General features: G+C 37.7%; 3 protein-coding genes across 3 annotated transcripts; 1 reads left to right on the forward strand and 2 right to left on the reverse strand.

Annotated features, from left to right (window-relative positions):
* Positions 1 to 1741: 1741 nt before the first annotated feature.
* Positions 1742 to 16515, reverse strand: st8sia1 (ST8 alpha-N-acetyl-neuraminide alpha-2,8-sialyltransferase 1). The gene is made up of 5 exons (XM_059505507.1): positions 15792 to 16515; positions 14410 to 14554; positions 9150 to 9259; positions 5662 to 5754; positions 1742 to 3239 (listed from the first exon to the last, which is right to left on the reverse strand). The coding sequence occupies exons 1-5, from the start codon at positions 15968 to 15970 to the stop codon at positions 2747 to 2749; spliced, it is 1020 nt and encodes a 339-aa protein (XP_059361490.1). The 5' UTR covers positions 15971 to 16515; the 3' UTR covers positions 1742 to 2746.
* Positions 16516 to 27650: 11135 nt separating this feature from the next.
* tnni1d (troponin I, skeletal, slow d) lies at positions 27651 to 31443 on the forward strand. The gene is made up of 8 exons (XM_059505508.1): positions 27651 to 27778; positions 27874 to 27941; positions 28317 to 28352; positions 28451 to 28492; positions 28579 to 28710; positions 28830 to 28919; positions 30372 to 30554; positions 30942 to 31443. The coding sequence occupies exons 3-8, from the start codon at positions 28341 to 28343 to the stop codon at positions 31035 to 31037; spliced, it is 555 nt and encodes a 184-aa protein (XP_059361491.1). The 5' UTR covers positions 27651 to 27778; positions 27874 to 27941; positions 28317 to 28340; the 3' UTR covers positions 31038 to 31443.
* A 2728-nt stretch (positions 31444 to 34171) lies between these two features.
* b4galnt3a (beta-1,4-N-acetyl-galactosaminyl transferase 3a) lies at positions 34172 to 53530 on the reverse strand. Its single transcript, XM_059504528.1, has 20 exons — positions 53406 to 53530; positions 48430 to 48530; positions 48301 to 48342; positions 46151 to 46240; positions 45979 to 46069; positions 45776 to 45876; positions 45331 to 45398; positions 45145 to 45220; positions 44976 to 45042; positions 44588 to 44731; positions 44386 to 44492; positions 43792 to 43892; positions 43617 to 43678; positions 39808 to 39985; positions 39134 to 39357; positions 36658 to 36811; positions 36492 to 36564; positions 36230 to 36383; positions 35629 to 35755; positions 34172 to 34927 (listed from the first exon to the last, which is right to left on the reverse strand). The coding sequence occupies exons 1-20, from the start codon at positions 53527 to 53529 to the stop codon at positions 34825 to 34827; spliced, it is 2187 nt and encodes a 728-aa protein (XP_059360511.1). The 5' UTR covers position 53530; the 3' UTR covers positions 34172 to 34824.
* Between the last annotated feature and the right edge of the window lie 18559 nt (positions 53531 to 72089).

Consider the following 72089-nt stretch of genomic DNA (forward strand, 5'->3'; position numbering starts at 1 on the left):
TTCAAATCCATTCACTTATCACAAATCATAATAAATGATTAAATTAGTAGGTCTTTCCACATTTCTTCACATCAGCCTTGAAAATGCTTAAAAACAATTCTGTGAGGTTATTTAAGTCGGAGTTTGAGGGAAAAATAAATAATTCTTAGATTTGGCTAAAAACTTGTCCTTGATAAAATGATGCCCATAGCCTTTTTAATATCGATAAAGGCACTCATTGGCTTAAAGTGTGAAAATATGGTAATGGGAATTTCTGCAGATACTCAGATGAGCGCACACATTTTCTTTGCTATCAAAGCAAGTCTCAAAAAACCTGCTAGGAACAAGCCTGGGTCACAGTTCATCCCAAAAATGAAAACTTTTTTTCCATGACCATGCATAAACACCATTAAGCATAAGTATTTATGAACCATTATCTGTTGTGCTGTCTAATGAGAAATGTCAATTATATGAGCTTATTTGCCATTTTTCTTTTGATTGGAGTGAAAAATGACATGGTTATGCTCATTGTAGTTTATCAATATTAATGCACAAACAGTATGCATGTACAATATACACAATAACTTCTAGCTAAAATCTGTCAGAACTCATTTCAATCAATTTCAAGTACATATTCTCAGTGTTGCCACGGGTAATATTATGCTCCATTCAGTTTTTTCTTTCATTTAGTGGAAATGAAAGTGTAAACTGAATGTAGAATTAGATAGTGGAACAACAGTTTTAAGAGAATCTCACAAAGCTAGTTAGTCAAGCTGTCTTGTCCCGAGCTGTCAATACCGAGCTACCTGAATGGTAACACACCTGCTTTAAATGGCAGACACATTTAAAGGCAACATTGTTCTCCCATTAAAGAGATAGTTAATCTAAAAATGAAAATTCTGCCATCATTTATTCACCCTCATGTCATTCAAAACCCAAAATACTAATCTGAGAGATTTCTGTCCCTCCATTGTAAATCAATTAAATAAAAACTTTGACGTTTCAGAAAGTTCAAATGAAAACCAACAAAGTTTGTTCTTGCGCATCAAGGAAAGAACAGTTGGGCTTCCATTTACCATATTCAAGATGCTCACATGCACGTTGTGTGCGTTGATCAATCTTTATGTATAACTTTAATCTTCATGCCTCTTCATGAGGCTTGGATTAAACCGCTTGATTGCTTTTACAATGGTTTTTTTTTTTTTTTTGAAAGAAAACGTGAAAATGTAGGCTTTCAATGGAGCTTAAAATTATCTGGTTACATTAAAAATATCTCCAATTGTGCTTAGAAGATTAAATAAATTCTTATTTGGGATGACATGGGGTAAGTAGTTGATGACAAGTGCCATTTTTGGGTGAGCTAACCCTATAAATACTGAGGTTTCTGGCTTCATATCAAAATAATAGTGCATTCCTCTACCAGTCATAACTATTACATTTGATGATATATCAAGACTAAGCTGGATTGCATTTGTAACAGCTAACTCATACAATTTTAAACCTAATTCCTTGTCTAGCAAAGTAAAAAAAAAAAAAAAATCAAGGAAACAAGTTACTGGGCAGACTACCAAAATGGCTGCCTTTACATTCAGAGAACCCATGATTCTGGTGGAAACAGTAAAGAAATTGGTGATTGAGTATTTACACATTCCGGAATAGGTGTCCAGCACCTTAGCAGGCAAAAAAACAACAACAAAACATTTATCTTATGATTGGTGCCCCTTCAACCATGTGACGAGAGCTTATTACACAACTGCATAGATCTACTAATGACTAAATTCAAACACAAACAAATAACACAAATAATACTTAAAGATGCCATCACAGGTGTCACCATGAACTCAATCATACTTTTTCATTGGTACACATACAATTCACTCACACTTCTACAGAATTTGGGCCTTCATCCGTTTTGTGGAAGACTTCCAACTAGATGTGGTCTCTCGACCCATGAATTCCCACTCCTAACTTGACAAAGCACTGTGGTCATGAAAGAAATGAGTTTCATGACTGATCTAGACTGACAAGTTGGTTCTCAGTAAATGTCCTACTTCATTGAATGTTAAAAATAAATACAACTAGAAATATATTCACAATAGTACATAATCTGCAGCCGTCACTTTAAACCAGTGTCAAATTTTTTAAACGTGTTTATAAAACTGTGGCTGTACATTCAATGCCTTCCCTATTCCAGGCTAAACCTGTATTTTTACACTGATTTGTATACATGTGAACACTGCAAGAAGGATTTCCATATTATTCCTTATTCCATTTCCTCAAAACCCTAAAAGAATCAGTGTTCAAGACAGAACAGAACAAAAATTGTCAGAGCATTGCTTCCAATTTCTGTGATCCCATTTAAAGTTCTTAAGACATTGTTTGAAGCAACCCTTCCCCCAGTCTGTCTTTATTTTAAGTGAACAAATGGTCCTTAGATTCAAGGGTCTGCTGGTGGATGAGGTTTAAATAGGTCACATGACACCTGAGCCCCTCATCACCCCAGCACTTCTATGGACGGACACAACAAGCTTCCAGTGAGTGCATACATGAGGACGGGTACACATGCAAGTCTTTACAACAGTCCCTTGGCAACAAGAGGGTGGGGTGAGTTGGTAGCAATTGAGGTTCAAGCATATAAACACCAAAGAGAGGCCCAGCTTTGGGGGAGGGGCACCACCTTATAACCCACAGTATTCACATGCTAATCGCTGTCCTGGCCATCCTGTTCCAGTGGGGATATACGGAGTTGCCCTGGCAACACTTCCACTTATTTTTCCATTTTAGGCTCCTGTCTTTCTTTTGCACAATCACCAACCCGCATACGCAGTGTGCCACTCTTGTGCAAGTGCCAGAGTTGCAGGAACTCCTCAGGCATGGCGTGAAATCTTGAGGATGGGAGAATGTTGTCATAATAGTGGTGGCTAACCGGTTGCTCATCCAGCCCCACCGAAAAAGGCCAAAAACCGTAAGTGGTCACCTCTTCACACAAACCAAGCGCAAGACTAACCAGGAACAACCCTGTGGACAGCCGTTTGCCATGGACGCCGTGGTTCTTCCAGAATCGACCAACGTTTTTAAGGAAGTCCGGGTTGGCAAAGAGGACCGTCTGGTTGGAGGTGGAGTCTGCAAGGGAGTGGTATACCCGCAGGGAGGGGTCAGTCCCAGGCTTCATGGAGAACGCTGGTATGTAGATGTAGCTGGAACCATATGCCTTCATACTTTCCACAAAGGATTTGCGGGACCATAGTAGATTCTGAAAGCTGATGGGAAAAAAAAAGGAATGATCAACAATTTTTCATTTACTGTCAATTTGGAGTGATGTGTTTAAGTAAAACATGTTTTCAAAATACACATAAAATTCTCTAACCAAATTGTTTTATTTAAGGATAATGTGGCAACAGCGGATGAATAAATTATTACCCTGATCCTCTAACTGTCAGTCTATTACTGGTTAACTGTAGCTCTTTATTTATACTGTGTCCTGTTTATCATCTCGTTATTTCCTTGGCACTGTGTGAATAATAAAGTTATAATAAATAAAGTTTCTGAGCTTAAGCTTGTTTTTGAATGCATACACCTTTAGGAATACAAATTTTGCAACATGAAAATATCGATATGCTGTTTTAATAATATCAATAATATAACTAATATAACTAATATAACTAATATAACTGTATATATATATATATATATATATATATATATATATATATATATATATATATATATATATACAGTACAGACCAAAAGTTTGGAAACATTACTATTTTTAATGTTTTTGAAAGAAGTTTCTTCTGCTCATCAAGCCTGCATTTATTTGATCAAAAATACAGAAAATGTAATATTGTGATATATTATTACAATTTAAAATTATTGTTTTTAAATTTATTATACTTTAAATTATCATTTATTTCTGTGATGCAAAGCTGAATTTTTAGGATCATTATCACATGATCCTTTAGAAATTATTCTAATATGATGATTCATTATCAAAGTTGGAAACAGTTCTGCTGCTTAATATTTTTTCAGAACATGTGATACTTTTTTAGGATACTTTGATGAATAAAAAGTAAAAAAAATAAAATAAAAAAAAAGAAGCTATGTTTTTAAAATATAAATATTTTGTAATAACAATATACACTACTGGTCAGTAATTTGGGGTTAGTAATTTTTCTTTTTCTTTCTTTTTTTAAAAATAAAATCAATACTTTTATTCAGCAAGGATGTGTTAAATTGATAAAAAGTGATAGTAAAGAAAATATATTATTAGAATATATATTATTAGATTTTTTATTTTTATTTTGAGTAAATGCAGTTCTTTTTAACCTTTTATTCATCAAATATATTAGACAGCAGAACTGTTTCCAACACTCATAATAAATCATCATATTAGAATGATTTCTAAATGATCATGTGATAGACTGGATGTTACATGTGACACTGAAGGCTGGAGTAATTATGCTGAAAATTCAGCTTTGCATCACAGGAATAAATTATTTTTTAAAGTATATTCAAATAGAAAACTATTATTTTAAGTTGTAATAATATTTCACAATATTACTGTTTTTTCTGTATTTCTGATCAAATAAATGCAAGCTTGATGAGCAGAAGAAACTTCTTTCAAAAACATTAAAAATAGTAATATTTCCAAACTTTTGGTCTGTACTGTATATTTATATATATATATATATATATATATATATATATATATATATATATATATATAATGTATAAAGAGACCTGGTACTGGCCCTGGTACTAACAAAGCACTTTGGAGATCTCTTGCCTGCTAGTGCAAGGAGTGAATATGCTAATCCACTAAGAAAGGTCAATATTCATCCCTCAAGACATGTAGTCAGCTGTTTGCAGAACTGCGTGTCCTTTTCTGACCAATCTGTCTCGGTTTTCCTACCATTGCTGCATGCAACTAACTACCCCAGAAACCACAAATAGCTGAGGCTGTTTCACATATAGAAGAGCTAATCGAACACTATCAGACAACAGTGCATTGTAATTGTAAGCTAAGATGAACAAGACATAGAAAAGTTGTAACAGAAAAACATGGTACAGTAGAATGAGATAAAGTGTTACTTTATTGAATTACCACAGTATTGCAGGAGAACAAATATATCAATAAAAAATACAGAGTCAAAACAACAATGTAACTTCTCAGATGTTTGTCTCTTGACTAAAACACAGACCGGTTTCACACTGCAAGCATGAGCGGTGCATATATTTTTTGGCCTGCATAATAATACATGAGTGCATTCACCCCGGAAGCAGGAGCTATGGTTTCGGCACGAGTCTATTTTTGCTACGCTGCTCACACATTAAAGTAACAGCGCACTTGTGTCTGTCAAAAAAAACGTGATGTGTTAAAAATGCAAAATAATTGTGATAAAAAAGCTAACAATTCCAACTGAACAATTTAGTAGTGGTGTCACCAAAGCAAAGCCTGCTGTGACAAAAATAATGGTATGCATCTTATGAAACCTACGGTAATCTCCAGGTTGAGCAGAAAGGTGCCACTTTGGAATCTAAATCATTGTTTCCATTGTTAACAGTATCCACTACTGAAATGTTAATATTGTTATGAAATAAATTATGATCGGTGAATCCATAACCCTCCAAATTAAAAAAGACAATAAATAAATAAATAAATAAGAAGGAGAAGACACGTACTTCTTTTCAATAATGCTAGGATTCGCGCTCACCAGGTGTGTTCTTGTACCAACATCAGCAGTGTACTCTTTGGACAGAGGAGGAAGATTACATCTAGAGGTAGAGGAGAGGGAAAGAGATTGTAGAATAAGTTTTGTTGGAAGTGATGTTTCTCGGTCTGTGTCACAAGAAAGCACTGTTGTTAATGTTGTTGTTTTTTAATAAAGTGAAAACTTTGATAAAAGTCCCATGTCTTATGGTGATTCTATTGATACTCTCAGCTCCACATTAACATCTTGCCTTGAGAATGTCGGCTCTATCACAGGTTAGCACAGGCCAGCAAGCAGATAATCAAGGTTTTCAGGATCATTAGAAACTTCTAAGCAGGTTGGAGAACTCTGAAAGAGACGTGGCCCTCCAGGAGAAGGAATGAACACCCCTGTGTAAGCACTTACGCCTTTTCCTCTAGTCTCTGGTTTACTGATCTCTCCGTGACCATTGGATCAAGCTACTCGATTTACTGAGAAAAATATGGCTGAGACAAAAGACTCTGCTATCCTGAGCAAGTATGTATCCTCTTCCTCCTCAGTGTTTCTGCTGCCACGGTCACTTAATACCAATACATCTTTCAACAACATTCAGTGACCACTTTTCTACACCACACACCCACAACCAACCACCACCTGTATGCAGTCCTCTACTCTATTCTTTCCCTCTTCTTCCATCCCTTAGACCAGATTGTCTCCCGTCTTCTCCAGGATATGACCCCAACACTGTTACTGGCTCTCACTCATGTCATTACATCTCTCATGACTTGCAACTTTCACTCCATATTTAAGTAGCCTTAGCTAACCCCACCACTAAAGAAATGTTGACAATTAACCCTAGTTGTCTCTAAGTAGCCTCTAGACCAGTGGTTCCCAACTTTTTCAACTCGTGGCCCACACAACCAAACACATATGTTTGTGCGGCCCACTGCAAAAAAATGTACTGACCCCACTATTCTTAAGTTAATAATTTAGTACTCAGAAGCTAGATTGTTAACTGTTTTGGCACACATATAAATGCTAAATGCATTCAGGATGAATTTGAAACATATTTCCAAAAGAAAACCAATTGGAGCTTTATCAAAAAGTTGTAACGTCTCTAGAACAGACATAAGTCAAAATAATCACTATAGTAAAGGTGTAACAAAATTTATAGACTTATGGCAAAAAAATATAAATAAATAAATCCTGTGTCCAGGGAATTTTTTTTGCCATGCATTGTTCATAGAGCTCATTAATTGTAGCGGTGCCTCAGGTGTTGAAATAGGTGCTATAAAGCGATTCAGAAATCATGCACGCTCAAATCGTTATTTTAAGGCGATTTCGATTAATCACACAGCCATAGAATGGACTGGAAATTAACAGAAAATAACTCGGGCTGGCACTGCTCAGCAAAACTTGAAAAGATGCAGGCAGAGCTCAGCAGCAGGTAGACAGTCAGCAGAGCAAGCAGTCAGGAGGGAACATGCTGAAAGCCATTTATGCATGTTTGAATTTGTTGTACTGTAGCATATGCAGCAAAAATATCTAAGATAAATTGGTGGTTTATTCTTAAACCAATCAGCGAGCTCAAATAGTGGAAGCATAGTAACAGTTTAGTATTTATTTTTTGTTATTTAATTATATATATGAAATTATGTTATTTTATGACTTAGACATTTTTACATATACTAACAATATTATTATTTATTCTAAAAGTAATTGGCGGCCCACCTGCAATACCACTGCGCCCCACAGGTTGAAAACCACTGCTCTAGACAGTCTCTTCCATTTTCTCTCAAAATTCCTAGGTACTCAGTCAGTTCTGTGGGTTTTTTTTACAGGACAAGCTACTCTAACAAACACTCTGACTTCAATAATGACATTCCATTGAGACCAGTCTGGTTTTCAATAAAGCTCTATGGCTCAATAGAGATCCAGATAATCGTTTCTCGTTGTTTTGTTGCTTTGAATACAGTAAATAACCAGATACTTTTGTCCACCTATTCTGACCCGGGCATTCACTGTTTTCAGCCTTATCTCACAGGCAGATCCTTCATGGTTTTCTGGAGAGGAGGGGTGTCTGAGCTAATTACTGGGGTGCCTCAAGGTTCAGTGCTTGGTCGTCTTCTTTTATTGATATAAACAACCTCACTACGCTTGATCAAAAAGGCACATGTCTTTTCCTATAACTGTGAAGCTACCTGTTGTTCGAATATGACCCCACTGTCGCAGCTTGTATCTATGCTTACCCTTCAGTCATTTCAACTTGGATAGAGGAAAGTCACCTCCAGTTCAACCTTGTGATCCCGGAGCACAGAAAATCACAGCAAACAAGTTAGTCGAACACCATATCACAGTTTAACTGGATTCATCAACACTAACACCATCAGGACAAAGAACCTGCTGGTAGTGTTTGATGATTAGTATACTACCAACATCTCAACAAAAGCCTGATCATGCAGATTAATGCTTTATAATAGGGCTGCAAGATTAATAAAATGTGATTGTATTTTGTGTGATGTGCATCTTTTCAGTAAAGCCGGTTCTGTGACTAGTAGTAAATCTCCAGCACATGCTTTCAGACAGAGCAGCATTTATTACACAGAGTCGATTTCACTGATATGATTCGCAAAAAGTGCGTTCATAATCGTATGATTAAATTATAATAAGACGAACTCAGACCATAAATTGTTGTAGTCGTGTGTTTATTAGTCACAATGAATTAATGAAAGCAGTTAAATCTTCAGTTTATTCGGAAACCGCTATAGGCATTTCGTGGGTTTCTTGCGAGGTGTATTTAAAATTTCAGCGCGGTTTACAGTTTTACTGCTGATCACAGAACCATGCATTACTGAAAAAACGCTGCTTCTGCCTAAACATGATTTATTACCTTTGTGATTTAATTTTGTTTAATCGTGCAGCCCTACTTTATAATATCAGGAAAACCAAGACAGCTCCTAGTCTAAACACTAGCTCTCCTGGCCAGCCTTCTAGTCAGCACATATAGGTCTCTGCAGATGATGCAGAGCTTGGCAGGACATCTTCTTTTCAAACAATCCATTTTTCACTGACTTCCTGTAGCTGCCTACTTAAAATTCAAGGATTTGATGCTAGCTTTGAGGACTACAACTGGAGCCTCCTACCTCAATCTTCCCTTCTGCAATTTACAGTCAGTGAATGAGGGGCACAAAACATTCCTTCACAATGAGGCACCTTCACTTAACTGTGGTGGAACGTCCTGCCTGCCTTCATGCAATTAACTGAGACCGTTACTAATTTCAAGAAAGTTGAAGACATACCATAGCATGTTTCTAAACCACATCCATAAACAAACTCTTTCTGCATTTAAACTCTGTTTTAACTTGCGTACTCATGTTTCTATTCAAACACGACATTATGTGCTCCAAATATTGTTGGATAGAAGCATTTTCTTAATTCTGTATGATTTTTGATATGATATGACACTTAAACAAATCTCACCTCATGATAAAGTCAGCTTGGTCAATTTCTTTTCCACAGCAACTGTGTTTCAGGACCCCTCCATTGCCCACAACTGAACACTTCTTCAGAGGAAGGTGCAATGGTGTATCCTAGCAACACAAAAACAGTGGGAGTTATACAAATGGGTCGAAACAATAAAGAGTCTAACACACACAAACACTCCATTTCCATTTGTTTCTGAAATTCATTTCTAATCATTTGTTTCCACATGAATACATATTTAAATAAAGGTTACTTCAATATTCATTCACTTCAAAGAGTGGTAAACAGAGTCGATGAAAAGACCCTTTGTAAGACCCCCTGGCAATTAATTTGCATTACAGGCCACCAATTTCATCTCACCTCACACATGCATAACTAAACACTCATCAGATATTTTCCTTCTACAGGATTTAGAGATTCAAATAAAGTAAACCCTAGAAATCAAAATCAGATTACTAGGTTGTTGTTTTTTAAATATGTTGTGCTTCTTTTGGGTGGTGAGCACAGAGTTGATACACCGTTGCTAAGCTGCAGTGAGTGGTTATTAGTGTATTGCTAAGTGGTTGCAAAGGTTTTCTGGGAGGTTTCTGTTGTATGACAAGGATGATTTTTTTTTTACTGGTCCAGGACAGAAGGGGTTACGCTATAGTCTGTATCACATTCTGATCCCTACATATATGGTTTGGGTCTAATGATTATATCAGTAAATCAACTGACTTGGTGCGTTAATACAGAATAATGTAGTTAAAGATGTGCAGCTATACTATGGATTCTACTTCAGAGTGTAGGTAACATTTACTGAATATGTCATAGTAGTTACTAAAACAAACATTTTAAACATTTTGATCAGACAAACACATCATACATGACACACACCATGTATGACACATTATCTCCCAGATAATCTCAAATTGGTATCTATGTCACGCATCTATATTCAGTTACAGTTACTTTCTCTATTAGAAAATTAGTTTTCTAAGACTTTGAGGTCCAATGTCTAAAGTGCCTTTGCGGTCCGGTCCATGATCTGCTTTTGAAGAAATATCATTCTATTGTGCTGCAGCGCACATTCTATCAGCTGCAGTACTGGCGCAGCGGAATTAATATACATTAACATCAGTTTTAACTCATCAATAGAGTTACTCTAACGGGACACTTATTCACAAAAGTATTTTTCTTTTTTTTTGCATCTGCTTTAAAGCCTCACTGGTTATTTAAATGTTTCATTCATGTGCTGTTCTGACGTGCTGTTTTTCTAAACACACTCAAAGTGCACACATGAAAACGAAAAAGCCCTTCAAACTGTGCCTGATTACTGAACTAAGTTATGTTTTAAGTGTTAAGTGTTAATACTGTCAAAACACATAAGGTTTATGTATTGCCTCAATTGATTATGTCTAAAATCAAAAAAGAAGAAAAAAAAGAAGAAAAAAAAAAAGTGATGCATGCATGTATCTGAGATGCATGCAGGTCTTAAAGGGACAGTAGGCTACATGCTGCTGACTGTAATTAGAGGGATAGTTTACCCTAAAATTTATTTTTTGTCATTGTTTATTCACTCACATGTTGTCCCAAACCTATATTAATTTATTTCTTGTGCTGCACACAAAATAAGATATTTGGAAGAATCTGGATAACCAAACACTTCCATTCTGGCCCACAATGACTTTGTTAGTAGGGGAAAAAATACTATGGAAGACACTGTGAACCAGCAACTCTTTGGTTCTTTCAAAATAGAGTTTTTGTTTAGCAGAAGAAGGAAACTCATTTAGGTTTAAAACAATTTTGTGTGGTTACATGAAGGTATAAAAACAAAACACAATGTATTTAAATTTTTGGTTGAATTATTCCTTTAAAATTTAAAAATGTTAAATTAAAATTAAATTTATGCATTTAGCAGACGCTTTTATCCAAAGCGACTTACAGTGCATTCAGGCTATCAATTTTTACCTATCATGTGTTCCCAGGGAATTGAACCCCCAACCTTCCGCTTGATAGCGCAATGCTCTACCAATTGAGCTACAGGAACACTAAATTAATACACCAAAACACCAAACACAAAGAGAGAAAGGGGGAGTTGTGGCCTAGTGGTTAAAGAGTCTGACTCCTAACACTAGGATTGTGGGTTCGAGTCTCAATACCATGGCAATACCACGACTTAGGTGTCCTTGAGCAAGGCACTGAACCCCCAACTGCTCCCCAGGCGCCGCAGCACAAATGGCTGCCCACTGCTCCGGGTGTGTTCACAGTGTGTGTGTGTGTGTGTTCACCGGTGTGTGTGAGCACTTTAAATGGGTTAAATGCAGAGCACGAATTCTGAGTATGGTCACAATACTTGGCTGAATGTCACGTCACTTTTAAAAATCACTCAGTACTCTTGACTGAAAAACCTTAATACAGATTCTTTAATAGGAATCAGTTTATATACTGTTTATTTATATTTGTTAATTACATTTTTTGAATACTTCTGCTAAATACTTGCAAATACCACTATGCAAATATTATGTGCATTTATAATGTGTATCTTTGTTCTTTTAAATTTTTTTAATAACAAAGATAAAATAATGGCAAAGATTATTTATCTTCTCCAACTTTGGCCTAAATATCCACCATACTTTGCAGCCCGAAACTGAATGTTGTTCTACTATCACTTAAACTTTAACTTTAAAAAAAAAAAGTTTTTTTCCCCAAGTATTTTTTTTTTAAGTTTGCTGCATGATATTGCTACACATATTCAACATCTACTGTATTAATGTCTATATCCACAAAAGATCCATTCATGTCTAAATCTCCTATAAAATTATTAATTGATCCCTTTTATTGAAAAAAACATGGCCTGCATAACCCATAGATCTCATTGAATAAATGTTCTAAATCACAGTGTAACTACATTAGAGTGAGGCTAGTGTGTTTGTGACTGTGTGTGGGATTATGTTTGTGTGTGTGGGATTCGTTGTGCATCAATAATGAGCGTGGGCTCTGAGGCTATGTAGGAGGAACATTGTGACTGAAAGGCAGAATGGTGCCCAGTACAGGACAATCAGAGCCCATGCGGGTGTCTCTCCCATGCTTGTTTATTTTTAGAAGGCAGAGTGCTGAGCTGAGCTTCGAGAAGTGTGGGGGTGAAAAAAAGGACCAACTGCTTTGCTTTCAAACAAATACACATTCATAATTATGTTTTATAGCAAAACCATTCCAGACAGTTATCTGTAATTTAATGTAACTGCTGAAGATATGAAGGTCATCACATAAGACAAATATGGAATTAGATTTAAAACACCATAAGTGTGCTATTACTTTACTAATCGATTGAACTTTCATTTTTTTATAATTAAATGGACAACAAAATACATAATTATTTAATACTGTAATACTGAAAGAAACCAACAATATTTGCTCTCTCGTGATTCTGTGTAAAAATCACGGTTTGGTTATGCTGAATTTATGGTTAACCACACTTGTGTTTACATGTTGAGCGTATAATCTTGATTTAATGGGAATTTTGAACAGTTTACACCATTCTGTCATGCATTACAAATTTTATCAGAAAGTACATAGAGGTGATGATGGAAACTAAGTGTGTGTAGAATGTTAGTATATAATGTATGACATAAGAAATGCGTGACAGCAAACATGAATTAATGATAAAATACAGTGATACTGAGAAAGTCAACACAAGGAAGTATTACCTGTTTAACATTAGTTTTACTATTTTGAGTCTTATGCTGTTTCACAAGAATCTCCAGTCACCCCTACAAGATCTATATCCCCTTCTATTTTCAATATACATGTTACCCCTTGGTAATATTATTAGAAAATACAGGATTAGTTTCCACTGTTACGCTGATGATACTCAGCTATATATCTCAACAAGACCAGATGAAACCTCTAAATTATCTAAGCTAACATAGTGTGTTAAAAATGTAAAATGATGTATTGGATGACCAATAATTTTCTCCAATTAAATTCAGATAAGACAGAGATATTAATTATTGGACCAAAAAACATTACACAGAATCTTGTAGATTACAATCTGCAACTAGACGGATGTACTGTTACTTCTTCTACAGTCAAAAATCTGGGTGTTATATTAGACAGCAACTTGTCTTTTGAAAATCATATTTCCCAAGTTACAAAAACTGCATTCTTCCATCTTAGAAACATTGCCAAGCTACGAAACATGTTATCTGTTTCTGATGCAGAAAAGCTAGTTCATGCATTCATGACCTCTAGACTGGACTATTGTAATGCACTTCTAGGTGGTTGTCCTGCATCTTCAATAAACAAGCTACAGGTAGTCCAAAATGCAATAGCTAGAGTCCTTACCAGGTCAAGAAAATATGATCATATTACCCCAATTTTACAGTCTTTTACAATCTCTGTAACTGATAAGTTCCGTATCAGTTACAAGTTATCATTACTTACCTATAAGGCCCTAAATGGTCTAGCTCCTGCGTACCTAACTAGCCTTCTACCACGTTACAACCCATCACGCACCCTAAGGTCACAAAACACTGGACTTTTGGTAGTTCCTAGGATAGCAAAGTCCACTAAAGGAGGTAGAGCTTTTTCACATTTGGCTCCCAAACTCTGGAATAGCCTTCCTGATAATGTTCGGGGTTCAGACACACTCTCTCTGTTTAAATTTAGATTAAAGACATCTCTTTAGCCAAGCATTCGAATAATGTATCTTAAATTGTGAGTGTAGTTGCATCTGATCAAATGCACATTCTTATTCTTTAGCTCGGGTTAAACTAATTAATTTTACTTTGTTGAATCAGCAGCTATGCTAATGATGTCTCTATTTGTTTCTATGTTTTGCCACGGGATGTAACTAGGATTTACACAAGCTCCAGTCTGGATCCAGAACACCTGAGAAGAGATGATGCTGACCCTCAGAGGAACTCAGAAGATGCTAACCCTGAATCAACAAACAGAACAAATATTGCTACAAGTGTGACTGCATCATATAATAATTATTAATTATTAATAATATTAATATTGTTCATAGTCTGGCTGACTACGTCTTGTATTCATTTTTCTAAAAATCCTGTCATACGTGCACAAACTGACAGTCTCCACTTATAAGCTATTACTAAACATAATTTTCTGCAAAGTTGCTCTGTAACGATTTGTATTGTAAAAAGCGCTATACAAATAAACTTGAATTGAATTGAATTGAAATATATCGTATAAAGCTGTAGCAGCCAAATCTAATCATATTTTTTGGCTCATCGACTATTATGAAAGACAGTACCTGAACAAAGAATCGGTAGGTTTCATTGTTGACTTTGTGATAATGGTAGATCTCCCCATCGTACCACAACACTTTGCCTATTGGCGAGTTCTCCTTAGTAACTGCAAACATCCTCTTTGGGTCACAGCATTCTGTCAGCAGCTTCCTTCAAAAAAAGCAGAAGCAAATGCTTTTGAAAATGCCTTTTTTTAATTGGCTGGGAACAAACAAACATTTTTAAAAGCTTAAAAACATATATATAAAAAAATAAAAAAATAAAAAAATAAAGTATTTTATTCAGCAGAGAGATTTCTGCACAATTACACAAAAATAATTTGATTACAAAAATGCAAGCAAGCATAATTGCAAAGGACCAGTCAAAATGAATATATAAATAAATAAATAAATACTGTAGGTTTTGTTAAGTTAATTTTAAGACTTTTTAAGACCAATTAAATAAAACGAAAGGAATTAATGGAAGGGGCCACAATGAAACTGATCAAGTACATATATGCTTAAAAGAAGAACAAATATCTGCCAATGATTTCAGAAAAAAATCTTTTTCAAAGGTAAAATACATTTATTTTTTTGTGATTCCACTGATTTTTGTTCTTGTTTTAAGCATAAACTCACTTCATTTTGAAACATTTCCAAGGAAACAATATGTAATACCTTTATCTTTTGATCTTTTGTAGGACTATGTATCTTGACTAAATACATTTATAACTGGAAAACAATACAAAAACACTGAGTAAGAGAATATTACTATTACTTTTTATTTATTTTATTTCGTCATGCATGGCATTTAATGCCATGACTATGAATTTAAGACTTTCTGCTCCGACCGAATACCTTTTTGAAGGTCTTAATTTATGGAAAGGTGAACTTTTTAAAGACCTTTAGGCCTATACATTTTTAGGATTTTGATTTCTAAATTAATTAAGTATATGCTGATTATAGAACGTTAATAATTTTTGCAACAGTTGCCGCAGCATATTTCGAACCGAGATCATCACCATACTAACAGTCATCAAATCTATTAACAGAATCAGCCTCTTTGTGACATTGCAAATGCCAGCCTTTCCGGGAGTTCCGAGCGGGGACAGATTCAAAGACGACTACCTCTCTGCGCATGTACGTTCTCTTAATCGGTTTTTCTGGGGAGATGTCTGCACTCTGCAATACTCGTATGTCAGCATGAGAGACAGGTAACATGGACGAGACACTAATTGCAGCCGCTCCATTTACTTAATTACAGTTTGAGAAAGAGACTTCAGAGACTAAAATGGCATTCAAAATCGCATCACAGTACCAATTCATATGGGATATGTGGCATTGCACATCACAGATACGCTCACAATTAATTAATATTTGAATGCTCGAATCTAAAAGCACTGAAATACCTGTACAGATCTACCCCGGTTTGGTTTCTGGTCCAGGTTTGTCCCTGCCGAAGAACCTCATCCACCATTTCTTTATCGCTGGGGATCCTGTAAACTGGGAAGATGTAGAGCCACAACAACGCCAACACACCCAGAGTGGCCCATATATAGTTGCTCCGTCGACATCTCAAAAACACCATTCCGCCGATCTGATCAGACAAATGCCTAACTTAGTTCAAAAACACGTGCTCAATGTTGACCTGGTTATTTTGGTGCCGCTTGCCACTAGGAGCAAAAAGCCTCTGGAAAACCGTTATCCTGCTATTCCCATTATGCGGCGTGAAAGAGGCCAGCAGTGGTGCACCGGTGTCAGATTTTCATGCATGCATCAAATTCCTCCTCATTCCCCTCACTGCTGCTTTGCTGTTGGATGCGATCACAATCACGGTCGAGTTATTTTTGGGTTGTGGCGGATGCGATCAACTTCATCTGTTCCGTCTGGACCAGCAGGATCGCAATCTAACGGGTTTTTATATGGGATCCAGATATCTCCTACCCCCATCACCCCTATTGCAAACCGTCTTTAACTCTCCAACAAATCTGATCTCTGGACTATCCGGCTTCATATCGCCTTTAAGACTACATCACGACCCATTTCTGTGTCCTGCTCTGCAAATTAATTTGTAAGGGCTTCCCTCCCAATCTTGCCGTCTCGGATGTAATCCTCCGAATAAATGAGAGACAAAGCTCAGTTTGCAAGTGCTTTAGCACGCATCATTGCCCTTATTATTTGCTACGGTGCTGCCCCCTATTGCTGTGTGGACAGTGTGTTGCCTCCTAATGGTTTGTGAAAAAGAAGGGTAGACTGAGTACAGTAGAGACACTTTCTGCTTTTTTCATCGCTACACAAAAACGAGATGCTGAAAGGTTTTTTTCACGTTATATTTATTTTCCTTATGCACTTAAATATCATAAATTGATAATAGCCATGAGTAGTTTAGTCTATATTTTTCACAATTAGCTCATAATCATAAGGTGTTCATTTTTGTAGGCTAACTGTAGCCCTAAAGCTGGCAAACCATTTATTGCAAATGTAATAAATTACATTTGTGAAGTTGTAAAATAAAAAATACAAAAAGGATTTATTTATTCACTTTATTTAATTCAGATTCAGTTAGCACTGGAAAATATATGGGAAACAGTACGAATGTACATGTCCCAGATGTACTCAGTTTACCCTAAGCAGTACGCATGACCAGACACATGTTTTGATGAGTGCAAAAGTGTCTTTTTCACATCTTCTATAGTCTACGCCTGATATATATATATTTATATATACATTTGAGTCATTCTACAGTGTAGGATAAGATGGGGTAAAATGAAGATTACCCCAGAATCATTGTTATTCATTATTATTATTATTATTATTATTATTATTATTATTATTATTATTTTCCAGTAACACAATTGGCTGACCAAGGCCCCAATGGCATGTTGTTACTAGTGTTAATGTTTTTAATGTAATACTTATTGTTATTAATAGGCTATCTCCATTAATTAGATGTACATTTCAGACATTAAAACCTATTGGTTAATTGAGTGAAATCATTAAATCTGCACTCATACGACATAGGCTATTCAATTTGTCATTTTATAATTTTATCTTTTAGATTAATCTCTTTCTGCTTTGTCTGTCATCGGTTATTTGATTATTCCACTAAATTGTAAATAGAATAGTTGATTCACAATTTTACATCAGTGACACTTTAAAACATACAAATATTAATAGGAATCCTATCAAAAGTCATTTATAAGATTATACAGGGTGACTTTATACCCAAGGTAGGGGGACAACTTATATTGTAATATTTTCTATTTTGTGTTATAGTAACTAAATAAAAAAAAATACTTGTTTATTTTCTGTAATAACATATTTATTCTCATGCTAAACATCTAAATATGTTACAATTTCAAAAGTAAATCCACATCATTCTTAATGGGCATTTTCCTTTTTCACCTACATTTAATATCCATTGATGATAATTATAAAAAAATTTTTTTCAGAAATGGGCTTATAACAGCATATGGTGATCTATTATTTCTTTTTTGCAATGTAAGAAAAAAAACATCTTGGAAGATATATCGGTATTCTTTTCGGTTCAGGTTACGGGCATTTCCTTCAAACCTTTTTTTATTTTTAAAGAATTATATTTTTTTACAGAATTACAGAGTGTGTTTCAGTTTGCTTGAGATTACTTTGATGTCCCTTAAGATTTTGCATTGCAGTTTTTGAAGTGAGTGGCTCTAAAATAAAAAATAATGACTAAAATCTGTCAAAAAATTTTTTTCTTTATTATATTCCATTTATTTCTAACATCTAAATCTAAATTTGATTAAAAAAAAAAAAAAAAAAAAAAAAAAAATATATATATATATATATATATATATATATATCATTTTTTTTTTTAAATTATTATTATTGTTATTTTCATGCCTGCTGGCTGTTGAGCCAATTCTTAGATATAGATTATAGTTGTCCTGACATTTCTGTATGACTATGTCCACTGATGATAATGAATAGTTTGAAATAGTTGTATATAATAAATATATAATTTAGCCTTCTACTTGTCAGCTTTTACTAGAATTTGTTGATGTGAAATGTACTGCCAAGAATGAGACACATGAGCCCACAATGCAATGCATTTATCTAAGCTTCTGGTCCATTCTTCACATTACAAAAGGAAGTTCAAGTGAAGTGCATTGTGTTGTGTGATATACAGTATGACTGTATATGGTATGGTATACACAAAATGCAAATAGCACAAGTAACATGGTAATATGTTAGTATAAAATATTATTGTGCTCACCCTTATTCACCAGCAGCAGGAGCTCTTGCACCATAACATAACTTGCATTACATAATATAGATGGTGCATAAGGGCTTTTAGATGATGATTTAAGTCTTTACTAATGATCTTTCTATCCACTGAAGAGCTCCAAAACTTTATTAGTCCAAATTATAATCAGTACACATACATATTCCTGTAAAGAAGATTTGTTATGTTTTATTATGTATGTTTTATTTTGTATTTAAAATATGGCACATCAAGACATGTTATACCAGGATTGACGTTAAGATATCTTTATCTGCCATAATTGAAAACAAATAAATATTCCGCTAAACTTCTCATATGGCTTTGTATTGACATGAGGATGAGTACTAAATTATATTTTGGATGAATTCCTTTAAGGGTACAGTACTGATTGAAGAAATCATTGAAACTTTTCCATTTTTTTTTTTTACATTCCCTTATTGTATAGTTGTATCTACATTTTATATATTTGATCTAGATTTTTAGGCTTTAATGTTAATGTTATCTGTGTGCACCGGGGTCTGAGAGTAATGCAATTTCGATTCTCTGTATGTATGTACTGTACATGTGGAAGAATTGACAATAAAGCAGACTTGACTTGATGTGACCCTTCAATGGTAGTGCACACACAGTCCTTCTCTCTGCTCTCTCTGTCAAATATTCTACAATCCTGATCTATTACATCATGAGCACTTCAACAGAAAAAATAATTTTATTTTCTTTAAAAGGTTCTTCCTAACTTCAGGCCTTATTATCATGTCATATATAAATGTGATATTCTGTAAAACAACAAACTTTAAAATACTTTTTACTTACTGGTGAAAATCAGATGGTCAACTCTGCTTTTTCTCAGGTACATCGCAGTGTAAGCTTCACAGTGAACATTACTCTCGTCAACGTAGTCCATATCAACAACAAAAATATATCTTGACTCCATATAGTGGTTATTTTGGAAAAAATCCCAGGTATTTTGAACAGTAGGATTATAAAAAATCTTTCAGTACTTTTTTACTTAAGTACATAAAAAATTGAGTACTTTTAAACTTTCACTTGAGTAAAATTGAAAAAGGTGCATTTTTACTTTTACTGGAGTAATATTTTACTATACGTATCTGTACTTTTACTCAAGTACTTGATCTGTGTACTTCGTCCACCACTGCTGCCCACACTGCCAAAAGTACCAAAAGTTAGTTAAATGACCATGGTGGTGGTTTGCTTGACTGACCAGCAAACTCACCAGACCTGAACCCCATAGAGAATCTATGGGGTATTGTCAAGTGGAAAATGAGAAACAAGAGACCAAAAAATTCAGGCCAATATCAAAGAAACCTTGGCTTCCATACCACCTCAGCAGTGCCACAAACTGATCACCTCCATGCCATGCTGAATTGAGGCAGTAATTAAAACAAAAGGAGACCCTACCAAGTATTGAGTACATGTACAGTAAATTAACATATTTTCCAGAATGCCAAAAAATTCACTACAATTTTTTTTTATTATTGGTCTAATGAAGTATTCTAATTTGTTGAGATTGTGTGAATTGGTGGGTTTTTGATAAATGTGAGCCAAAATGATCACAATTAAAAGAACCAAATACTTAAACTACTTCAGTCTGTGTGCATCGAATTTATTTAATACACAAGTTTCACAATTTGAATTGAATTACTGAAATAAATGAACTTTTCCACAACATTATAATTTATTTAGATGCACCTGTATACGCAGGACAATGTCACGTTGCTGTTTTTTCCTGAATTCAGTCCAGCCACGTTTGCAAGGAGAAGGAACCTCATCCCAGTCCTTAGGTGGATTACAGCACTGGGTCTGCAGCTGTATCTCATCTATCCAGCGATAGTTAAACTATGGCATAATAGTGAGCAGATGATATTCGACTCTTGTTAGAAAACAGAGGATTTTATGAGCTCACTGCCACAGAAGAAGGGATCTTAACTGCCCAGGAGAGGAAAATAATAAGGTGGACATGGACACTTAAGTTTCTGATGTGATTTTTTATCCTGCAAACTTGCCTTGTGACTGGTAAGCTTCAAAATCTTTTCTTGGAACTAATGGAGAGAAGGTTTGATTACTAGTTCTGGACATTGGGGACTTTCTGGGGACATATTTTGCATTGGAGTGGATCGGTCACGTATCCAAACATTTTTCATTTTTTTTTTTTTGTAGGCAGACCTATATTTTTGGCAGTTTGTGGTCTGTATTGGTTCTCGTACAAAGTTGATTGTACTGTAGTTACTTTTTTGTGTTACTTTTGTTTTATACAACAGACATTAATATCTTTATTTATTTTATTCATAGAGCATGTACAATAAATCCTTGCAAAAGATTCAAAATGAAACTAAAATCAAATTACAACTACCATTTCTCTAATAATGCGTCAGCAGGCACTTTTCTTCATATGTTTGGGGAGTGTCCTATTCTGTTAATAATCTACTGACACATATAAACTTGTTTTATCCTCATTATTATGGATGGATTATATGGTTAAGTTTATGTCTCATTAATGTACAGCGGCACTAATTTATGGGGCCGAGCCGGGTGCTGTTGATGGTTGGCAGTGATCTTTTTTCTAAAGTACTGGATTATATAGAGGATATCTGGTCTTGTTGTTGTTTTTGTTTTGTTATGATTGGATGTTGTGATGTTGTTTGTTGTATGTAAAAAATAAATAAATTTGATCACAAAAAAATAAATAGGAATGTGGGAGTTAAAATGATGAGATTTGAAATTTTTGGGGTGATATTGCTGTTAAATAAATTTTTAACTTAGCTTAATTGCACAAGTTTTATGTAAAAGGTGTGTGAAGATGGATTAGTAATCTGGCCCCTTGGTTAACCCTCTGGAGTCGATTAACGCGTATACAGAAGACAACACAGCGAGACTGTTCAAACTTTTTTTATTTTACTGTTTGCTTCACGATGAGAGGAATAAGACATAATTCACCCCAAAAAGATGTGATTTGGTTGAGGATTTGAGATTTGGATTTCCTCAGAAAAAAAGAATGAAGCACTTTATTGAGCAGAGATCATAAACATGAGTAAGACTCTTTTTATTTATTTATATACTTTTACTATAGTTTTCACATAACGTGTATGTGTAAACATTTTACAAATTTTACAAGTTTCAAACTTTTTCCAAAGACTTTTTCCAAACAATAATTCCTGACTAAATGTATAATCAAGTGAAACATTATGAAGTTTCAATAACAATAAACAATACTATAAATACTATTTGAATACTACCATTCAAAAGCTTGATGTAAATAATATAAATGTAACAAATAAATGTAACTGTAACAAATTTAACAAACAATGCTGTTCTTTCAATTTACCCCCCCCCCCCCCCCCAAAAAAAACCTGAAAAAATATTCTCAGCTCTTTTCAACATTAATAATAATAACAGAAATAATAATGATAATAATAACAATACAAGTTTTTTTTTTTTTTGTAGAAAATCAGATTCTTAAAAAGATTTCTGAAGGATTGTGTGACTGGAGTAATGATGCAAAAAAATTCAGCTTTGAAAGTCAGCTTTGATTGTTCCTAATAAACTGTTTAACTGCACTTGCAAGTGGATGTTAAATTATGTTGTGGGATAATTAAATATATACTAAATAAACTGCAAAGATAAATTTCTTGTAACGCTTCCCTCTCAGTGGCACAGATGACTTAAAGGCTCATTATGCAGCTCATTATGCAGGCCTTTGTCTTCTCAGGTGTAAATCACAATGATATTCATGATAGTTGACACCTACTCGCATATGACTTTTACCAACAAAAAGTGTTTTAGAAAATTTAAATCAATATATTGTTTTCTGTAAGTGAGTAAACAAGATGATTTTCACATAATTTAGAAAGAAAAATTCTAGGCTACAAGCTCCAGTTCTCAAAAATCCCGAGAATCGATGTTCTTTATGTGTTTTGCCTTATTCAAGTGATTTAACATTTTTAGTTTTTCACTAACCTAGCATAACAGTTTTTTTTTCTCAAAACCACAATATGTACATACATGCTGCTCACATATTATTATTATAGCCCAGTTTGTGCTGATTACAGTGATATTCGACTTAGGCTTTTAGATGTGTATAAGAAACTGAAAAAAGCACAAATGTCAGGGCATGAAAAAACTTCTCCAGACCCCAAAATACCCTTAGACTCCAGAGGGTTAAAGGAGAAAAAATGCTGCCCTTCATCGCTATCAAAGTTAGCCATCTCTGCTATAGAGCATATAGCCTATGAGCACTATATTAAAATCCCAGGACACTCCTAGTCCAAACGTTCACTGCTATTTATTACTTTGCATTGTCTGACATGAATATTCCATTCATTCATAAAGAGACAGCAGCGATTCTACAATGGGTTACATTTGAGACAGGCCTATTGAGTTAGAAATTAGAGTAAATGAAATCACCTGTGATAAGTCTGATTAATATGACACAGAGAGAGAGAGAGACCTGAATACTCAAATTGAACAATTCAGATTTTTGGGGGGTTTCTAGATACTAGGTTTATGCTTATTGTTGTCATATTATACATTTTGCATTGTGCTCTTTTTCTATAGATTTCAAGTATTTTAGTTTATACAATAATACTTTTATTCCAATCCCCTACTGAAAAATAATGGTTTTGTAATTGTTTTACTGGTTATAGTGAAATTGTATTGGTTTTAATGGAAACTCTAATGGTGCCTGTTGGTCTCTGCTGTTAATTGGTCGCCTTCTGTTGGTGGCTTTTGTTAAAACCATTAAATCCTAATGTAATATGTCCCAAAATACACACTACACCATTATTTAATAGTTTTAATGGTTAAAAGTTGATGGTTTGTAGTGATATTTGTAGTGGAAATCATTAGAATTACTGTGATGGTTTCTATTGTTTTTGTCAGCAGGGTCACCATGGGTTGTGTGATGTTATTTGCCATAAATGTAACATAATTGCTGTAATATTGTGAGATAGTAGCAACTGTTTGTAGTTTTGGTGGGCCTATTTTGGAGAAAATCCAGGGCCATTTTTCACTCCCACTCCTTCCCTGCTAATAGTGGAGTGCTTATTTGCAAGGTCTAGCACTGGTATTGCCAGAGCTTGAGCTCTATAAGCTCTGCTCTCTTCTCTGGGAGCACCAGCTCATTTGCATTTAAAGGGAAAGATGAAAACAGCACGTTTTGTCTCATACTATAAAAGTGGCAATTTTTACAAGCTATAAAAATGATCTATAAGGTATTTTGAGCTAAAACTTCACACACACACACTCTGGGACATCAGAGACCTATTTTACATCTTGTAAAAAGGGGGCATAATAGGTCACCCTTAAACATTATTTGTTAAATATAACAAATAATTGTGTGTCTTCTTGTTCCAGTCGTTACACAATATTGACGGGATGACTGTGCAGTAGTACTTATTAAATAGCCAATTATCAAGAAAATACAGTTTAAAGCTTCTGTTAATAAAAATATTCCATTAAAATAGACAATGTATAGTATGTACAGTATAGTATTTTGTGGCTTAAAAACTCTATGCAGAAACATCAACAGATTCACATTTGAATTTTTTTATTTTCAAGAAAAATGTAATTATGTTCATTTTAAATTTATATATTCTGGGATTATGAATAATACATGATTTGTACATTTTCATGCTCAAATAAATGGTGACTGTAGCAAGGGACTTCATCAGGAACAATATTAAGTGCTCAAGGACATGAGGGAGGACCAGGAGCGATGCTTTCAATCCTTTATCTAAGCACAGGATGAGGACTGCAAGCAGTTCCGGAGCTGACTCAAGAGAAGGTATGTGATGGAGGGTCTGCTGCTCCCCCACACAGGCAGAGGTAGCGGCCCAGCAACTGCCAGTACAGAATCTCTTAATCCTTCAGCATGTCGGCCTCAGACCAGAACAACACTGTCAGCGCTTTCGGTCACTGAATCTGGGCAAAAATGGGGGGCTGGCTGGTACGAATATGGGACCAGCATCTTCTCCAGCTCCGCCGTTCTCTCCTCACCAATACCTTGACCCACTTCCTGCCGATAGAGCGGTGGGTAGGCCTGGGCCGGCCTATTGGCATTGCGGGGACTCGGCCTAATGTGGATAAGTGTCCGTCATGGAGGGTATCAAAAAGCCACCAGGAAATGCTGTTCAAAGCCACTCATTGTAATGCGAAGGCAGGGCAGTTAGGAAAGGGCGACAGCGTTGAATCCTCTCATGACCAATTTTTTTTGTTGTGAATGTCAGTTGGTGAACCCACTGGCAACTCCAAAAGCACCTTTGCGCCCCTTCCTCTTATGCAGGTCACCTTTGAGAAAATTGGTGTAGACCTTATCGTGCCATTAGAACATTCCACACGAGGGCATTGTTTTGCATTAGTTCTGGTGGATTATGCAAAACAATACCCTGAAGCAGTAGCATTTTTTGTTAGATGAGTTCCTCAGGTCAACATATTTTGTTGACCCTGGAACAACATTTTAATCCAAAAATTTAGAGGAATATTCCAGGTTATGTGAAATGAAACCTGTTATTGTTTGGTTTTCTGCGTTAAGAAAATACATGTCAAGTTGATCCCTTTCTGAAATATTTACAATGCAAAGTTGCAACTGCCAATGTGTCTTGTGGGATGGACTTTTCACACATATGCTTTTTACACTGTATACTAATTTTATAGAGATTTATTTCCAAATTATTTATCTTATTTTCCTCTTTATTTTTTTTTTCTGTGTTTATTTTTTTTAAATTGGTTGAATAGCCACAAATCTTTCAAATCTTACCTAACTGTGGTTTCATGTTTGACAAGCGTTGAAAGGCAGTGATGCATTAATCCATCAGAGGACACTGAGACGGATACTATAATAACAGTGGTAAGCTAGTTCTCCATAACTGTGTTGGGATCACGTTTCAGAATAAATAGCAGAAGCACCTGCTCTGGACTAGTGGAAGCGTTTCAGCAAGGTCATTTTTCTGCTTCTGCCTATTGTTTTCTTTCTTTTGCAAACACGCTCTTACATAATGTTGTTAAATATGAAGCCATTTTTCATGCTTCTCTGAAATAAATAAATAAATAAAAATACAGAGGCATCTTGAGGTTTTAATTGACATTATTCTGTGATTTATTGAAAGATCAACAATTTACTACACACAAACACAATTTTATTTTTATGACTTATGTTCTATTTATTTTTTCAAAATGGTCATTTTGATTGAAATTAATGAACAGAAATACCTTTCAAAAATACCTAGGGATAGGTATAGCTGATTGTGATTTCACTTTTTTAATGTTAGTTAATGTGTAATGTTCCTGTTTGAACATAAACAATATCTGTAAAGTTACGAAGCTGAAAGGGAAGTATATACAAAGTTACTTCCCAGGTTCATGAAGTAACAAACCCAGATAAACCCTGCCCTTTTGAAAAGGCTGCAAAGGGGGGGGGGGAGGCCATGTTGCACTGTTTTACAGAAGAGGAAGAGAAAACTAGAAACCAGAGGTGCAAGTAAAAACTATTCATATATGAATCGCGATTCTGTCTTCTAACTATTCTAATGGATTCACAAGTTTCAAAATCAATGTTCTAAAGCAGCAGTTTTTAATACTGTTTCTCCCGTCCTCCTTTCACATAGCTATGAGAAGCATTAAACATGGATGTGCATGCATTTGCCATACTGTATTAAAGCTTTAATCGAGATAAAACCGTATTTTAAAAGCAGTAGCAGTAGCATTTAAAAATAACAGCGTATCTGAACATTTAGATGCACACTAGAGGCAGTTTAGCCAATCAAAACATACTAACCAATCAGAGCCCATCGCCTATTTCTGAGGGCAGGGCTTCATAAAAACAGGAAATGATCAGCGCGTTTCTCAGAGAAGGAACAGAGCGGTGTGGAATAATAGTAAATTATGTGAATAATAATGTGTTTTGTTTTTTAACTAACCATAACTAACTAACAACATTTTAGACTGCACCCCATAAACGCAATCAAGTCTAGAAAAAAAAAAAACAGTAAACCACCCCTTGAAGCAACAAGCTAATGTAATGTATGTTCTGACTGACATAATTATTATATTAGTACTTATTTCTGAAAACATTTTTCTTACAATCTCCTTCATTTTAATTTGTTCCTGTTAGCAAGCAGTGCCAGAAAAACAAAATGGCTGCTGCATGTAATACCAATGATGATTCATTAGATTTAATTAACCGTTTGAAATCATATTCATTGAAGTGAATATTTTTTATAAAATTTGCTCAACCTAGGGAGAAGTTGTATGTATTGTATGTGATTTTGTATGATCTGACTATTACCGAAACATATGACATACAATGTCAAAATATGAAGGAACGTTAGCAGATCAAATAAATAAATAAATACACAAAAATAAATAAACTAAAGAGATTGTATGAATTCATTTGAATTTATAACCTACTCACCAAATTGTAAAATACTTAAAGTATGTATTGTCATGGGATTGTTTTTAAGTTTGATATACTATTTCTGTGACCCAAATGAGATAAGAAAAAATATATATATCATAGTATTTTTGTGTACTAATGAATAAAGTCATAAATAACTTGCCACTAATAATAATTTAAAGAAGTACCATATTGCCAAATACCACAAGAAAATACCTTCAGTGAGTATGATTGAACACACTGTCTGTTGATAAAATCAATGTTAAATCGGAAGACAACCAGTTACATGGGATATTAACAATAATCTCAATACTTACAATAATATAGAGATACATTTTATCATTTGCATTCAGCATTGTTTTTCTTTTCTGTCTGCGAGAAGAGACTTGTACTCCATTTTTGGGTATGACCCATCAAGGAACTATTTTAACAGGGTATATCCAGCATGTGGATGATATATATCAATATTGTGTTCATGATTATGTAAGTATGTGTTTAGGAACTCAACTCCAGGCCAAAGAAAAGTCATTGTGTATTCTTATGTATTGCTGTATTGTCACAGCATCACAGTTCATGATATTTCATTTCTTGAGCGCTGCCAAGGCATATTCCTGGCGAGTGACACTATATCTGCTAGCCAGTGGTGGCTGGACTATAAAATCCCTTTGTCTCAACACCCGGTTGTTCTGCCTCCTGTCCGTGACCATCAGTCAGACAGAGCCCAGGTATGACATCCATATTATAAATAAACTTAACTGTAAAACTTGTCAGTTGGGTCTGTTAAATTTATTGTTTTTATTATTATGCATTTGTTTTGTAGGTTTCATCTGAAATCCCTGATTGAATTTCTTTTTAGCAGTTCAGCAAGACGGCAAAATGGGCGAGTAAGTACAACTTTTTAAAATTTTTTTATATTACATTTGATGGACACAGCACATACACATACAGCATTACATTCTGAAAGTGAGACTCTCAAAATACATTTAGTCTCTATTTCGTGATCACTTTATGTTTTGAATTCAAAGTCAAATAGTGAGATTACTAAAAATGCTTTAATAAATGTCTTTCTGATGATGGTGTCATTTCTTTTTTTGTACCTTAACTATTGATACTGGAAGTCCGGTAAGGAATTGTTTTCAATACTATTTTACATTTTTCACATAAAAAGTACCAGACATTGCAATTAGTAATTACACAGATATCAAACTAATGCTTATTTTCACTTTTAAATTTGCTGGTTCATTTTAAATTGTCATTTGCCAGATACGAAGGCCCGGAAATCCAAAAATGGAAATCAAAGTAAGTCTTAATCATTAAAAGACATGCAAAGCAATATTTTACTCAATATATAGCTGTTTATCACATATCCTTTTCCTTTTCCTTTTTCTTTTTAACAGCCTAAGTCAAAAATTTCAGCATCTCGAAAACTTTCTCTGAAGGTTGGATTACCTACAGTACTTTGTTGCACCTATGTTTTTCCTACTTTTGAAATTGTTAGTAAAGCTCTTCTTCCCTCTTCAATCAGATAATGCTTCTTAACAAAGCAATGGAGGATTTGGAGAAAGAGCAACAGGACAGAGAAGAAGAGAAAAATCGCTACCTCAATGAAAAACACCCTGCCTTGCAGCTTTCTGGACTCTCTCTGGGGGACTTACAGGTGATGCACTCAATCAAACAGAAAATCTCTAAATTAAAAGCAGTCAGTTACAATTTAGCTTCATTTAATATAATTCAAATCTTAGACCATTTGTATTAATGGTGCATATTCACCTTCAGAATCTATGTAAGCAGCTCTATGCCAAAATTGATGTAGTAGATGAAGAGAGGTTCGACTATGAGGATAAAGTCAACAAGCACAACAAAGATGTAAGTATGAAACCAACCAAATAAGATAATTTCAGTATAGACCATACTGGGGTGGGCAACTCCTAGCCAACATTTCATGGTGAAGCTAATGTAGGCATGATATGGATTTGAGGAACTGGCCCCAAACAGAATTGTATTTTAATTAACTTCTGCAGATTCAGTTTCAGGCCAACATAGAACCTGTGGACAATTCTATTTGGGGCCCATACCTGAAGCCCATATTGTGTTCACTGGGTCGACCAAGAAATGCTGACTAGGTTCTGGCTCTTAAGGTCCACTGTACTGTAGAATTTAGCTCCAACACTAAGTATGTCTTGAACAGCGTGTCCAATTCTGCTTATAGAGTGCCTCTGTCCTGCAGAATTTAGCTTCACCCCTAAATAGAAACACATTAAACAGCTAACTAAGGTCTTCAGGGGCTATACTAGAAACTTTCAGACAGGTGTATTGGAGCAAGTTGGAGCTAAACTCTGCAGGATGTTTAGCTCTTCAGGAGCAGTTATTCTTGGATCGTCATCAAAAACTGCAGCTACTTCATATCTCTAGGTTCTTGAGAATAATTTGAACTATTACAGATACAGATCTAGAATGCCTTCACATGATTAGGCAGAGCAGAGGCTAGAGGGAGAGTGAAGACCAGGCAAGGGTCAAACCCAGAGAGACGGTCCGAAACAGCAAATAGAGAACCCAAGGCTGAATCAAGATCAAAGTCAGTGACATGCAGGGGTTGATAACAAGGAAGCAGTCCACTCAAGTGACAGGATCGGAGGATGAGCCAGAATTAGTCATTGTGGCACAGGTGTGGATTAAAAGATAAAGAGTGTCCTAAATGCTAGCTCAACATCATGATCTATTTATGTCCATGTGTCATACTAATAAGAAACCATGCTTCTAATTATAGACTGAGAGCTATGGTTCTGACCACACAACTTTGCAAAGCAAATGTTTGGAGTAATTATGATTTTGGGGAACACTGAATGGTTAAACTATGTTCCTAAACTTGCAGAACTTATGACCGTACAGTAGTTGGCTAACAACGATTATGTGAAAAAAAAACACACATACAAAAAAACAAAAAACAGAGGATCATACCATGCAAGGCATACAGGATATCAAGATTTTACTGGCATAGCATAAAATACAACAAGATTGACAGTTCTGACAAGACAGAAAAAGCGTAATGGAGAATAAAAGTGATGGTCACATGGAGGTGCAGAGTGAGAGCAGATATAGAGTACCAACTGCTGATGCCAGGTAATCATCATGTTACTCCACAAAAGCAAAAACAAGCAGTGATCAGACCTGAGTTCTGACAATGGGTTGGATACTCCTGAGGGTGCATGTACTAACCAAAAAACTGCCACTGAGATTAATGGATAATCTTATTGAAAGTTTTTTTGAGGTATTATGCACCTCACTGGTAAGTGAAACTTTGTATTCCTTTGATTTTAGATCAATGAGCTTAAGTTGAAAGTTCAGGATCTAGGCGGGAAGTTCAAAAAACCCGCCCTGAGGAAGGTGCGTGTGTCTGCTGATGAGATGATGAGGGCCCTGCTGGGTTCCAAACATAAAAGCTCCATGGACCTCCGTGCAAATCTGAAGTCAGTCAAGAAGGAGGATATCAAACAAGAAAAGGTGGGTAATATCAACCAAAACAGTTCATATGAATAACCACATTTGTAATGCATTTAACTTTTACTATGTGATGAATTATGAAAAACAGAATATTTAGTGGAAAATATTTTAGGGTGGATGGTGAAAAGTGAGCTGACATATTATGATATTATTTTCACCACATGTGCTTCCTTTAGTTACCGCAGCAGAAAAGAAAACATTGCATATTAAGTAAATGTCATTTTGTTTACATGTTTTGTTTTTATATTTTAATTATTGATTTTTTTACTCTTAGTTTTAAATCTCTTTAGTCTCAGTCCTAACAGACACATAAACTCATCATGGTACTATCACAGTGAAGAGAACCATCTGAAATTGAACAATCCACTGTTCCATTTTGTCAAACAGGTCTCGACCTCTGAGGTAAGTGACTGGCGTAAGAATGTGGAAGCCATGTCTGGCATGGAAGGGAGAAAGAAGATGTTTGATGCCAGTGGCCAGTGAGCCCCTTCATGGAACCAACCTAGCCTTCTGGATGGTCTTGACAGAGAAGATATAAAATGGAGGGAATCAGACTTCAGTGTTTTCTTAGCTGCTGACTTTCCTAGCCAACTCATAGCTGACCCAAAATTTTAATCATGCAATTGTTTACTCACCCTTTTGTTGATTCAAAACTGAATTAGTTTCTTATTTCTGTGCAACACAAAAGTATAGAAAAATGCTGACACTGCTCTTATTCTTGTCCATACAACAAAAGTAAATAAGGGGCTGACAAGATCTAAAAAGCACCATAAAAGTATTCCAAACATCCCAGGATCTATATTTCATGTTTTCTGAAGCTATGGATTGCTCTTATGATACTTTCATGGTGTTGCTGTCTTTTCTTTAATATATATATATATATATATATATATATATATATATATATATATATAGAGCTTAACAGCCCCTGGTCACAATTTATTTTCACTGTATGGAAAATTATATGTGAATTATTACAGTATTTTTTATTTTGGGTGATTAATTCCTTTAAAAAAACAACAACATGATTTGACTTTATTAAAAAGCTGACAGGCATAAAGTATGCCTTAGTGGTGTTAGGTGTTTTTGAAATATAGTCTGACATCATTTAATTTAATTTTGATGAATATAAATGTCTAAATAATAATAATCATCATCATCAAGAAAAAAAAACTCAGATGGTATGATATTATGACATTTTTTGTGTACTACAATTAAGTCTTAAGTTGGCATTAAAAGTTACAATATTAAGCAGGAAATGACTTTTTCTTTTTCTATTCTTTCAGTAAGAGCTGATAATAACAAAATACATGTATATTATATTGTCTTTATCATTTTTCATAATATACACAATAATGAATTGAATTTCTTTGTTAAGGACAGAGAAATTAATAACAGTTCCATGTGTAATTGTTAGATTCTAAGATAAATCAGCTAAATCAAAATGCACGTAAATGCTAGCACAATAGAATATTGTATAATAACTAATATTTCAGCACTTTTTCCCTCACACTTTTAAGATGTAGTCTTATATGTATTTCTTTATGATTAATGATCAACAGCTGGTCTTTAAAGATGACAAATCATTAGTTGTTTTGTTCTGTCGGTTACAATTTGATTCATTATCCATACTTATTTTCTGGCTCAGATGGGATATTTCAGTATGGTGAATATGAGAAGACAAGCTAAGCTAGCAGATTAAGGGATGGGCCATTTTCTATGGTGACAGCAGTAAATAAATAAATAAAGCTGGCCATTGTTTCCGTTCATGCTGTATTTTTAGTCCTGTTGTACTCTATCTAATCTGACTCAACCTTGAAGAGTAGAACATTAGAAAGGGCACACGACATTGTGAACTCAAAGTGTGCAGGGAGAAAAAGCTTTCCTGTTGTAATTCACACTACAAAATGTACGGGAACACGGTTGCCATGATTTTACCAAGTAAGACACATTCCTGGATTAACATCTTCTGATGATCCTGGATCAACATTATTGTCCAAAAATATAGACTTAACCCAATCCCCCTAAACCTAACCCTACCCATAATTTATTACTAATATCAGTAGGAAATGATGGGTTCTGGTTGTAAGTCTAAAACAGATATTTTCTCAAAAGTTAGATCTCAATTCTGATTGGTTGATTGGAATGTTGTTCCAGGATCAACTAGGATGTTGATCCAGGAGCATGTTGTATTTGGTGAACTAATGCTCTCCACGGAAACACCGGTGTTTGTTTGTGCAAATAAGTGATTTATGCTAAAAAAAAAAAAAAAGCAATGAAAAAAATGCTTCTCAAGTAAACTGATCTGATCTTGTTTTGAGGATATTTGGTATTTGGATAATTTATCTGAAAAAAAAAAAATTTCAAAAGATTTGGTTCCAAATTTGAGATTAAAGTGGGTTATTTTAACCTGAGCAAGTAGGTGACAATAATGTCAAAACACATTATTCACTCATCACTTCTGCCTTTCAATGCCTGATGAACAACAGCAGAAAACCGTAGCCACTCCCTAGAAACTACTTAAAACTCCCTAGCAACCATGAATTAGCAACCAGAAAAACCTCAACATTTTCCTGCAACACTGAGAAATTTGATGACTTGTGTAATAATTGTCATGGCAGGTCCAACATTGTTTTGAGTTTTACCTTAATGAGGTACACCACTTTAAAACTGTAGACTCAATTTGCAAATGTCAATTTAAAAGCAAAAGATGCTTTTACAATATGAAAAAATAAAAATTCAATGCCCTTCAATCCTTTATTTTTATTAATTTTTTTATTAACAAATTATAGTTACTTTAAACATAATACAGTTATTTTAATTTGTCAAGTAGCCTTGTGATAAGCCAGATAATGTACAGTCAGCTTGTTAAATTTGGAACCAAATCTTTTGAAAATATTTACAGAAAAGTGTTACCATAACTTAATCAGTGTATTTAATTATAGTGTAATAACTCTGATTGAAAAGTATATTCTTTTACAGAAATATTCTTTTAAGGAAACAGAATGGTTGCCAATATCTGTAATTTTCCATTAAGATGTATGCTGCTTGTCTTTTACTTATCACATGAAAATAAAATTCTTGTTATTGGTTGAATGAACTGAAAGTCTTAGTTTGGCCAAATAAAATCATGGATTAATGATCAAACGCTGTTTGAGAAATTTCTACAAGCTTCAGTAGTAAGTTGAGAGGGTAGCGACATCTAAAGCTGGGATCATCTAAAGTGTCTCACACTGTATTTTTAGACCATTTGTTCTTTGCAACTAATCACTCAACCTTGAAGAACATTTGAGTACACACCCTCCACTATAAACACAAAGCCAGAAGAGAAAAGAACATGGGCTTCCATATATTAATACTTCACTGTTCAGAAGTTCAAAATCATGTGACATTGAAGACTGGAGTAATGGCTACTGAAACTTCAGCTTTGCTACCACAGGAATAAATTGCATTTTAGAATAAATTAAAATAGAAAACAATATTTACTTAAAATAATTCACCATATGACATTTTTTTTCTACTGTATTTTTAATCAAATCAATAGAGCCTGGGTCAGCACATAAAATACTTATTAAAAACAACAGCAACAACATTAAAACAATTAATCTACTCCAAGTTTTTGTTATTTTATTATTTCATATTTATTACAGTCATTTTTTGAGAATAGTAGGTTTCTTTTCTTTTCTTTACTTTACTTTTCTTTTTTAAATCAACACTTGGTTACAACACTGTGGCCAAGGTCATTTGCTAAGCAGAACCAGTTTTGTGTGTAAAGAACTATACTGTAACTATGTTGAAGCTGAAAAAAATAATTGCTAACAAGGGAAACAAAATAACCTTCAGATGTGTATATTATTATCTTCTTAGAGTATTAGGCTTACATTTATATGAATTTACAACAACTTCATTGAAAGGCCAAAAATAATTCTGTTAGTAAAGGCTGCCATCAGTGCTAATGACCCCCCCCCCCCACACACACACACACATGCACTACACCAGTGAAACTCCACCCTGCAACCAGTTCTAGATTTCAAAACATATCAGTCACAGGGCTGATTGTCTACACAACTCTGGATCAAATCCTAACCTCTGGCCTTAATTTACACCCTAAGTATAGTGTTGGTAGCATGACTGCTTGATTGAGTTGTATGACTGACTGTGGAGGCAAGGTTTGTACTCTGGTTTGAAAAAAAAAAAAAAAAAACATACACACAAAGTATACCTTAAAGTATATTAAAGAAAAAAATGTGATTTAGCATTTAACATTTGATTAGCTTTGATGACTGTTTTCCCACATCCCACGTTTGGAATGAAATTGGTGAAAAAAATTCCTGAGGTGCAGTCGTTCCACCTCTAACCCATTTCCTAAGACTCTAAAAGAGAAAAATAAGAGATTAACAAAGACTTACTACATATAAATTTAGAGATTATACACCTAAAGGTAACTGTTATTATTATTCTTTTTATTATCAGTAGTCATAGAAGTAATTCGAACAAGTAATTCGGGTATTTATTCAAGTGATTTCAAAATTCCCTGTAACATGGGTACATTTACACGACAATGATTGTCCTAAAAATGGAAAAGATTCCTTTATTTTCCTTTTATGAAATTTTTTGCATAGAGACCACAACGTTGTCAAAACAATCCTCGTTTACACTGATCCGCCAAAACTATAAAAACGCTGCATTATCATGCCAGCCCAGGACTTTAAACATTATGTTTCTTTACATCTTCATAGTTTATTCAGAATTATTTTAAAAAGCTTGCACTTTGACCCATTTCCAAAAGTTTTCAGACCCCTAAAATGCTGTTGTCGTGTAAATGAACTGCCTGTTCAAAATGCATATGTCCCCTCTCCCAATTTTTGTTAAAAATGGTCATATAAACACCCCGAAAACAGCTTTTTATGTGTTCATAATGATACTTCTCAAAAGTACTATCCTTTCTGCAAAACTGCAAAACTCTTTTAATTAGCAAAAAATTACTGAGTGCACTGTTGTAATAAAAAAAAAGAAAAAAAGAAAAACACCTAGGAAATTTGTAATAATTGCAAAGATGTTGGGCTTTCATTACCTGTCTAATAACTCCCAGTCTTCACCCCCCCATTTGTCTTTGAATTCTCTCATATTCATGCCTCCAATACGGGCCATGTCTGACTTGTAGATTCCCATCAGACCATAACCAGCAACCTCCCAGAGCCCTATGACAGAAATATTTTAACTCAAATAAAGTGTAGATTAGCATTATTATCATGACAAATATGAATATGTACCACCACGTACCAGTGCCTGCAAGGCAGGAAAAGTTTAAAGATAATAGATGATAATAGTAGATGATAGTTTGTCATTCTGAAGCTTCACTGTTGTCATGACATGCCTCATGAAGGCAGTTATAGATTAAGTTTGCAAATGCATGCAAAAAAGAAGTTAAAAAAAGATTGACATTCAAATTTCAAAATGACACCATCACTGTCAGTAGATTTTGTATACTAGTTTCTGAATGTTTCTCTTCTGACACAAGTTTCTAGGATATTGTGGTTTCTAGATCTATGAGTCTAGATCTATCACCTGTTTCATCATCATCAATCATGGGGAAATTGTATGTCTGATCACTTTAAAAAACAATAAGATCTGATGAGCTTTGATGAACACTAAACAACATTGTAGACCAGTACCAGCTGGGGCTCTTGGGGAAGCACCACAATCCAGTCTCATCACAACTGGAGCATAGACCATCTTTCCCTCGACACAATGTTTTCGTATACTGTTTATTATATTCACAGGATAGTAGAGGTGCAGGTCACACAGGAACAAAATACTGTGTTCATCCTGTGAAGGAAGAACCAAAATGAAAACATATTTAATGTATCCATTCATTCATCCAAAACAGTAGCTTCAAACATGAATAGCTTTTATTGTTAAAATGATGTTACCTACTTCAACAAGATCTATTCCAGCCTGAAGGCCACCTGATCTTTGAAAATTACCATCCATCTTCTTAAATTTGTAACTGTATATTTGTGCATGTTGACGTCATTAGCCATATAATTGTGCACAGACAAACACACTCATATGTACAAAGAAAGTTGAAAAAGTGTTTTACCTGGGTAATGCTGCTTTTTTGAGTCTTTTCTCAATATCTATATCAGAGCTGCTGTAGTCTATAATTATTATATTAAAGTTTTTGTCCCCAGTGGCTCTGTACACTTTTTCCATTTCCCTGATAAACTGTATGATCCATCTGGCCTGATCTTTCACTGTTGGAAGATAAATGAAGACATTTACAGGTGCTGGTCAAATAATTAGAATATCATCAAAAAGTAGATTTCACTAATTCCATTCAAAAAGTGAAACTTGTATATTATATTCATTCATTACACGCAGACTGATATATTTCAAATGTTTATTTCTTTTAATTTGGATGATAATAACTGACAACTAAGGAAAATCCCAAATTCAGTATCTCAGAAAATTAAAATTTTACTTAAGACCAATACAAAGAAAGGATTTTTAGAAATCTTGGCCAACCGAAAAGTATGAACATGAAAAGTATGAGCATGTACAGCACTCAATACTTAGTTGGGGCTCATTTTGCCTGAATTACTGCAGCAGTACGGCGTGGCATGGAGTCGATCAGTCTGTGGCACTGCTCAGGTGTTATGAGAGCCCAGGTTGCTCTGATAGTGGCCTTCAGCTCTTCTGCATTCTTGGGTCTGGCATATCGCATCTTCCTTTTCATAATACCCCATAGATTTTCTATGGGGTTAAGGTCATGCGAGTTTGCTGGCCAATTAAGAACAGGGATATCATGGTCCTTAAACCAGGTACTGGTAGCTTTGGCACTGTGTGCAGGTGCCAAGTCCTGTTGGAAAATGAAATCCGCATCTCCATTAAGTTGGTCAGCAGCAGGAAGCATGAAGTGCTCTAAAACTTCCTGGTATACAGCTGCGTTGACCTTGGACCTCAGAAAACACAGTGGACCAACACCAGCAGATGACATGGCACCCCAAACCATCACTGACTGTGGAAACTTTACACTGGACCTCAAGCAATGTGGATTGTGTGCCTCTCCTCTCTTCCTCCAGACTCTGGGACCCTGATTTCCAAAGGAAATGCAAAATTTACTTTCATCAGAGAACATAACTTTGGACCACTCAGCAGCAGTCCAGTCCTTTTTGTCTTTAGACCAGGCGAGATGCTTCTGGCGCTGTCTGTTGTTCAAGAGTGGCTTGACACAAGGAATGTGACAGCTGAAAACCATGTCTTGCATTCGTCTGTGCAAAGTGGTTCTTGAAGCACTGACTCCAGCTGCAGTCCACTCTTTGTGAATCTTCCCCACATTTTTGAATGGGTTTTGTTTCACAATCCTCTCCAGGGTGCGGTTATCCCTATTGCTTGTACACTTTTTTTCTACCACATCTTTTCCTTCCCTTCCCCTCTCTAATAATGTGCTTGGACACAGAGCTCTGTGAACAGCCATCCTCTTTTGCAATGACCTTTTGTGTTTTGCCCTCCTTGTGCAAGGTGCCAATGGTCATATTTTGGACAACTGTCAAGTCAGCATTCTTCCCCATGACTGTGTAGGCTACAGAACTAGACTGAGAGACTATTTAAAGGCCTTTGCAGGTGTTTTGAGTTAATTAGCTGATTAGAGTGTGGCACCAGATGTCTTCAAAATTGAACCTTTTCACAATATTCAAATTTTAAATACTGAATTTGGGATTTTCCTTAGTTGTCAGTTATACTCATTCAAATTAAAAGAAATAAATATTTGAAATATATCAGTCTGTGTGTAATGAATGAATTTCACTTTTTGAATAGAATTAGTGAAATAAATAAACTTTTTGATGATAATCTAATTATATGACCAGCACCTGTATAATTTTGTCCTAGGAACACATGGCGATATCTGATGATTCAAATCAAAGCAAAAAAATGACACATTCAATTTAGTAATGGTGCATTGCACTGTTGGCATATTGAGTTTTTGTCAAGGAAAAAAGTTCCCATTGTTGCCAAACTTGTAATTCCAAGGTAATTACACAGTAGTTATAAGGTAATTATAAGAGCTTTGGCATTATATAAAAACAACTAAAATGCCACAAATGGACTGGGATGGTGTGTTAAAAAGACTTAGAAATGCAAGTTTTCAAAGTGACAGTCCATCATGTCACCAAAACTTCTATTGCATCACACCTCTGTTGACTAGTTAGTAAGAGAAAGAGTAGTAGTAGTAAGAGTTTCGAGAAATGTTTTTGGAAACAGAATTTCACATATTCCACTTCATTTCAACCTGAAAAGGCACTTAATTTACCCCTGAATATTGGTAACTTATGACAACATATTAATATCTTAATATGTGTAACCGCCTATTCAGTTACTTGGATATCTGTCTATTTTGCTATAGCCTGAATGTGATTCATTTTGTTAAAGCCATGTATTTGGTAGTTAATTTTGTTTTGAGTCTAAAGACATAAGTAGTTCCTAGTCAAATGTCAGAGTTGTCATTTTGTAATTTTAGTAATTACAACAAGACTTGAATGCAGCACAGTTAAAAGACAGATATTGATTTTTTTCACCTGCCACAATAATATGAACAGCAGCAGATGGGTTCCAGCTGAATGCTTCTGGACTGCAGAGAACTGTTAGCTTCCTTGAATCCTCAGATAGTGCATAAACATAACGCGAAACAAGAACTTTCTGACCCTGTGGGCCCACAAGTTCAAGTTCCACCAGATAACGGCTGCCCACGTCATGGTCTTCACGCCTTACAATATTCATCACACGCAGCAGGGAGTATCCACTGTGAAAAAAAAGACACCAAAAGCTATAATCTCAAAAATATGTGTGCACATCATACCTTCTTCTGTATTGCCATGTTTTAACGGAACAAAGTCTCATTCTGTACACATACTTTTGGCAAAAGTAGGTTCAGCTGTCACTTAAGTTAAGAACAAAACAAATAAGATAAAAAATTGACTCAACTTGCCCCACTTTAAGGGTAAGATTTTGATATGAATTAATGTTGGAAAATCATCTCTAGAGAAACTCATAAACTAACCAGTAAAAGGTTTACCATTCTGAATATTTATTATTTGCTAAACAAAGAAAAGTTAAATTCTTGTTAGAATATCGAAAGATTTCTCCAACCCTTTGAGGCTGAAGTTTTTTCAATGCCTAACTTCTTCCCTATATATTTGTTTAATAATTGACAAGCAATTTTAAGTGAGAGGTAAGCACTGGACAAGATTACCGTGTCTCTTCTCTTGAATGCAGTGCTTTTAAAAAAGCTCTAACGATGGGCATGGCATGACTTTGGGACATCACAATGTTTCCAGTTGTTCTGCAGGAATCTGCCACAACGGCAGTTTGCTTTGAAGCCACATTGAGGGGTTTCACATCATAGACGCGCTGCCAGAAAGGACCTTCACCTATTTTGGATTTTGTAAAATATGTTAATGCACTGAATTTCTTGAGTATTATGTTTGCACTATATTTAGCATATACATTGAGCATACAAATGTAAAATTAAAGTATTTTTGAAGCGTTCTAGATATTAGCAAAGAACTTTCTTCATATTAAGAACCATTTTTTCACTGTATTGTTGGGTAATGTAAATGATATGGACTCAATCCATCTCAAATAATCAGGTGTGATTAATTCATTACATTTATATAGCGCTTTTCTAGGCACTCAAAACGCTTTACATTCTCAGGGGGTATCTCCTCATCCACCACCAGTGTGCTGCATCCACCTGGATGATGCGACGGCAGCCATAGCGCACCAGAACGCCCACCACACACCAGCTTACTGGTGGAGAGGAGACAGAGAGATGAAGCCAATCAGCAGATATGGGGATTGTTAGGAGGCCATGATGGTCGGAGGCCAATGGGCGAATTTAGCCAGGATGCCGAGGTCACACCTTTACTCTTTTTCGAAAGACATCCTGGGATTTTTAATGACCACAGAGAGTCAGGACCTCGGTTTAACGTCTCACCCGAAGGACAGTGCTTGTTGACAGTATAGTGTCCCCATCACTACACTGGGGCGCTAGGACCCACACAGTGCACAGGGTGAGCACCACCTGCTGGCCTCACTAGCACCTCTTCCAGCAGCAACCTAGTTTTCCCAGGAGGTCTCCCATCCAGGTACTGACCAGGGGTGCGTTTCCCGAAAGCATCGTTAGCCAACTATGGTCGCAAGTTCCGTCGTTACCAACGTAGTTCAACGATTTGGTGTTTCCCAAAGCCATAGTTCAAACGAACATTCGCAAATTGCATCGCAAACTTGTGTCGTTGGAACGACAGCTCTCCACCTGTGGTTAGAAGCATAGTTCGTTGTTAGTTTGCTGTGTCGACGTCGTTGATTGCGCCGCACCTGGGCTATGTTCTATTCAGAGTTATCGACCCTATGCCCTAATTCCTTTAGACGATTTCACCATCCACTTTTAATGATTTAAAAGACTTAAACTTGTGGTTAAAGTTTATTACCTAATTCGCCTTCTTTGTTTTTATTACAAATGCAGTTTGAAACTATATAGCAACGCAATTATTCTCCCTTTGAAGTGCCCTCTGAAAGCATTAATCTTGCCGATTGGAACACAGCCGCATCGTTTCGTTTATGCGAAGAAACGGTGAGTTTGTCGAGTGAGTTACCTTTGTAAAAACATTCCAAAAGACATATTTGTCATATAACAAAATTTGGTAAAACAGTGTGTTAGAGGTTAGAGGTCACTTATATGAAATGTTAACACTCAAATCAAAGTAATTTTATAGTAAATGAATGTACAAAATAAAGTAACAAAAATGTATAAATATGTGAAAGATTTTGTTGTTTTTACAGAATTATAAAATAGAATACTCTCTACAAATGTGTTTGTGTATGTACGTATATATATATATATATATATATATATATATATATATATATATATATAGAGAGAGAGAGAGATAGAGAGAGACAGACAGATACACAGTATAGACACTGTTTGCAAAATTATTTTTTTGTGCGTGTTTTTAAGTGTTCATTTCATGCATATCAGCAAATAAACCGATGTTATGTCAGATTAAATAAATGGTTTAAACTGCAAAGGTGGCTGGATGCTGCACAGGTGACAGGAGGTATGGGTGAAGAAGATATCCTTTGTCTCCCAGCAGCCAGCTATCACCAAAGCCATGCATCCTCTTCAGCCACCTGCAAACTGCAGAAGTGGCCCACACAAAAGAGTCATGTGTGCTTCCATCACCCATCCATCAGGCCATCACCCACCACCTCCAGAAATTTCCAACAGCATAACAATGGAGTGTAGTTAACAACTGAATTTAAAGCAATGTTTCTTCTTATTGCCCTCTGGAGATATGAAGCCTGATGTTAGAGGACCAGGCAGGAGAGGGGGCTGATCTTGAAGGGCCAGACTGGAGAGGGCCTGATGTTGGAGGGCCAGACTGGAAAGGGCCTGATGTTGGAGGCCTGAACTTTGAAGGCAAAGGCCTGGTTGATCCACATGTATACCTCCAAGGATCCTTCCATTGCAACAGGCCCCAGGATGGCCAAAACTTTCTCTTCCTCTGAGGGAGAGGAGGAACTGTATTGATACCCCATCAGTCTTGTTTGCTTCCCTCTTACGTGCCGTAGACCTCCGTTTTGTCACAATTGCGAAGTCCCTCCATTATTCCTGACTTCTGGGCTTTGTTCGTATCCATAGCCAGCATAATTTTTTTTGAGTGATTTCTGCACAGATTTTAGTTTTGTCAGCATTTGTAATGCTGTTTTGCAGCTTTGAAAATAGCTGGACTCAATTATTTTCCCCCTCCTCCAAAAGAACTGCATATTCATGCTTTGAAAATTGGGGTTTTTGGCTAATTTTCATTAACACATGGCAGAATGGCAAGGAGACTTAAATAGGAAAAAATTAGCACAATAAGCATCAGGTGTCCACAACAGTTAAAAAAAAATATATATTTTTTAAATTGTGGTTAAGTAGCCTATATCAGTATTAGCTAAATAGCCTAATAAATAGTATGTATATGAAATTGTGAAATTATTGACATTGAGATAAGAAAAGAGCACATTTTTAACATTATATATGTGTGTATATAATGTATTGCAGAACAAATTAATGATTTGTTATTACTTGACTCCTACGTAACATCATTTCAAAAGCGTAATTCGAGTCGAAGAAAAGATAAAATAAAACCAAATTACTGAAGGTGGCGGTATGTGCTCATGTCTCCCGTCTGCCATCGAAGAAGAGGAAGAATGACGGCTCAAACCAGCGTAGTTTGAACGATGGATCTGCGACACAGGTACTATGGTTTCGGGAAACAGTAGTGACTAGCTTGTTGATTTCTTTAAAGATGTATCGTACTATGGTAGTTAAACCAGCGAGTTGCATCGTTGTACGGGAAACACACCCCTGGCTGAGCCCTGCTTAGCTTCAGTGGGCAACCGGTCTTGGGCTCCAGGGTGATATGGCTGCCGGCGATTACAACATGCTTTGTGCATACTAATGATACAAATTTATTTCCATTCTTTTTCACTATTATGTAAACATATTTGGCCAGTCTTGAATATTATCTAAAGCTAATTTCATGTGATGGCACTAACATACAATTTGTGGGCAGATTTTTTCCCCTGCTGTCAGCATGTATAAAAAATTATTTTGTGAATAAATAGTTGGTTATCTTTATTAAAAAAATAATAATAATGTTTTTTTTGAGGTTATATCTTAGGTTATTCTGATTAGCACGAATTTCAACTTCAAAATTTCAAATGAAAAGTAGTCATTAAATAAAATCCATATATATTAATATTCATGTGAACAGTTTTTACAAAACAGTATTACCTGCAATACCCAAAAAAATAGTTAAATAGCCATTGGACAATTAACAGCCTTGTGGCCTTAAGTGACATTAACCAAAAAATGTATTTTAAGAGCAGAATCGTTCACAACAAACCTAGGATTTTATTTTTCCTATTGCTTCAAGCTGTAAAATAAAATTTTACATTTACATTTTTAAAATTTCTTTATTTCTAAGATTAATTTTAGAATAAGAGTTTTACCTGTATTTATCGTTTTTACATCAGGATCTTCAACCTCAGTCAGATAAGAAGCAAGTCCTTTACTAAAAACAGCGAAGATGTGTACAATACATGCATGCACAAGTAGCATTAGTTGCAAACAGGAAATACTGGTAAAACATGATTAATGATTAAAAGAATACTGCATGCTTCATACTCTGCTTGAAATGATGGATCTTGTTTGTAGAAGCACATCTCATCATTGTTTGCATTGGTTTGTCTTGTGTAGTCATTTGGGTACACTGAAGAAAACTTAACCTACAAGAACAAGAAACCAAAGAAGAAAAATATATTCATTATTTTACTTAATAAAATAAATAAGCACTGTAAAGTTGTTTATTGGTGATTCTTGGAAAATGTATGTGTTGTCTTTGTTTTATTTTGTGTTTCCCAGCCTTTAAATACTTACATTGAATTCACACTGTAAAAAAAAAAAAAAAAAAAAAAAAAAAAAAAGATTTCTTTTGCCATGTAGCAATGGTTAACATTAGCATGCTAGCATAAGATGTAATGTTAGCATGGTAATGCTAACCCTCTCTTGGACATTTCTGTAATTTTAGTAATTGTTTACAGTATATTTCACCTTCTGGAGGCTGCGATTGTTCTCTAGAATCCTTCAACATCTATTTTGCAGACATAGTTGTTATCAGGGCCAACCAATCAGCAGAAATCAGTAGTTGTAATCAAAACAGAAGTTGTTTGTCAGTATCATAGCTTAGACTTTACAGAAGTTTAAAAATGATAAACTCACCAAATATACACCCTCATATCGTCCAATTTGTTCTTTGAGTATATAACTTGGACTGTAATGGCATTTGGGAAACAAATCTTTCAGGTTGGACTCATCTAGCATTTTGTCTGTTTAAACAGAGAGAACACGCTCGGTCTGTTTCAAAAAGAGATATGGCAAGAGTATTCTTAAAAATTCCTATGAAAATGTTGATAATGCTGACATTTATAGATGTGATCCCGTGGGTCTTCTCTGATCATGTCTCCTGCAGGATGGGGTGACATGGGAATCGGCTGAAGGAGCCTATCATAACTCGCTTTCGTTTGGGGTATGTGATCAATATCTCCCATTTGTAGAGAAGATTCATCTGACAAAAGAAGCAAGTCTACATGTTATCACGTTAAAGTCATAAAATTCAATATTGATAAACCTCTAGGAAATATATCAACACAGACAAGATCTTGTCCTTGTTAAGACTGAATCCTTTCTGTTGCAACTATACATATAACACCTTAAAGATGTTATGCCTTACAAGTCTTCATAACATCACTTCAACAACATCTGGCTCCTCTTACTGGGTTCATAATTTTGTTATTTTGGGACAATCATACCTTCATATAATGACAGAAACTCAGAGGTTATCACAGAAAAAAAGCCATTGTCACGGTTCAAACTCCACTGCAGAAAGGGGGGGGGGGGGATCTGATATTAATAAAATATAAAATTTTTGATTGTTCAAGCTAAATTGTCTAATATGTACACATATACTGTAGTACATACAGCTATTTCCAGATGATCCATTCCGCTGTTCTGTTTGAAAAGGATTTCAAAAAAATATTTCATGTCTTTCACCATCCTAAGAAAGAGAGAGACCCTATATTATGGCATGAGACAGTTTTCTTTTTTCGAGTATGCTTCCAAAAAAAATACAAATTAATTAATAAAAAAATAAAAAAATATTCATACAAGACAGGTTTGGATATCTGGGATGCAAATTTCCAATACTCGCCTGGAGCAGTCCATTCATTTCCTGTCTGATTCAGAACAGAAACATGCCACAATCACAATCAAATAGATTACATTTTTCCTTAAATATCAAAGAGTATTTAAACATTTAAGTCACATTTAATGTCTATATATAATTGTAGATTATATACTGTACCTACATTTAAAACTAAGTGGGATCAGTGAACAACTTTTTACCAACTTTAAACAAGATGTGTGTCTGGAATGACACCAGGGTGGGTAAATAAATACAGAATCATTTTTTAAATTTATTTTTAATGAATTGACATAAATTGCATCATTTAAACTTGCATTCATGTGTGGTATGTTTACTTCCATTATAAACGATGTTCCATATATCTACTTGAATCTCTAACAAACACATTTCATTCAGAACAGACATTACCTCACCAACATAGACAAGGCGTTGAAGGTTTTCTGGACTTTCATTTAAACTGAGCCAGAACTCTGAGTTATCATCAGAGGAAACAGCAAAAATATATTCATCTATAGGCAGAACAATATCAGTGCATTTGTTTACTGCCTCTACAAATGTTTAATTGAATTCAATTGTATAATAAAACTGATTTATTTTCATGCTGGACCCACCAGTTACTTCAGGATGGAGGTAGCCAAAGATTCTCAGACCGTAATTACTCCATTGAGGGGACACAGCAAGCCTGCTTACTGTAGTACGCACCTTAAGATAAACCCATGATATTATATTATATATGTTACTATAATTTATAATAGTACACAACTATATATGTAAAGAACTAACATTGGGAAATAGCGGATATAGCAGGTTATTCTTAAGTTGATCAAGAGATCCACCGCAGCAGTCATCAAAAACGTGCATGTTCACTCGTCCCTGAGGAGGAAATAAAAATACTCTAGGTTGTCTTAAAGCCATGATAGAATACAATGGTTGCAACTGGGATGTATTTGCATAAATGGAAAAGAGATTTTGCTTTTTAGAAATAATTTTTCTATTATATTATATTGCTATAATAGTTATGGAAAAGATGCTTGTTTTCTTTTTTCTTCTTCTGATTTAACAGAAATTGGGAGGGTTGATATATTGATTAAATGAACAAAATTTTTTTTTGTGATTCAACACATTTGAATGAAATTTAGGTTTAAAAATAAAATATATAAAAGGGGTCATACGATGCGATTTCAATTTTGCATTTTTCTTTGGGGTGTTACAAGTTCTTTGTGCGTAAACAACATATGTAAATTTGCAAAGACTAAAGTATCAAATCCGAAGAGATATTCTTTATAAAAGTTAAAGGAGCACTCCACTTTTTTTTTTTTAAATAGGCTATTTTTCCAACTCCCCTAAAGTTGAGTTTTCGAATCCATTCAGCCGATCTCCAGGTCTGGCGGTAGCACTTTTAGCTTAGCATAGAACATTGAATCTAATTGACTGTTAGCATCTCGATCAAAAATGACCAAAGATTTTTTATATTTTTCCTATTTAAAACTTGACTCTTCTGCAGTTACATCGTATACTAAGACCGATTGAAAATTAAAAGTTGTGATTTTCTAGGCCAATATGGCTAGGAACTATACTCTCATTCTGGCGTAATAATCAAGGAACTTTGCTGTCATACCATGGGTGCAGCAGGCGCAGTGATATTACGCAGCTCCTGAAAATAGTCCCCAGCAACTCTGCAAATTGCTGCAGCTACACATGACTATTTTCAGGTGCTGTGTAATATCACTGTGCCTGCTGCACCCATGTAACGGCAGCAAAGTTCCTAAAGCTAAAAGTGCTACCACCAGACCCGGAGATCAGCTGAATAGATTTGAAAACAGTAAAACTCAACTGCTTACTCTAGGGGAGTTGGAAAATGAGCCTTTAAAAAAAAAGTAGAGTGTTCCTTCAAGATTTGTCCATGCCATCCTAAAACGCCTCATTTAAACACACCCCCACATGACTACGTCTCGATGTGGGATGATTTCCATAACACCACCCAAATGTGTCCTTCTTTGAATCCGCCCGCCGCACCGTTCTCTAATCCGCTGGCCATTCCTCACTCGAGCCTGCAGTGTGTAACACATTTTATGGAGTAAAACATTTTACTGTTTCCTGAACCTGCAAACTAGCCTACAATGGGTTTGTGCTCAAAGGCTGTTCTATAAAGTGAGGCAGTTCCAAATTTGCAAGGACAGTCTGGTGCTTCTGACTCACAGCCTGTAAGTACGTTTTATATTTAAAGAATTTGCCACTCATGATTCAAAAGCGAGTTTTGAGCAGTTTCGCGCTTGTTGTTTGACATTTCTCCGATCACAAATGCTGACATGGATTTATGTTTACATGGCGCGATACGCAACACAATGTGTAAAAACACAGTATAAGTCATTATATTCAGTAATTATGTTCCCACTGGATGCAGCAAACGCCTTGTTTGTAATGGGTTTTATTGGTTTTGTCTCGTTGTGCTGGGAGACGGCATCATGGTATGTAAAGGGGCATAACATTTCCGTCACACGCCATCAGGCCAATCAGCCTACACCTAGCTTTTTCAGAGAGTTTGTAAAAATCAATAATGCATCAATTCAACAATAATGTACAGTATGTGGAAAAGAATGTGTTTTTGAACCTTAAACACATTGCATTACACCAAATACACAAAATAATGTTCTTTTTAGCAACGTCATATGACCCCTTTAAAATAAAATAAATAACAAATAGTTTCATTTCAGCATTTCAGTTCAGTTATATTATTTTAATATATTATTAATACAATATTATTTTTTTTCTTTAAAGAAATCTTTACATTTCTTCTTTAAATCCTCTTTAAATGTATTTTTCTTTAAGAAAGGTAACGTATTTTATGAAGAATATTGCAAAAATCTTAAGGATTCTCTTTTCTCTCTCTTTTTAAATCACAATGCATTTAATAAAAGTAATCTTATACACACCTTATATGTTTTGATTGGGTCTTGGTCATCAGCAATATTTTTCTAAGGACAGTCACAGGAATAAAAAAAGTATTAAAATCAGGGGATTGTGAGAGAAATTCTCTTGTTTCTAATCTTAAACAATCTTACCTGGATCTCCTGTACATCAGGGGGCTCTTCATCTAGAAGTGATTCACTCTTCTCGATATCTTTGTTGATGTTTGTTTTTGCAGGTCCTTGAGGAAGTAAAACTATACAAAGCCAAAATGTGGAAATGCAGATGCATTTGAATGGCTTACGTAATGAAATCACACATACATTGGTGGTATTGTAATACAGGGGTTTTCAAACTGTGGGTCGCGACCCACTCGTGGGTCACGGAATGGAACAAGGTGGGTCGCACAAAGTCACTTGGCTGCAGCTAATTTTGCGTTTCAATGACACACAGACACTAACACAGTTCAGTCTAGGGCTGCACGAATGTGACGAGTGGGGCGGGGCCTAGTGCCATGGGAACAGAGCTAGGCCGGTGGAGTGATTGGGAAATGAGCAACACTCACCGGTCTCAAGAACCACGGAGGAGATCGGAAAGATACAAAAGAGGAGCGATGACAGTGAAGGACGAGAGAGGACCAGGCCTGGGTTTTATTTTGTGTTTGTTTTTTATTTGTGCACGGCAGTCATCCGAGAGGGGCTGTCGCGCTGTTTTGTGTTTATTTGGTTATTAAAACTTTGTTTGATTGTCCGCCGGTTCCCACCTCTTTCCACGAAGGAGTCATCGAGGCGGTGGGCTGGAGTGAGTTCGCCCCCCCCCCCCCCCGGCAACTCACTCCAGCCCACCACATCGAGCACCCTCGGCGGCAGACTCCTTCGCCCTGCTCGATGGCACTGCGGATTCACCCCAGCGGCGAAGGATCTTCGGCAGCGCGCCCCTCCTTCCTCCCTGGCTTCGGCACCAGTGTAAAACATTAAAATCTTCACAATCACAGGAAGAAGGAGGCGGGAACTGGGAACCCACTCATCACAACGATATAGCCCACCAACATTAATAATGAACTGCAATATCCTTAGTGTGATTTTCAAATTGCAATTAAGTCCGTGTGCGTTGCGTGTTTTGAAGGTCTCAGAGCAATGTCATTAAAAGGTTCAATCGGTCTTTTTTTACCTATTTCACAATTATTTTAATCTCCAAACTGTTTTAGATAGTTCTGCTTTGCTTCTTATGCTTTTCTAAAAAAGTGTTGGATTGTGCTCCGTTCTCGCCGACACACACGGAAGGATCATGAATGCAACAAAACACAGCAGCGCAGATCACACTTCACTGGAGTGAGCCTGCTTCACGTTTTTATGGACACTACATATTTTAACGCCAGTAAACAAAAATTAAAACTTGTAAATTTGTAGTGAAATTTTCAGTTGTACTCTAAAATAAAATGGTTATTTTTCTTAAATACTTAATTTCTGTCATAAAAATTTTAAGTAAGATTAGGTTTAAAGTAATTTCACTCGTTGTTTTTTTTTTTTTTTTAATATTTTGGTGGGTCGTGAAATATATTACACTTGTCTAGGTGGGTCGTGGAATGGAAAAGTTTGGGAACCACTGTTGTAATATATTGTATGATACATTATCATATATATATATATATATATATATATATATATGTATACACACACACACACACACACACACACACACACACACACTGTCACGGCTTACGCTGCTGGAAGGAACACGGAGCCGAGGGATAAACGAAACAAGGATTTATTAAATAAAACATAGGCAAGGCAAGTGGCAAATAACAGGTGGCAAGTGGCAAGTGGCAAGTAACAGGTAACAAGTGACAAGTGACAAATGGACAAGTGGACAAGTAGACGAGTAGACCCGACAAAACAGAACTGAAAGGACAAGGCTTTTATACAATGGATAATGGGGAAACACAGGTGGATGGCATGACTAAATTAACAGGGACATGGAACACATGCGGAAAAGACTAGACACACCTGGGAACTAATCAAACCACACACGGAAGACAGAAACTGGGTCACAGGGGCAAAAACACACAAAATGAGTCCAGGTGTGTGACAGTACTCCCCCCTCCCGGTAGGTGCGTCCTCGCACCGTAGAAACAACAAAGGGAGGCGTGGGTGGGAACTTGGGAGGAGGTTCCGGTGGAGGACAGCCTCCCAGGAGGGGGCCAGCAGACAGGGACCACAGAGGAAGGAGCCAGGGAGGAGATGACGGAGGGAGGAGCCAGGGAGGAGACAGGAAGGATCTGAAGCAGGAGGTACCCAGCAGGACCCAGGCCACAGCCATAACGGCCCAAGGTGGGGCCGACGGTGGAAGGAGCCATGGAGGAGGAATGGTCACCGACTCCAGGGACTCGACCCACGGCAACGGAGCAAGTGGAGGAGGAGCCCGAGGTGGAGACGGAGAGCCGAAGAGCCAGGGTGACGGGGAGGAGCCGGAGGTCCTAGGCGGAACAGATGGCTCTGGTGACTGACGCGGCGATGTGGATCCGGAAGGCCGCGGTGAGGCCAGAGTGACCGAGGACTGAGGTGTAGCTGAGGGGATGAAGGAGCCTGACGGAGCCGGAGGGACGGAGGGATGAGGCGAAGCCGGAGGAGTGGAGTCCCGAGGCATAGGATGGACGACGCCAGACCAAGGCGGAGCCGGAGGGACGAGGGAGCCAGGCAGAGCCTGCGGACTGCCGGGCCACGGCGGAGAGGAAGGAGCTAGGAGCCATGGTGGAGCCGACGGGTCAACGGGCCGAGGCGGAGTCCAGGCCTCAGAGGCTGGAGGCGGAGGTGAGGGAGACGCCGACCAAGGCGTCGCTGGAGGATGGCGGTCCCGCTGAGCTCGCACCACAATGATGGTAGGCTGAGGGCGAGCAGAGGGGCAGCCAGACGACAGCGGAGGAGGAGGCAGGAGTGGGTGGGAGGGTGGGAATTTTGGAGGAGCAGGCATTGGAGTAAGCTCTGGGGCTGGAGCCCTTCCTGGGCTTAACGGAGGATCAGGAGCCCGTCCTGGGCTTAACGGAGGATCAGGAGCCCGTCCTGGGCTTAACGGGGGTTCAGGAGCCCGTCCTGGGCTTAACGGGGGTTCAGGAGCCCGTCCTGGGCTTAACGGGGGATCAGGAGCCCGTCCTGGGCTTAACGGGGGATCAGGAGCCCGTCCTGGGCTTAACGGGGGATCAGGGGCCCGTCCTGGGCTTAACGGGGAATCAGGAGCCCGTCCTGGGCTTAACAGAGGATCAGGAGCCCGTCCTGGGCTTAACGGAAGATCAGGAGCCCGTCCTGGGCTTAACGGAGGATCAGGAGCCCGTCCTGGGCTTAAAGGAGGATCAGGAGCCCGTCCTGGGCTTAAAGGAGGATCAGGAGCCCTTCCTGGGCTTAACAGAGGATCAGGAGCCCGTCCTGGGCTTAACGGGGGAACAGGAGCCCGTCCTGGGCTTAACAGAGGATCAGGAGCCCGTCCTGGGCTTAACAGAGGATCTGGCATAGGTGCATTGGAAACCCCCTCATTTTGACCCATTTGGCGCTCCACATTATGCTCCCTCGTGGTGGGCAGTGTCGCCGGCTCTCGCACCTGGTCTGACGGGTTGCTCTCTGGCTCTCCGTCATCGGTGGGCTCGGGCTTATGCCTCGTACCGTGGGGAGATTGTAGGCTGGGCTCTGGGTCCAGAGTGGACCTGGCGAGATCCTCCATTGGGCCGACCATGAGAGGTGACCCATTTCTCACCAGATTCCACTCTATAAAGGCGGCGAAATCCTCCCGAGGACCATCTTCGGGCGACAACGCTCTGCACCTGGAGTTCAGGCTGGCGTGATAAAAGGTGCAGAGCGCGTGGTCCGGGTAGCTGGTGGCATTAGCTAGGAAGAGATACCGTCTCGTATGGTCCTCGAGAGAAAGCCCCTTCTGCTCCAGCAGGAGGAGGAGGTATTCGGGGCGATAGAGGGGATCCATGACACACTACGGAAAGAAAAAGACTGTGAAAAAACGGAAAACAAAACGGAGGGAAAACACGCAGTTTTTAACTTTTAGGTCGGGTCTTCTGTCACGGCTTACGCTGCTGGAAGGAACACGGAGCCGAGGGATAAACGAAACAAGGATTTATTAAATAAAACATAGGCAAGGCAAGTGGCAAATAACAGGTGGCAAGTGGCAAGTGGCAAGTAACAGGTAACAAGTGACAAGTGACAAATGGACAAGTGGACAAGTAGACGAGTAGACCTGACAAAACAGAACTGAAAGGACAAGGCTTTTATACAATGGATAATGGGGAAACACAGGTGGATGACATGACTAAATTAACAGGGACATGGAACACATGCGGAAAAGACTAGACACACCTGGGAACTAATCAAACCACACACGGAAGACAGAAACTGGGTCACAGGGGCAAAAACACACAAAATGAGTCCAGGTGTGTGACACACACACACACACACGTGTGTTTTTGAAAAAAGTGGGGACATCCCATAAACGTAATGGTTTTTATACTGTACAAACTGAATATTCAATGGCCCTACACCAACCCTACATCTAACCTTAACCCTCACAGGAAACTTTGTGCATTTTAACTTTTTAAAAAAAAAAACAAAACAAAAAAAAACCTCATTCTGTATGATTTATAAGTGTTTTGAAAAATGGGGACATGGGTTATGTCCTCATAAGTCACCCTACCCTTGTAATACCTGTGTTATACCCATGTCATACTATGTTATACAGAGTTGTGTCCTGATATGTCACGCACCCCCCCCCCCCACACACACACACATATAAGTTCTATGGAAAAGTGTGCATTCTACAATGGCAACAGAAAAGCCTGACGCAAATAAACAAACATACAAATAATTCCTAACTAAAAAAATCATACTGTAGATCTGACATGTTATGAATGGCTAATTTAAACAAATCAATCTTATTCTTCAGTTTTGTGCTTGCAAAATGTTTCTAAATTATCTGACATCTTTGATCTGGATCTTGGGACTTGATCTCCATTACATAAGAAAATTCCTGACTAAGAATATCAGACAATTAAAGTTTGAAGAAAGATTAAAAAGCATTAAACAACAGCCCAAAATTAAAGAACATAATCCAGCCATTATAAATAATGGTAACTTACCAGCAGGCAACATGTTTTTTTGTGCTCCCAAAGATATGAAAACATAAATCATAATACATATAACGAGTAGATAAAATAAATACAACATCACCTTGCGGTGATGAAAAGTTCTCACAGTGAACATTCTGCTAGACTGTGAGCCCAGTATGATGTCTAGTATGTATTAGGCTAGGCTTTAGACACCATTGTCTCACACAAAAACCGGCTGAACAAGATAGGAGTACGTTTGTGTGGCGAGGTTTAGTTAAATATTCTACAGACTCTACTCTAGAATCTATCTCTCTACGTTTTGCACTAGATCTAAACCTGACCAGGGAGATCTTAACAGCATGTTCAAAATGAAGAGAAAGGCTAGGAAAAAATGTAAATATAAAATGTCTTTTATTTGGAACTCAAGAAAGGTAAAATAAAAAACAATGATTTAGGGTGAAGATCATATGTTATGTGCTTCGGTAATTCCTATTACTTGTTCCCATCTTTAAAAGCTGAATTGAACAAGCCTATAAATATTATATAGTTATAGTTATATAACTAAATTAAATATATAACTATCCATTATATATAATCAGTGTTATTTACCTTTTTTGAGGTATGGTTATATTTCTGTCTATACAGTTAGCTGTCACACTTTAGTTTAGGGACCAATTCTCACTATTAACTAACTATAAACTATGCCTTTTGCCTCAATTTGATGGTTATTAATAGTCTGCTCTCAAATCTTTAGTTTCCTATGAGAAACATTTTGGTCAGAATAAAATGAGGCGTGAGGAAAAAGTATATTTCAGTGCTTTGCAAGAGAATGTGAATGTTTTAGGGGAACACCATAATTTTATGAGAGTATGTAATAGTTTTGTGAGCAAATGCAAAAGCTTTGAAATACAATTGTATTGGTGGAAATTCCACCATGTCCATCCATGTCCCCTTAAGGGCTCTGTACTTTTTGATGGACATCAGTACAAATTTTGTTAATTTATTAAATATTCATGTATTCATATATACATGTTCAAAATTATTTTAATACCTTTTAGTCACCAGTACCAACTTTTTGTTGAATCTTTGTGGATCCATTAAAAGTAACACTAAGGATGATAATGTTAACTATAACTATAAAGTTTTAATTTTGAGAAAATCACAGTTACAATGATAACATCTCAGGTTACATATGTAACCATGGTTACCTGAGGAAATGAAATGCAGCTTGAGTTCCTGAGAGGGAACTACACAGAGGAATGATAGTTAGAATCAATTTCAGAATGATTTTTTAAAGACAATGAATGATAAAATTTTTCACAGCCAATCCAAATCCACCCAGTCTTGCATAACCAGGCCTTCAGATTTATGGAAGAAGATCTGGATTCCACCGCAACTTTTATGTTCATGATGTCGTTGCAACATGTAAAGCAACGAATCACAGTTCGTTTTGTTCAGTTTCATGTTTAGGGGCATGAAAATGTAAACTCAGTGCCTCCCTGTAGGTTCAGATGATGCATGTTTTATAATAAAACATCTATTAAGAGGTTTCAGACGACAGGATTTTGCCCAGATGTGACCAAGAAATGCCCAAGAAAAGGATTTTGGGAGGCACTGGACTCGGGTTCTTCCAATCAAATTCTTTGCAATTAAACTTGGAGGGAGGATAGTTTTAGGATCCTCAGAGGAGTTGTTGGATGAGTGGATTCTTTACAGGGTATCTGCCTTTGCATTCTTGGAACCTGGACAATAGGAGATTTGTAAGTCAAATTAAGTGAAGAAGAGTCCCCAACGGGCCTGTCGAGGATTGAGATGTTTAGCTTCAAACAAGAAACTGCCAGACTTAACTTTCAGAAAAAGGCGGCGCATGGATGGAATCTCGGGGCCATTCCCTGCTGCTGGGAGAGCACTGCTCCGATGTCTGTGGTGGAAGCATCCACTTCAACAGTGAAGTAGACGCACTGATGGAGCGCTGTTGTGCTGAAGGCCTGTTTCAGCTTTTCAAAGGCCTCTGTGGTTTCTGGAGACCAGGGGTCTCATTTCTAAACGTTGCATATACACACAACCAGCGCAGCGTCATAGAATGTCTATGAAGTGGAAGTGGACCAACCTTAAAACATGCCAAATAGTTGTTGTGTGGTTGGGTGCACCAATAATGTTTGTAAAACCCCAAATTTGAAATTCATGGCTACCTGCAATCATCATCAATATCTTGCTGTTATGGAAATATCATGAGTTACGTATGATGCTAATCGAAAGATAAGCCAGGCTAGTTGTATGGATGGACAGAAAAGTGCACTCAGTACTCTAAATATAAAGACATAATATATACATTTAAAGATGTTTACTTTCAAATACAAGTAAAATCATTCACTGGCTCACCTGGTGACTTTACTCGTAACATGAGGTAATGTTACGAGTAAATGTCCAGGTAAGACATCTCTGGCCAGTGGGTGGAGATGTTACACTAATTTGACACTGGGAGAATGAAGGGACGTACGTGTTTTTAAATTGACCAAATTAAGTCTGTGGATGTATCTTTCATGCTTTGTGGCAGGCAGGGTGGACATATAATTACTTGACTTACTTACTTTTTAGTCTAAGGGATGTCTTAAGTTATTCATGCCTGCCGGCTGTGTACGGACAATGCTTTTTGCCGCTAATTTGTATGGATGTAAGACTCCTCTTGTAATGACTCTCCAAGCCACTAGGGAGCGCTGTCTGCTACCACGTGTAATTACTCTCCCAACCACTGGTGGGCACCCCCTGCACCTTAATGAGAGAACTCTCCAGGCCACTAGGTGACACTAACGGCCGTGAACTCTTTAATTAAGACTGCTCATTAAGTTAATGTGTTCCACCTGTACTTTGACCTATTTAAGTTTGGCAGTTTCATTGTGCTGTGTTCAGTCTTGAGCCTACCCAGTACGTATTACCTGTGTTGTAGACCTGTTAAGTTTCATTTTCCAGTTGCCTATTGGACTACCTTCTGTTTTGTGCTGTAAAGCTGTAACCGTTATTTTGTTTATATTTTACTACTAAGACCAAGTAAAGACTGCCTGCCTTGGAGTTACCTGAGCCTCTGAGTTTGCTTTTCCTTCTGCACATGGGTCTTCTAATGTGGAACGGACACTATCTGAGCTCTCTAGCCAAGCGGCGGCCATTCATAAGCATGAACAAATCCTGACTGAGATTCTGCAGCATCTGAGACTTCAATCAATATCTCAAGCCTCTACAGACCCACAAACCCAGTCCATACCTCAAATTGCTCCAGTTCTGCCAGCCCAGTCCCAAGGTACTGCTACACTACCTGGTCCCCTGTTTGAGCCTAGACTTCCAGCCCCTGAGAGGTATGATGGGAACCCAGAGAGGTGTCGAGGATTCATTACCCAGTGTACCCTTGCATTCCAACTGCAGCCTAACAGTTTCCCTACAGAGAGCAACAGAGTTATACGACAACCCTTCTTGTGGGAAAGGCACTGGATTGGGCTACAGCTCTCTGGGAGAGGAGATCTCCTCTCACGTCCAACAGTGATCTCTTCATAGCTGAGATGAGGAAGGTCTTCCACCACCCTGTTAGTGGAGCAGAGGTTGATCATCGACTTCTTCAACTTGCACAAGGAACCCGCAGAGTTTGCTATTGAGTTCCGCACCCTGGCTGCAGAAAGTGAGTGGGATCAGCGAGCCCTGAAAGCTGCATTCCATCGTGATTTATCAAGTGAGTTAAAGGATGAGCTGGCCTACAGAGACCCAGCCCCTGATTTGGAGTCTCTAATTGATGTTACCATCAGACTGGACAACCGCATTCGAGATCGTCAAAGTGAACGTTGTCATGAGACTCGACTACCCGCGATCCACACTCCCACTGGTTTTGTGGAACCGTCCTCACTGATTGGGTGTCCTGAGGAGCCAATGCAGCTGGGAAGAACCCGGTTATCACAGGCTGAGAAGGAGAGACGAATGAGAGATAAGTGTTGCCTGTACTGTGGTGAGTCCAGTCACTTCCGGGCCAATTGTCCTGAACTGTGTGAAAAGGCAGCTCTCGCCCAAGAAGAGGGGGCCTGGGACGAGAGTAATTACTTACCCCCGACCAGCAGCTTCGGGCCTTTAGAGTGATGTCTCAATTTCCTCGGGCAATTAACGTCACGAGCTCATGGCTTTCATAGACTCTGGTGCTGCAGGAAATTTCATGGATTCCGCATTGGCGACACAGTTAAAGATTCAGCCCATCACTCTCCATGGTCCTTTAACTGTTACCGCATTGGATGGAAGGCCCCTATGTTCTGACTAGGTAAGCCAGTGCCATTCCTCCATTTTCAAGTAGGTTCTCATAGAGAAGAGATACAGTTTTTTTAATTAATTCTCCAGAGTTCCCTTTGATCCTTGGCTAGCTCTGCATAATCCAAGAATTGACTGGTCTTCCAACCAGATAAGTGAGTGGGGGCCTAACTGCTGTGTGTCGGGCTTGTCTCTCTACCATTCTCTTGAGCCACAGGCAACCTTATCATCCAAAGAGAGCCTGACTATATCTGGACTGAGACAAGTGGCTTCCACAGATCTCTCTACCTCTCCTGAGTTACACCGTGTCCCCCAAGAGTATGCAGACCTCTGTGAAGTGTTCAGCAAGGAACGTGCTGCCTCTCTTCCTCCCCATAGACCTTATGATTGTGCCATTGAACTACATCCTGGCACTTGTCCACCTCGAGGGAGGCTATTCTCTCTGTCTGCCCCAGAAAGAGCCGCTATGGAGGAATATATCAACAAGGCTGTTGACAGTGGATTCATCCACCCTTCAACCTCACAGGCAGGTGCTGGGTTTTTCTTTGTGGGAAAGAAGGATGGCAGTCTCCGTCCATGTATTGACTACCGGGGTTTAAATCGTATCACTGTAAAGAATCATTACCCACTGCCATTGATGACCAAACTGGATCTTAGGAATGCCTACCACCTGGTTAAATATTCTACAGACTCTACTCTAGAATCTATCTCTCTACGTTTTGCACTAGATCTAAACCTGACCAGGGAGATCTTAACAGCATGTTCAAAATGAAGAGAAAGGCTAGGAAAAAATGTAAATATAAAATGTCTTTTATTTGGAACTCAAGAAAGGTAAAATAAAAAACAATGATTTAGGGTGAAGATCATATGTTATGTGCTTCGGTAATTCCTATTACTTGTTCCCATCTTTAAAAGCTGAATTGAACAAGCCTATAAATATTATATAGTTATAGTTATATAACTAAATTAAATATATAACTATCCATTATATATAATCAGTGTTATTTACCTTTTTTGAGGTATGGTTATATTTCTGTCTATACAGTTAGCTGTCACACTTTAGTTTAGGGACCAATTCTCACTATTAACTAACTATAAACTATGCCTTTTGCCTCAATTTGATGGTTATTAATAGTCTGCTCTCAAATCTTTAGTTTCCTATGAGAAACATTTTGGTCAGAATAAAATGAGGCGTGAGGAAAAAGTATATTTCAGTGCTTTGCAAGAGAATGTGAATGTTTTAGGGGAACACCATAATTTTATGAGAGTATGTAATAGTTTTGTGAGCAAATGCAAAAGCTTTGAAATACAATTGTATTGGTGGAAATTCCACCATGTCCATCCATGTCCCCTTAAGGGCTCTGTACTTTTTGATGGACATCAGTACAAATTTTGTTAATTTATTAAATATTCATGTATTCATATATACATGTTCAAAATTATTTTAATACCTTTTAGTCACCAGTACCAACTTTTTGTTGAATCTTTGTGGATCCATTAAAAGTAACACTAAGGATGATAATGTTAACTATAACTATAAAGTTTTAATTTTGAGAAAATCACAGTTACAATTAATTAATTAATTCTCCAGAGTTCCCTTTGATCCTTGGCTAGCTCTGCATAATCCAAGAATTGACTGGTCTTCCAACCAGATAAGTGAGTGGGGGCCTAACTGCTGTGTGTCGGGCTTGTCTCTCTACCATTCTCTTGAGCCACAGGCAACCTTATCATCCAAAGAGAGCCTGACTATATCTGGACTGAGACAAGTGGCTTCCACAGATCTCTCTACCTCTCCTGAGTTACACCGTGTCCCCCAAGAGTATGCAGACCTCTGTGAAGTGTTCAGCAAGGAACGTGCTGCCTCTCTTCCTCCCCATAGACCTTATGATTGTGCCATTGAACTACATCCTGGCACTTGTCCACCTCGAGGGAGGCTATTCTCTCTGTCTGCCCCAGAAAGAGCCGCTATGGAGGAATATATCAACAAGGCTGTTGACAGTGGATTCATCCACCCTTCAACCTCACAGGCAGGTGCTGGGTTTTTCTTTGTGGGAAAGAAGGATGGCAGTCTCCGTCCATGTATTGACTACCGGGGTTTAAATCGTATCACTGTAAAGAATCATTACCCACTGCCATTGATGACCAAACTGGATCTTAGGAATGCCTACCACCTGGTCAGGATCCGTGCCGGGGATGAGTGGAAAACGGCGTTCAACACCCCAACTGGCCATTATGAGTATCAGGTAATGCCCTTTGGTCTAGTCAATGCCCCAGCCATCTTCCAGGCATTCATTAGTGATGTTCTACGAAAGATGCTAAACAAATTTGTATTTGTTTATCTGGATGACATCTTAATCTTCTCCCGTTGTTACCAAGATCATGTCCAGCATGTCTGGGCAGGTTTTGTCTCAACTGTTAAGAAACAAGCTCTTTGTGAAGATTGAGAAAAGTGAGTTCCATGCATCAACTGTCTCCTTACTTGGGTTCATTGTCTCCAATGGCAGCATTCAGATGGATCCTAGCAAGACCCAAGCAGTTCTGAACTGGCCTCAGCCTTGCTCTGTCAAACAGGTACAGCGCTTTCTTGGTTTTGCAAATTTTTATAGGAGATTTATAAGAAATTTCAGCTCTATTGCAGAACCCCTTACAGCCCTTACCAAAAAGACCTCAAAGCCATTTCAATGGACTGAAGGGGCTAATCAGGCATTTGAGCTGCTCAAGCACCGCTTCACCTCGCACCCATCCTGACTCTCCCTGATCCAGATTTGCCTTTTGTAGTAGAAGTGGATGCATCAGATGTCAGAGTGGGAGCTGTTTTGTCTCAAAAGGCCAAGAGGGACATTAAAGTTCATCCTTTTGCCTTTTTTTCACATCGACTCACCCAAGCAGAAAAGAACTATGATATAGGTAACCGAGAGTTGCTGGCGGTGAAGCTGGCACTGCAGGAATGGAGACACTGGCTAGAGGGGGCCAAACACCCGTTTGTCATTTGGACTGATCACCGGAACCTCACATACATCCGGGAGGCTAAGAGGCTGAATCCACGCCAGGCCCGATGGGCTCTCTTTTTTAACCGCTTTGAGTTCATTCTCTCTTATCGACCTGGCTCAAAGAACTCAAATCCTAATGCCCTTTCGAGACAGTTTGACATGCCAGATGTGGAGGACAGACCTGAGCCCATCATTCCCAGCTCCAAGGTGGTGGCAGGGGTTCAGTGGGGAATAGAAGTGGCAGTAAGGAAGGCTCAACGACAACAGCCTGACCCAGGTAGTGGCCCCCCAGGCCGCCTTTTTTGTCCCTAATGTTGTACGCTCTGATGTGTTGCAGTGGGGACATGCATCTCTTTTTTTGGGTCACCCTGGAGTTGCAAGAACTTTGAAGCACATCCAGACATGGTTTTGGTGGCCCAGTATGCAGGTGGATGTCCGAAAATTTGTGTCTGGCTGTTCTGTATGCACCCAGAATAAAGAACCTAAAGCCCACCCTCGAGGTTTACTCCATCCTTTACCCATCCCATGACGTCAATGGTCCCATATCTCCTTGGACTTTGTTACTGGACTTCCTAAATCACAAGGTAACACAGTCATCTTGGTGGTAGTAGACAGATTCTCAAAAGCATGTCATCTGATACCTGTGCCTAAGATCCCCACAGCTTGTCAGACCACAGACCTCATGATGCAGCACGTCTTCAGGATCCACGGGTTTCCTGAAGACATGGTCTCTGATCGGGGGTCACAATTCACTTCTTGATTTTGGAAAGCTTTTGGCCGTCTGATTGGAGCATCCATCAGTCTGTCTTCTGGATTCCACCCTCAGTCTAATGGCCAGACAGAACGGGTCAACCAAGAGATTGAGAAGACCCTCAGGTGCCTGGTGTCCAATAATCAAAGCACCTGGAGCTCCCGTCTGATCTGGGCTGAATTCGCTCATAACACCCTACACCATTCATCCTTTGGCATGACTCCATTCGAATGTCAATTTGGGTTTCCCCCAGTTTTGTTTCCTGAGCAGGAACTGGAGGTCCAGGTACCAGCTGCAACCCAACTAGTCAAGCGGTGTCGTCAGGCCTGGCGGAAAGCACGTACAGCCTTACTGAGAGCATCACAACAGCAGCAGAAACAGGCCAACCAGCGCCGTAGAATTGGGCCATCACTACGTCAAGGTCAGAGGGTGTGGTTGTCAATTAAGGATCTTCCACTTCATCTAGAGTCTCGGAAACTGGCACCCCGATTCATTGGTCCTTTTAAGATCCTTAGGAAGATCAACCCTGTGTCCTACCAGCTACTCTTACTAAGGTCTATGCGCATCCACCCGACTTTTCACATTTCACGTTTGAAACCTGTTGTCTGCTCTCCTCTGTCCAGAGCCAACAAACCCCTCCCCCATTACCCCAAGTCGTTGGTGGGCAGCCAGTGTATATGGTCCGTCGACTGCTAGATTCATGTCGAGTCCGTGGAAGGGTGCAATACCTAGTGGACTGGGAGGGTTATGGCCCTCCAGACATCCTAAATCCAAGACATCCTAGATCCAAACCTGATCAGAGAGTTTCATTTTCCAGTTGCCTATTGGACTACCTTCTGTTTTGTGCTGTAAAGCTGTAACCGTTATTTTGTTTATATTTTACTACTGAGACCAAGTAAAGACTGCCTGCCTTTGAGTTACCTGAGCCTCTGAGTTTGCTCTTCCTTCTGCACATGGGTCTTCTAAGAAACTGTTCTTCCCAGTAGACCAGAGGTAGAGAACTAGCTTTCCCTGACTGGTAGACCCGGGTTTGAGACCCACCTCAGACACCTCATGCCAGTCCATCGTGACAATGGAAGTCTATGGGAGATCTAGTTTATTTTCCATTAAAAAGGGGCGGTGACGAAATTGACAGTTATGTTCCCAGATGTGCCGGTTGCACGTATGCACAAAATGATCATAGAAATTGCGTAGCCAATTTTCCACGCACATATCGGGATTTATAAAAGAAAACCCTAACTTTGTGTAAATATGTATGCACTGTACGGACATTCTATATCATGCGTACGTACTCTTTTTTTTTCTCTCTGAAGTGAGAAAAGTAAAAAAAAAGTTTCATTTCGATATCCACATTTACATTCAATATTCCACTCTTATTAAGCACTGAAATTACACAAAGTCATTATGCGAACAAAAATTATATGAATTTATACATATTTAGTGGATGCACTTTATCACTTTTCCTGTGGCATGCTGTTTTAATGACAGTGAGGAGTGCTATAGGTGCACAATAATTCATCTTTAAACTAAACTGCAGATCTCATGTAATGAGAAATATTTTATTGCGAACAATGATCAATAATGCCCACTTACTTCGATATTATGGCAGACACTGCTGGATTCAGTGGCTGAACAGTCCATTGTCCGGTTTGAATAGGTCCAATGACTATAGTTTACTGGTGGTTGATTTCAGGTGATGATTTCATGTGTATTTGGAGGATACAACTTAAAGAAAATGGTAATTTGCATGTTTTCTTTTTAAAATAGGCTACTTTGTTAGTGGTGCGCCGAGTCAGACAATTCTATTTATACTGCAATAAATATAGGCTAAAAATAGCTAAAAGATGTTCACCTTAGACCCCCTGAGGAACAGTTCCACTCATTCTCTACCATAGGAGAGGAAGAATTGTATAAACTTGTTAAATCATCTAAACCAACAACATGTATGTTAGACCCAATACCATCTAAGCTCCTGAAAGAGGTGCTTCCAGAAGTCATAGATCCTCTTCTGACTATTATTAATTCCTCATTGTCATTAGGACATGTCCCCAAAACCTTCAAACTGGCTGTTATTAAGCCTCTCATCAAAAAACCACAACTTGACCCCAAAGAACTAGTTAATTATAGACCAATCTCGAATCTCCCTTTTCTGTCCAAGATACTAGAAAAGGTGGTATCCACACAATTATATTCCTTCTTAGAGAAAAATGGTATATGTGAGGATTTCCAGTCAGGATTTAGACCGTATCATAGTACTGAGACTGCTCTTCTTAGAGTTACAAATGATCTGCTCTTATCATCTGATCGTGGGTGTATTGACACAATTGACCACAACATTCTTTTGCATAGACTTGAATAGTTTGTTGGCATCAGTGGAAGTGCATTAGCATGGTTTAAATCGTACTTATATGACCGCCATCAGTTCGTAGCAGTGAATGAAGATGTATCCTATCGATCACAAGTGCAGTATGGAGTACCTCAAGGCTCAGTACTAGGGCCGCTACTCTTCAAGCTTTATATGTTACCCTTGGGAGATATCATCAGGAAACATGGTGTTAGCTTTCACTGTTATGCTGATGATACTCAGCTCTATATTTCTTCGCAGCCCGGTGAAACACACCAATTTGAAAAACTAATGGATTGCATAGTCGATATAAAAAACTGGATGACGAGTAATTTCTTACTGCTAAATTCTGAAAAAACAGAGGTGTTAATTATAGGACCTAAAAACCCCTGTAAAGACCTTGTCTCAGAGGAGCACCAGGACAAGACCACAGGAAACAGATGATTCTTCTGCACAATCTGACTTTGCTGCAGCTTGGAATTGAACTACTGGTTTCGTCTGGTTAGAGGAGAACTGGCCCCCCAACTGAGCCTGGTTTCTCCCAAGGTTTTTTTCTCCATTCTGTCACCGATGGAGTTTCGGTTCCTTGCCGCTGTCGCCTCTGGCTTGCTTAGTTGGGGACACTTCATCTACAGCGATATCGTTGACTTGATTGCAAATAAATGCACAGACACTATTTAACTGAACAGAGATGACATAACTGAATCCAATGATGAACTGCATTTAACTATCATTTTTGCATTATTGACACTGTTTTCCTAATGAATGTTGTTCAGTTGCTTTGACGCAATGTATTTTGTTTAAAGCGCTATATAAATAAAGGTGACATTGACATTGACATTGACCTTAACAGCAAAAATTTTATTTGAATTGTTTAAAAAAAGTGAAATACTATTTGGCCAGAATAAAGGAATGAGATCAACTCTATTCTAAAATATTTATCTGAGAACTGTTTTAAAAGTTTTTTTTTAATCACATTATTGTCTGCAATTAATCGCGGTTAATCACATTGTTATCCACAAAACGAATAATGCATTCAAAAGTAGTGTATTGTGCACTTTTTTCTTTTAAAAGTAGGCCTACAGCTATATGAATAAAAGTGTCATAACATTTGGTTTGCAAACACTTTAAACAAATAAGGTGCTTTTTTACAGCAGTTCCATTTGACATAGAAGCAGATAAAATATTTATTGTAGACTAAATCTCAACTTATAACATTAATTAAATTAAATTAAATATAAAACAAGCTATTTGTCACTGCCAGGACATTAATGTTTTTATAGAAAATATTTTATAGTTTGTTGCATAAAAAAAATATATGCTCAGAGTCCAGAGCCTCAATCATAACATGATAACAGGCACCTTTCTATTAGAGACCTGCACGATATCGGGACCCATCGCAGCAGAGTGTGGCACGGGACAACACTTGATGGGTGGATAGAGACTCATGTGCAATATATTGTGAGAGGGCCGTTACGGCGCCCCATACGACTCAAAATAATAAACCATAAAGTTAACAAAATGATTCACTCCACTGTGTTGAGCGAATGCTTCTCTGCTGTCTTCACGTGCTCTCGGAAACTTCCTATTTCCAACTTATAACGTCATGATTAAGAGCTTGCATTCTTTTCTGTTAAAATAACAGTGGACAGTGGTTTGTGAATGCTGATGCTTAGCCTAAATAATTTGATAGGGAACATCCCCTCCCGTGACCCATGATTTGTCTGTACGTGTATTCAGAGCCAGTGAGCAATGGACTTTCATAATAATAAAAAAAAAAACTTGCCCAGCCCTAGTTTTTATGGATTTTGATATATTTATGCTAAAACGTAACAAGGAAACTGGATGATTTTAAGCAATAATAATTGTGTATGGCACAAATGGCATTTATAGTCCATGTCACATATTTCCTTATTGTCATGTACCTTTAACTGTGTTAAATATGGTGTCACATGGATGGGAATCTCCATGGAAATGTATGCAGATGAGGTTATACATTGTAAAACTAGGCGTTGTAAGCTCCATATATGGTGATTTCAGAGTCGGGGTGGACTGCCCCTGGCTGAGATTTATAAAGGAATTTTTGTGCAAGTTCTGGCATAAAATCTAGCTTTTGTGCATATGTACTTTTAGGATAAAATCTACAGAGAGTTTTATAAATGAGAGCCCTGGGCTTGCTACTGAGTAGGGAGGTTAGTGGACTGGTGATGGAAATAAAACTGAAGATGAAATGGGGATAGAAGTTAGCGGATCCCAGTATGCACTAAGTATTGAAGTACTTATACTGTGGTGGGAGTTGGCGAGTTGCAGATTGCATCCACCTACTTCCCGTCTATGGAGATGCCATGTTGACTGATTTTGTAGCTGAGAAATTGGATTTTGGGCATATGAAACATTTCTCTGCCTTGGGGTACAGGTGGAAATCTCTTAATTTTTGAAGGACCTCCGCAACGGGTTGACAATATCAAGCCAAGTTTTAGGAATACACTGGGATATTGTTAATGTAAAGAACGATGAAACAATGGACAATTTACACTTTTTACACACTTTTTTTGCACAGAGAAATAGATACATTAAGAAATGTCTCATCCATCTGTTATACCGAAAAAGATGCCCTGACTGACATGTAAAAAGCACTAACTAAAAAAGTAGCACGATAACAGAAATAAAATTCCATACGCACCAGAGTATCTGTTCCTCCATTAGATGTCAAACAAAGCTGATGTTTTGGAACCACGTGACTTGTAAATAATGAGTAAATGATGACAGAATATCCCTTTAAGAGTTTTTATCAATGGTGGAATATATTAAGTCGGAAAGAATGTAGAAGTATAAGTGAATTTTTTTAATTTATTTATTTTTTAAATTTAATTTTCTCACCAGTTCAGGGTTTCTTTGCTTTGCTAGGTTACCTTGTGTCATCATGATAATTTATTTACGATTATATAAGTTTACCAGGATACAAACAGTACACTCACATAAAGCAATATATAGCCTAGTATAGCAAATCTCAAATGCTTGATTTTTATACTTTCATTGACAGATGAGACTAATTTGCCCATAGTGAAATCTGTGCAAATGAGTTAGTCACGTAAAAGAAAACCACACCATGCTACCTGATGTTTGGAGAACTAAGGACTCTTAATTTACAAACAGTGCATGTCCTGCACACCCAATATCAGATTTCTATAAATATGGTGGTGTTAATTATTCTTGTGATCACTATTAATTTTTAAGCTTTATTTATGTTTCAGAACAAAATAAAAAAAAATTGAAAAGGGAAAAATAACAACAAACAATACAACAACAACAACCACACATGAGGGCTTAACAAGTAATAAAAAAGTGCAGTCTATATGAGAGCTCAACAGTTAAATGCAGTATGCTAAAGCAAATACTGGAAATGAAAATCAGCCTAGGTCGAACAGTAAGACATTTTCTGACAGATTTGAACAGCCTTTAGAGAATGTTTATTTAGCGTGATAAAAAGTGGACCTCTCAAATTCATTGTGTAGAGGCTGGAAGTCTCGGATACTACCAATTCAACAATATCAACCGTCTGGCTAAGAGCATAATGAAAGCTAGACAATCAGATTGCGGTTTTGTGAGCTTATATGATTCAGGAGTGATTCCAAAGAATGCTGAGAGAGGACAAGGTGAAACTGACCTGCCTAAGAAACCAGAAACAGTCTAAAAAATTCTGGTCCAGAAACTCCTAAGCTTTATACATGACCAAAACATATGTCCACAGAAGGTTGGGGTAAATCTGCACTGATTACAGACAGGATCTATATGTTCAAATAATTGTTAGATAATTGTTAGATAATTTTAACTTATTCCAGTGTACATGGTGTACAATTTTGCACTGCAGTAGCCCATGCCTTTCCTTCTTATGAGGGATCCTCCAATATGTGATCAAAAGGAGCGCAAGGAGGCAAAACAAGGAACTGCGGGAACATTTTACATACAAAATCAAAAATCAAGTTGTAGGATGTGGTGGTCTTCTGCTCCGCCCTGGGGGACTTCCGCCCTGACCACACGGTTGTGGTGGTCTTCTGCTCCGCCCTGGGGGGCTTCTGCCTTGACCACATGGTGGTGGTGGTTTTCTGCTCCACCCTGGGGGGCTTCCGCCCTGACCACACGGTTGTGGTGGTCTTCTGCTCCACCCTGGTGGGCGTCACGTGATGTCCTTTATGGACTTATGTTTTTGTGTTTTTGTTTTCTTTAGTTTTTTCTGTCTGTTTCCTCCTTTGGACCTGGCCCTCCGTCCCTTCCCCTGATCCTCCGCCAGTCCACCTCCCTCCTGGGTTTCTAGTCTGTGTCTGTCGTTCCGTTTCCCTTTAGGACCTGGCCCTCCGTCCCTCCCCCTGATCCTCCGCCGGTCCACCACCCTCCTGGACTCCTTGTTTTGTGTTGCACTTCTCTTGTCTCTGTCTCCCCATTTTACCTGGTTGTCTTGTCTCTGTTTCCCCATTATACCTGGTCCTCTTGTCTCTGTTTTTCCATGTTATCTGGCCCTCCGTCCCTCCCCCTAGTCCTCCGCCGCTCCACCTCCCTCCTAGTCTCTTTGTCTGTTGGTTTTCCCTTGGTTTCTGGTGGAGCATCTGGCAGCTGCTCCGTGGAGGAGGGGGTAATGTCACGCTGTCAGTCTCTGTTTCCCTGGGTGTCCACTAGTGGGCTCACTTCCCCTTAGGCACTTCACCATAGGTACTATAATTCCTCTAGTCTGGTCCTGTCTTCACAGTAATTGCACTCCAGTTAATTGCACTAGGTGCAGGCAATCTATTGTCATTAGCCTCCTTATAAATACCAGTCTTTCCCTGTTGTTTGTATGGAGTCCTTACACTTTGTGTAACCAGTGTTCTCGTCTCCCGAGATTTACCCTCACCTTCTCGTCCTCCGAGTTCCTGTTCCTTTCCTTCCTGTTCCCTCTTTTGTTTTGTTTGTTTTATTGGACGGTTTATTTGGATTACCCTTATTGTTTAATAAATCTTACCTGCATTTGGATTTCTCCCTCTCCCTGTGCCTCTCTGGTGCACGATCGTTACACATTCACCCAAAATTTTTAAAATTAATTACTGATTCGATTGGGCCAGGTTTGTTGTCTCTTATTAATAAGTGTCTCCAAACTGGCTCTGTTCCTGCCAACTTTAAAGTTGCTACAGTCACTCCTCTACTCAAGAAGCCTTCACTGGACCACACTGTTCTAAAAAAATGTTCGTCCAATTTCTGTTTTGCCTTTCATTTCAAAAGTTTTAGAGAAAATTGTGCTGAAGCAACTTCAACACTTTTTTTAACTAGTAATTCTATTTATGAGGTTTTTCAATCTGGTTTTAAGTCTACTCACAGCACTGAGTCTGCCGTTTTGAGAGTGTTAAATGATATTTACCTCTTCACTGATTCCGGGGACTCTGTGGTTCTTATTCTTTTAGATTTATCGGCTGCTTTTGATACCATAGACCACTCCTTACTATTATCTAGATTAGAGTCTTGGGTAGGTCTAAAAGCAAACGCTCTGGTTTCAGTCATACCTATCTGACAGAAAGTTTTTAGTGAAACTGGGAAATTTTTTCTCTTCCCCTGCTCCTCTGACCTGTGGCCTTCCACAAGGCTCTATTTTAGCTCCCTCTCTATTCTCTCTGTACATGCTACCTCTGGGTTCTATTCTAAGAAAACATGGTGTGTCTTTTCATTTCTACGCAGATGATACTCAAATCTATCTTCCAGTTAAGAAAAACAACTCCACTGCGATCACTTCTCTTCTCCAATGTTTAGAGGAGGTTAAATTATGGCTAGCCCAAAATTTCCTCTTCTTAAACGAGGACAAGACCGAGGTAATTGTTTTCGGCTCTAATGAGAACTCTCAGTGTATAAGCCCTGAGCTAGAAAGTATGTCCATTTTTTGGTTCCTTTCTCACGCCAAAAACTCTAGAAATGGCTGTTCATGCATTTGTTACATCGCGTCTAGATTACTGCAATTCTTTATATTGCGGTATATCTAAATCTCAAATTGCACGACTTCAGCTTGTCCAAAATGCTGCAGCCAGACTTCTTTTAAACTGTCGTAAACATGAACACATCACTCCAATTCTTAGATCCCTTCACTGGTTGCCGATTTCTCAGAGAATAGACTTTAAAATTCTCCTCTTCATTTATAAATCCCTTCATAACAAAGCTCCTGTCTATTTATCTGAACTTCTTCATCCCTATACTCCATCAAAAAGCCTACGATCCTGTGACCAGGCTCTGTTGGTGGTCCCTCGCGTTAGGCTAAAGCGTAGAGGGGAGCGTGCATTTGTGGTGGCTGGGCCAAGACTATGGAATACCCTGCCTTTAGAGATCAGACTGGCCCCTTCCTTGTCTATTTTTAAGTCCTTGCTAAAAACTTTTTTATTTTCCTCAGTGTACTGACTACTGTCATGTGCTAAATTTTGTAAATGGGTGGTTTTAAATTTTTGTCTGGTCTATTTTTCATGTATGTGTAATATTCTTGCTCTTCTGTAAAGCACTTTGGTCAGCCGGGAGGCTGTTGTAAATGCGCTATACAAATAAAATTGAAATTGAATCAAACTCTCACAGGTGAGTGTTCTCTTGTGGCCCATACTAGAGACTTTCTGGACATTGCACAATCTTCCGGAATTTGCTGTCATAGATTTAAATTGGACAAGGCTAAATAATCTAGACTTTTGTCAAAGGACTAAACTCACAACTTCAAATACAGTAACCCATGATGGTCCTCGAGGGACCCTTTGTAAATATTGGGACCTAGCCTTCCAGCTAAGCTGTTCTCCTTTCTCAGTGATAGTGGTGGAGGAGGAACCGGTGACTAACCCACAGCAAACCCTAAAGGCAGACTTTGGCCCGTCACTGATCTCAGTGATCTGGTGACCTACTTTCGATGTCCTCACACTTTAATGACAGAGCATTAACTTTTGTCTGAGGCTTGGCCACAGTATTTTCAAGGCACTCAAGACTGACACTCGTGTCCATTGAAGAATCCTCAACGGTTCTCAGCCAAGAGTTTGCTGTATTGTAGCAACAAATGTAATTTTTCATGAATTTGATCAACTATTTAAACATTTCAACTGTCAGTAATTCCCCTCAGAAGTACCCTTTCGAGTCAGCCGATCATACGCACTTTACCTACTAATTTGAGCCATTAAGTGTTAACAAATCATATCAGAGTGAAAAAAATTATGAAATAAGTATCAAGGTCTGACTTTAATACAGTTAAAATTTCACCTGTGAGGAGCTCACTAAAAACACATCTGCATAGCTTTCAAGCAACAGCTCCTCCCATTGTGAGAACTATTTAAACTCAGCTTTGATTTCCCAATTTTCAATTTCAGTAAAGACACATACCTAAAGGCTTCCACCCTTATTGCCTACAGCAATCAAGATACAGTTCAATGAATTAGATGACCATTTGTGACAACAGCAGGGCCGGTCTCAATGGGAAATGTCATTAAACCAGTTTTGTCTTATCTTTAAAGAGTGAACCAGTTGATAATGATCAGTTATAACCCTAGTATACTATCCTTAGTAATTTGAATGGGAATTCAGTACATTCATCTTCCTATCAGCCTTATTCAAATTTCACTTCTACATCCTGGAAAATTCAAATTCATTTTGTGACCTGAAAAAAGCTGATTGTTTAATGATTAATTTCGCTCAAAACTCCTTTATTTAGAGGGTTTTACATAGTTGACACAGTACACTTTATACAAACCCGATTCCAAAAAAGTTGGGACACTTTACAAATTGTGAGTAAAAAAGGAATGGAATAATTTACAGATCTCATAAACTTATAAATATAAACCAAATATTGGCTCATTTTGGATTTCATGAGAGCTACACATTCCAAAAAAGTTGGGACAGGTAGCAATAAGAGGCCGGAAAAGTTAAATGTACATATAAGGAACAGCTGGAGTACCAATTTGCCATTTATTAGGTCAGTTGGCAACATGACAAGGTATAAAAAGAGCCTCTCAGAGTGGCAGTGTCTCTCAGAAGTAAAGATGGGCAGAGGATCACCAATTCCCCCAATGCTGCAGCAAAAACAGTGGAGCAATATCAGAAAGGAGTTTCTCAGAGAAAGTTTGAAGTTTGAGTTTGAAGTTATCATCATCTACAGTGCATAATATGATTCAAAGATTCAGAGAATCTGGAACAATCTCTGTGCGTAAGGGTCAAGGCCGGAAAACCATACTGGATCCCTGTGATCTTTGAGCCCTTAGACGGCACTGCAACACATACAAGAATGCTACTCTAATGGAAATCACAACATGGGCTCAGGAATACTTCCAGAAAACATTGTTGGTGAACACAATCCACCGTGCCATTCACCGTTG

Source organism: Carassius carassius, chromosome 22, assembly GCF_963082965.1.
Source record: "Carassius carassius chromosome 22, fCarCar2.1, whole genome shotgun sequence".
Classification (NCBI taxonomy): Eukaryota; Metazoa; Chordata; class Actinopteri; order Cypriniformes; family Cyprinidae; genus Carassius; species Carassius carassius.

Bases quoted from the DNA above. Each gene is read 5' to 3' on its own strand.
- st8sia1 (XM_059505507.1), bottom strand. From the start codon at position 15,970: ATGGTGTTTTTGAGATGTCGACGGAGCAACTATATATGGGCCACTCTG. The intron at 5,755-9,149 runs GTGAGATTTGTT...CTCTACCTCTAG, and splicing joins CAAGCTGACTTTATCATGAG to ATGTAATCTTCCTCCTCTGT. The intron at 3,240-5,661 runs GTACGTGTCTTC...TTTTCCCATCAG, and splicing joins CCTAGCATTATTGAAAAGAA to CTTTCAGAATCTACTATGGT.
- tnni1d (XM_059505508.1), top strand. The intron at 28,920-30,371 runs GTAAGTATGAAA...CTTTGATTTTAG, and splicing joins TCAACAAGCACAACAAAGAT to ATCAATGAGCTTAAGTTGAA. The intron at 30,555-30,941 runs GTGGGTAATATC...TTTGTCAAACAG, and splicing joins AGGATATCAAACAAGAAAAG to GTCTCGACCTCTGAGGTAAG.
- b4galnt3a (XM_059504528.1), bottom strand. From the start codon at position 53,529: ATGTTCACTGTGAGAACTTTTCATCACCGCAAGGTGATGTTGTATTTA. The intron at 39,986-43,616 runs GTAAAACTCTTA...AATCCAAAATAG, and splicing joins TGTAAAAACGATAAATACAG to GTGAAGGTCCTTTCTGGCAG. The intron at 34,928-35,628 runs GTAATGAAAGCC...TTTCTCTTTTAG, and splicing joins GACTGGGAGTTATTAGACAG to AGTCTTAGGAAATGGGTTAG.